Below are 72089 nucleotides of genomic sequence, written 5' to 3' on the forward strand. Positions count from 1 at the left end.
TAGTAGGCATTTGGAGTATGTTTGGGATCACTTTACTAATATAAAGTCACTCATGCAAACCATATTTTTATGTTTGATGTGTTTTGTCCTAAATTTAATTTTACCTTCACGGCTTTCAATATTTTTAAAGAACGTGTGTGCTTTATTAGAATTAAATATAGTTTCTTTAATATTTCTATACTTTCTTTTAATTTTATCACATACAATTTTTTTTGCAATCGGTATCGAATTGTCAATAATCCCGGTCACCGACCTAAGATGACTTGCAGTGGCAGGACGCGCTCGACGCTGACACCAGGACGATCTAACTGTTCGAGTCTATCGACTTCCTTACTTCATTTACTGCAAATTGAAATTAATGCTCTTGTGGTGATGACACGATATCTATTGATTGAGAAATGCGACTAAGAAAGATAGTAATCCCTCGAAATTGATACGTTTTACAAATCACCATGGGCATAAATCGTCAAGCGAAATCCTAAATATCTCAGAAAATATCTCAGAAAACTACTAATTACTACTTACTTTAATGACTAGTATGAACGGATGGTATTGTTCAAATAAAAACAGCGGGATAGTAGTTATTGTCATAAAAACTAAAAATAATCATTGTAAATTCATTTTCATAAAGAATTTTCCTTCAATTTATAATAATCTTTAATTAATAACCTGTTAATCTGCTAACAATAAAATAATAAATAGGTACTTAACTCTTGTTCAATATGTCGTTATTAAGTAGCACTAGTCGGAGATAGTAATAAACGTTAATTTAAAATGACTACAGAAAGAGGTAAATGATAGGTATTGATGAAAGTTCTTCGGTTTCCAATCAATAACCACACCGTCTGGTCGAAGCCATAACCCTCCACGAGTTTTAATTTCCGTACGTGTTTGAAAGCGCTCTTTTCTTGCATGTTGAGGAAGATTGCGACAATAACTCACGAATCTAAGGTATTCGTGTCCTGTCCGAACTAGATGCAAAGTACCCTTCTAATTCGTTTGAATCGATTTTTGTAACAGTTCCGTGTTTGCGAGTTGTTTGGAAGCGGTGCCGCCTCGTTCCAATATTTTTGTAAATCACATGCAATCTTCTTTGTGGAAATACGGTTGTCTTTACGGATATAACATGCCGAACTTATTTATGTCATTTAAAAATATTTGAGTATGTGGAAGATTTGCAAAATTGTTAGAAAGTATCAACGAACCGCACTTATGGTATTATAGGTACAGCTAACTAACTGTCATTTCTAAGTTATTATTAATTCTTATTATGAACGTAAACAGTTTTAAGCACTCGGAATTCAAAACGTGTTTGCATATTTATCCTAACTCCATACTCATTGTTTTCTTCAATTGTTACTCGATCTGCGTTCACGTCTTCTCGAACATATTGTATGCATTTTTATTTCATCGCGATCGCAGAGGCCGCACGATGACCTCGTAACGATGAGCTGGTCACACGCCGACGAATTTTCTGAAGAACTGCGCACGAAATGTAAATGACCATAAATATTGTAAAGGAACTCTAGAAAGAATAAAAGACTCATTTATAGAGAACACTGTACTAAGACTGCAGTTTCCCATTGTATCTCAACACACGATCAATTTGAACAAATAATAATCGTTGATCGTACAATGTACGTTATTGCTAGGGCCTAGTTCAATATAATTTACGAAATGATTATTTTTTATAATATATCAAAATAGTTTATTGGTTACGGGAAAATAAAATTAAGGATGAATTTGAACTGTGTTTGTTTTGGTTCAGGAAATCCAGAATATCAAAGTTTTTTTTTTGTAGTGACTGTAAATGTTGAAATTTTTAGTGATATTTAGTATAAATGTAGGTACACTGTGTGTGGGTACGAAGGTAGTTTATAACTTTATGTAACTTATTCATGACAATTTTCAAGTTTACAAATATAGACCTAGCAGAGTAATTCTCGAAATCATAATTTTAAATGATCTGTAATAGATTCAAAATCTTATCCACGCAGCTCACGCAACGTTCTCACGAGCGGAGCGTATATGGGCAGCCTGTGAAGTGCCGCTACCCCTGCGCCGTAGAGCCGCGAGTTCAAGGCTCCGCCATATACGAACCGGACTCTTAGAGTAACGTCTCGATTATGCGATTATCTGAGGAGTTCCCATGACAATCGGCCGAGCAATATAGCCCGATTTCACGCCCATAATCGCTAAATCAGATTTTGGATCGAGAAATTAGCGATAGCTAACTGCGTTTACTTTAACTGTTCGAATTTCTTTCTTTTCCTATTTGTTTTAGACAAATTAAAGTGAAAATTACTGTTTTATCTACATTAACGTATAATTGCTTTCAAATTATTATTCGGCTCTTTGTCGATCAGAATTCTTATTATCTGTTTGTTTCTTATTTACGATCGTTAAATATCATTGGGCAGTATAAAATTTTTTTTTTTATATATTAGATATTTAAAGAGTGCTTGACTAATTTGCTGGTGGTTAGGCGCTTGTATTTAAAATGAGGCCCGAGTTCAAATATTATTGCACTGCAAAGTAGATATGAATTAGAATTATTGTGATGATTTTGATTGTTTTCATAGAAATACCTTCCTACATAGGTATATATGATCTTTTTATATCTTCTATTTCTATTGTTATCTGCTAATGGAATTAACGAAAAGAGTTCCGTATTAGCTTGACTAATGTATAACTAACAAGCCAAATAATACTATTTTGTTTTAATTACATACTTAAATGAATAACCTTCAGCTTGTCATTAAATTTTGCGTCGTCGTCAATTGTTCAGTTAAAATTAGTATTTTTAAATCATCATGTTCTGGCGATTCTTTTGTCCCTCTCAAGGCTGTGACATCCTCTAACAGTCCTATTACCAAAGTCATTAAAATTTAATGCCAGAGAACCCATCACGACTAATCACTTAAAAGCAAGTGTGACGCAAGTTTAGTTAAGTCAGTGAATATGGACTCACGAACTATTTACGCAAGTTTCTTATGTGCTAGATATTAGCTGCTCCGTCCGGGATGTGGCAAAATGTAACAGCAGTTTTCTTTCTCTCTCAGAACTTTTCTTTACTTTTTCTTTACCTGTTACCGTCACTCTTGCTGCATCGCTTCAGTCATCACCGTGTTGCATAGTTTGTTACAATTGTAACAGTTCTATGAAAAGAACGTTTTCGAAATTATTATCTAATCTAACGTAATGTAGGTCTAACGAAGTAACATAATATGATGTATTATGTAATTCGATCATAATTAGGTAAAGTGTAATCAATTGTTTATTGACTTGAATGTTTCAATCATTTTAATATGCCTAATATGGTAGTAGTATTTATTTCACTGTACAGTATTTCTTATAAAAATTGTTTACCAAGTACTCTATTGTCCACAGATCTGTGAGCCACCATGGCTTTTTACCGCTGTGGGCCAACTGCGATCGGGAGCCGCACCTCGTGGTCGGTGACGTCCCCCATGGAGTCGAAGGCTTTCGAGCGCCCCATTAGTGGCAACTTTGACAGGATCTTTAACGCTTTCGAACGCACTAACGCTTTCGAGTACGTGAGAAGCACGTTCGAGGGCAAGCAGGAGGAGAGGCACGTGGGCCACGGGGACATAGTGGTCAACAGGAAGATGTCCAGTAGCTTCGAGAGGGCGGACTGCGCCTTGGCCGCACAGACGCCGTGCTCCGACGACGAAGACTTCTATAGGGAGAAAATTCTGTACTCGCAGGCGAGGCAGCTGTTCCCGTTGCAGGAAGATCTGGCGGACTGGATCAATAAAACTATCGGTAGGTTAATTTTTTAACTTTAGGTCACAGGTTCACTTTGTGCAAATATATTCACATATTTGAATCTTCAATAAATATTGGTGTCAGATATAAAAACAAATATTAAGTCTTAATCCGGCAGTTATTACGAAGTCATTTACCGTAACTATGTAATTGTAGTTTACTCACTAAAACTAAATAATGATGGTCGTTAAATTTTGGTAGGTTAATTATTAGTATTACATCCTACGGATTACTGAATTTAGTAAGCTTCGAAATAGCAAGTTATAAAATTTTTAAGTGTTATAATCTCGGATAAAAAAGAAGATCTCTATAATAATATTTCTAGCCGATACGTGCCACTAAGCGGGGCGATAAAAATTGAGCGCTCGTGTAAGTTCAGTTTTATAGCTTTTACTATAAATTATTCTGAACTGTAGTAAAGACACGATTAGGTTCCGAGTAAAACTATAAATAAATTGACCTCTCGTTAACGGAGCCTTACTAATCCTTAGATATAAAATAATATGATACGTATGTGATGAAGATGTTACAGAAGTAATTGATAAACATTTGTCATAATATAAGGCTGCCAGCAATAACAGCGCACGTTGCAGCGGCGTCCTTTGAAAGGTCATCGACATCACTAATTATATTGTTGAATACGTTTCGACAGGCCCGCACTCGTTACATCACTCATATGTTGATTGTACTAATGTTACAGTAAACTGTAAGAACGGTCTGATGTAACTGCTCTCGTTCGAATGAACTTTGGATCTGATCATCAACCGTGACTTGTTGGGGTAATACTTTATGTAAGTAAAGGTATTGCAAACAAATTTAACCTTAAAAACAAATTGAAATCTCAGCAAACTTAGTTCTGTCTTACTACTGTATCCTGTACAGATATTTACGGATATGGAACCAGGATCTGCCTAAAACATTTTCTCTAAACCAAATGTTTTGTTTTCTTTCTTAATATTATGTGCTTAATACGCGAGTTCCCAAACATTATCATTCCATACGCAGATAATAATCGAGCGATTACTTGAAAGTCTAAACAATGCTTCTCCTAACATCCGTATTTTGTTGTTTGAGTATTTTAGCAATCTATCAGCTTTATGACTGATCATCCTTCTCATAATAGATATATATCTCGATGATTTATGATAAAAGTTACTTTGCCATATAAATATGACCGCAGTAAAAAAAGTATTGTAATATTCCTACTGACGCGTTACAGTGTGATAGAAATAAATTGTTATAGGGTTAGTATTTTTTACCGACTTCCAAAAAAGGAGGTGGTTCTCAATTCGACTGTATTTTATATATGTTACATCAGAACTTTTGACCGGGTGGACCGATTTCGACAATTTTTTTTTTAATCGAAAGGTGGTATATGTCAATTGGTCCCATTTAAATTTATTTGAGATCTAACATAACAACTACTTTTCGAGTTATATCTAATAATGCGTTTTATTTGACGCTTTTTCGTCGACCTACGTTGTATTATACCGCATAACTTTCTACTGGATGTACCGATTTTGATAATTCTTTTTTTGTTGGAAAGGGGATATCCTTAGTTTGGTACCATGATAAGAAAACCAAAAAATCGAGAAGAAAATCGAAATCGAGGGAAACTCTCGAAAATCCGCAATAACTTTTTACTGGGTGTACCGATTTTGATAATTTTTAATTTAATCGAAAGCTGATGTTTATCATGTGGTCACGTAAATTTTATCGAAATTTGATAACTACTTTTTGAGTAATCTTTGATAACGCGTAGTTACTTGACTATTTTTTCGTCGATCTACGTTGTATTACTCTTCGATGTAATTGAAGTCGGTTTTTTTTTTCGTTTGCGAGCAAACACAATTATTTACTTGAAAAGAACCAGAAGAAGCAATACCTATAGTTTGTAAAATGTAGATAATCTGACTTAATCTTAAGCGTACACGGACTGCGATCATCAGAGACAGCGTGACAATTGATTTTACGAGTTTCTCTGTCCCGAATAGCGCAGATATGAGTACTTTAAAGCAAGCCGACGACGTAGACCGCCGCGGCTCGGCGTGCAGATCTATCTGATGGGGAGAATTTCGTACTAGCATCCCGCGCTTAGAACTGTTTTTAATACAAATCCTAATAAGTACATTACTACAATAAACTTTACTATTTTGCTTATTGTAGGTAACCATAGTTTGTGTGTCTATATAAATAAAAATTAAATGTTATCTCGTAAGAGCATTGATTTGACAATTTTTTAATAAGCAAGTAGGTAAACATATTATGGAAGAAAATTTAGTAAAATCCTATTTAAGTTCGTAATCAATAGAAATACAATATTTTATGTGTTTTTTCTTTGTGTTTGAATTATTATCCAATTCACAAACTGTCTTCACAAAAACAAAAAGCCGCTATGGCATAACGTTCGGATAGGTATTACAAATATATTTGGAATGAAATATGTGTAGAGACCACATGGTGATGACGTCACCAGCTGTTTTAGTAGCTTTGTTTACAGTCAAGTAGCGACTTCGCCGGGCCTCGGCGCCTCGTGGGAGGTCTGATTAATTGCTACGCGTGGTTTACCAACTAACTTAAACGTTATTATATGAACAAATATTTGAAATAGTAACATTATAAGAGCGATAAAGATGATCAATTGTTTAAAATGTCTTAACAATAAAGATTGCTTTAAGTAATTTTTTTTATTTTATAATTATTGTAATTATGTCATACGTAGTGATTGATTTGAATACATAATATATTCAAATATTACTTATACATTAATCAAACTTCTGTGTTGGTGTTTGCACCAAGTTGATTTAGCATTTAATCGTCTATATTCATAAGCTTGTGGAATGCAAAAAACGTGAAGTTATTTGTGAATGCTAATCGATACGATTGTTTGGTTATTTACGACAGAGCTGCGACATGCCCGCGTCCGGTGCAATTAAACGCTCCACCGATATCGGCCGAACATTTCGTATTAGCTATGATAATACGTAATTACGTAGTCTATTTATTTGTATCGGAATTATGTGACTTTATGACTATCGGAAATTCGTAACAATTCAACTATAAATATTTTTAACTTTCGTGATTACTAACATTATAATTTATATATTAAATTGTGCACTGAGTGCATCCGTCTCTATATGGCATTTGAAATATTGTCGAAGCAAAATAACTTACAAAAGACATGGAACAATATTAAATCTTTAATAAAATTAGTTGTCTAGTTCACTTATAAAAGAAACCAACAGGAATAATCCCGTCATATAAATTCAAAATTTGTTCAATCAATGAAGAAAATGTACTCAGAGTTTATGTAAAAATTATTTCTGATTATTTGCAGTCGGTAACTGGCTTCGTTATAAAGTGTGTCATCTGCAAGGCCTGCGATTAATTTTCATTTCAACCGTCGGTTTGTGAACTAGAGTCATATTTTAATTGTTAACTCCATAAACTAGACAATTTGTACGTAATTGCCTCGTTCAGTCTGCTCAATTCTTCACTATAAATTCTTGTAACAGGGAGTTGGTAAAGTCGAAGATTCGCATATGTGCTCGATGACCTAAATACGTTTTTGTAATGTTACTTGTTATTATTTTTTGTAGGAAATATTTATATCAAATTTAAAAATAGGAACGCTCTAGGTTCTCAGAATATATTTCATCATAATTTGCATAAAACACAAACTAATGAAAAAATCCAGGCCACCTGTCTTGTCAAGTACTCGTCTTTAAAATTTAAGCTTAAAAATCTCTAAATTGCCAGCTAAGTACCTCTGATGAATCTTGCGTCAGTCGACAAAAATTGTGAGACATGTGTACTTATTGGCCCCCTTGAGCTAGATCAGCACGGTTGTGGCTCTTCTCTTTAAAATATTTGCCCAGGAGTATACGTTACCGGGCCATCATTATACAGTGTAAAGGTGCATTTCCGCAAGGCCTTGTAACTCCAATAGTAAAAATAACCCGATAGCAGGAAAATCATAACGCAATACAATTGCGTAAGAATTTATTGTAAAGATCTCTCGTACAATGTTCATAGTAAATACGTTTCAAGCAAGTGACGATAAAACTGATTGACTATTGTACAAGGATTGGCCTGAAAAACATAAATCTCTTCACGCCTACGCGCGCGTATCGTGATTCGTGAGTGATATCGCCCGATGCTGTGCCACCGGCACGTGCTCGTGGATCCTCCAAAACTATCTAATGTCTAGATCGTCCAGTTCGGCAAATAATTAATTTATCTTTTACTACCATAATTAATTTCTCAAAGTTTTTTTTTATATACAACTAGGTCGACAAACATACGTACGGCTCGCCTAGGGGTAGGCGATTACCGTAGCGTATGTCTATAAGCCTGTCACACCAGATCCGTCGCAAGCGTATGTAATACAATAATAACTAAAAATAATCTGTAAAATTGCGATTCAAAAGTTTTTTCGAAGCCTACTTGAATGAAGAAACGTGTACTTAATATTGTTTTTTTAATGCGTTTGCATATGTATTTTTATACACATAACTGCCTAAGTATTTGAACGACTATGATTTAGCATAAATTTTCCAGTATTTTCTCTACGATAAAAATTGTCTTAGAATTGACACTATTTAAGATTTCTAGTCTGGAAAATAAAATTGTCGATTTGTACTAAAATATGATAAAAAATAGCTACTGTATCGAGTATTGAATATAGTATATTCAGCTCTTCAACTTAGTGACATACACTAATGCAGCTGTATAGCTCCAATTATTGTATGCTAGTGACACCCACTACGGACTGGTAATCAGGCGCGACAAGTATTAATCAAACACGTAAGAACGCAGGTCATAAACAAACATATAATTTAATGTTCTGACGGTTCATTTCAATAAATAACTACAATAGACGTAGGAAACATAAATTCCTAACTCATTTGTTTTACATTGGCAACGCAACACCAGAAATTTAAATAACAAATAGGTGAAATAAGGCTTCAATATCCACCTGCCTATGTACTCGTAAGTATTATTTTATCTAAAAATATTTAAGAATCAAAATTTAATTGTATTATTCTTTTGTAAAAAAATGTTAATCATAAAAACTACAATCAAATAAGCGAGCTTATTTTCAAGTATTGAAGCACTTGATTGTCTCGAGATCAATACGAAATATAAAAATGTACACATGTTTTTTTCATTGTCGCCAACTGTCGTCGTTAAGGCATTTAAGCCTATTGTCACGAGGTGTCATTATATGCCATCACACAAGCCCCAATTACATTCGTCTCATCCGCTTAACACGTCACGAAAAAATGATCCTATTACTAAAGAAATATGATTCAAAATACTTCGAAAGGAAAATAATAATTTATGACGGATTAGAGTTTAGCACGTTGTTTCTTATTTTCACGCATCGCAGCGTTCGTGACAACAAGTCGAGATTAAATTAAATGTAGTGTACAAGGAGAGAAATTACTTAGCCGTAATCTGTAAGAGAAACACTTGAAGTGTTTGTGCGGTAGTCTCATAATAATCGCTGCTAACATAAAACGATATTAGTTGCACCGAATCTTAATCAGAGATTCGTCAGATTAGAGGTTGAAATCCAAGCGAGAAATATTCGAATCAAATGCAAATTATATAATGATCACACACATTAAGGCTGGATGAGGATTGCGGAAGACCGGGATGTGTGGCGCGAACTTGGGGAGGCCTATGTCCAGTAGTGGACTGCGACAGGCTGAAGTGATGACACATTAAGTACGCGCGCTACTTAACAAACGACTTCTAATTTTGCAAAATATGAAATATCCAACATTCTGGATACAAGAAATGTCCGTTTAACTTTTTAAGAGCACAAAAATTATGTCATGTCCGATACAAACAAACCTCAAACTTATCTGTTGTAAATATTTTTGATAATGAGAAATCTATATCTATAAAACTGAATGTTTGTCTGTATGTCCTTTATAGAATCGTAAAATATGCATTTGATCATGTCATGATCTTCAGCAAAGTGTTGTTCATGAGCCCCGAAAGGTTTCTGAGAGAGAGAAAAAAGCGTAGCAACGCCCGCAGGGTACAGCTAGTTTATTATAAACATGAAATGTAATCGAATAACTTTTATTGTAGGCATAAACAGTAGGTTCATAGTCCATTTTAAAACAATATTCGCGGTATCAAGGCTGTGCGTAATGAAAGCGCAGGACGAACGCAATTAGGTCGAAACACCTTTAATGGGCAAATTAAGGACAAAGATGTGTTCATATTGAAAATTGCCCTCCCACGCGTGGCCACACGTACGCACTTACCAACTAGACGTTTATCTATTAGCCTATAAACGCAAGACAACGTGTCTTTCTATTAGTCGCAAACAGTCTGACTTATCTTGAGAACTGAACAAGATAATAAGTCTTATGAAACTCATAAACATCAATATCTTATATAATTAAATATTACACTGATGAGCCTTTTCGAATTGCAGGTTCAATCCCGGCACATGACAAATATTTGTATTGGCTATATAGATGTTTGCCTTTATCTGGGTGTTTGTACAGTCCTTGTGGGTCTCCCCACCGTGCCTCAGAGAGCACATTAAGCCGTTGGTCCCGGTTGTTATCATGTACACCTAAAAGCGGTCGTTACTTATAGTAGGGAATATATCCACCAACAATTATAGGATTAAGCTGTCTGATCATTCTCCTACATGGGGAAAGAGGCCTATGGTCAGCAGTGGGATACTACAGTAGGCTGAAGCGTACATATAAAATTGTAATAATGTTGACTAATCGAAGAATAAATAGGTATGTTTCAATAGTGGTAATTCAATATCATAGATAGTGTAAGATTTACCCCTTATACCTATGCGTACCAACTGTATTATACTCATTAATTACGTTTGCCATCATCTCTAATGTTGTTTCCTGTGTAATCACGCTCCCGATATTACGAGTAACTTTGTTGTTTTATTGGATAATAAAACGAAGTAAACGGGAAAGTAGTCCGAAGCAATAAAAAATTGATTATGATGGGCAGTTGAAAATGGAGGCAGCGCTCATTATGCGACGGTATATCCTGAAATCAGTTTGCAAACTACCGCTAGAAATTGCGGAAGGTCCGATGATTCATTATGTAATAAATATAGTATATAATAACACTCATAGCTGCGGCGTGTACGTATCGGTACTGCAGCGCGCCCTGTCGCACAGGACGCCCGATGAATATTCAATGATCGGCACAAGCGACGAGAGGCGAGATAGAAAATATTTATATAAAGTTCACGGTTACTTTGTATAGAAAGAGCTATATTTTAATAATAGAATATAGTAAGAGTACATCATAATCAATATTTTATTTCCAGAATTGTTAATATTGATTGAGTACTTTCATTTTGTTGGCTGTGGTTTATAACACAAGCATTAAGTTGCTTACGGTAGGAATAGACGACCGTGTGTGTATGTTTTAGATATTTATTTATTTTCATTAATTTTGTATAAAATCTATAATGTATTTTGAATATAGTACATCGCTCATGAAAACTTTATAAAGCGCGATACGCTTCACAGCTTTCGTATTGCATAATATTTATGTACATACACTAACTACACAGGTACAACAAGATCTCAAAATAATGGCGAAAAACATTTTCCGGTATTCTCAAATTTCCAGAGAGGTGAGGTATTACGGTTTGTGAACTAGTCGCTGCATAGAATAATCGGTACATTAAAAGTTGAGCTGAATACGAATGTTACATTAATTTTAATACTTTAAAAACCTTATGATGATCAATCTGATATGCATTATTTCTGTTTTGGTGTACGATAAAGTGTATTGTCATGTTATGCTATGTTATTTCATGATCATTAATAAAACAAATCACGAGTCACGTAAGTTCATCGTTGTTTAAATGTATTGAGTACAATATAATCCTAGTTAGTTTTTATAAACCGCTACGTTTTATGTTTTGAAGCATTAGATTTATTATAATAATTTTCGACACCAAAGTTCCGTTGCGTCCCGAGGCTCGGTGACACTATTCGCAATTATAGGAACCGTTAACAGGCTTAACATTGTTACTGCGACCATCTCGGAGTTCGGGCGCGAATTGATTTACATTCATTATAACCGATTAAGTAGAACCGGCACATCCGAGCGCGATGGAACAAGATTAAAAATGTTTTCCTTAATAAAATAACAAAATGACATCCGCTCCTTTATTCGGTCTCATGACATTCAACGCAGCCATGGTTTCAACTCATCTTCTCACCTAAATGCATTTTTAACCTTGTAGATATATTTAAAGATATTTATTATCAGGTTGAGGCTCGATGATTTATTTTTAAAAAATCACACGTAGAGACCGGTTATTAAGACTTTCGATGTTGTGCTAGCCGCCGATATCGGCGGTCTTCACACGATGCATAAAGTCAAGGCGAACGAAATGTGCAGAATTGTAATCGCTTTTATGATATCAATAATCGATATCTGAATAAGGTTGTGAATAATTAATGTATGATTTTATTGAACACTAGCTGACCCGGCAATCGTTGTCTTGCCGCTAAACGCTATTAAAAATAGGGGTTGATGGTAGAGGGTTGAAAATTTAGGGTTGTGTGTATTTTTTAATTTTGTATCATAAAAAAATAGAAATTAAAAATTTTGTCTAAAAAATAAAAAAAAAATTTAGGGGTGGACTACCCCTAAGATTTAGGGGGATGAAAAATAGATGTCGGCCGATTCTCATAGATACCGGATAAGCACAAAAAATTTCATCAAAATCGGTCAAGCCGTTTCGGAGGAGTATGGCAACGAAAACTGTGACACGAGAATTTTATATATTAGATTATACATATTTACAATTCACAACTTAAGAACTAGATATTTATAAATAATTGTGGTAAAAATCATGTTCGAATTTTTTTGAATCATGTAGAATCGCTATGCCGATTCTCTGGGCAAAAAATGCACCAACCCTCTGGTCACCAGTGGATGCAATAAGGCGAGGAGTTATCTCATTTTTTTTTTATCAGGTTGTGAATTACCTTGAGCTGGATGAGTAAATGCAATGAACAGTAACTTTTAAAAAATTACTGTATCATAATAAATGTTCCATGTTAATACAAGACTAGAATCATTGCGAGCTTGGCGCCTAGGCCCGGTTGATGTTAAAATCTTACTATCAAAAGACCGTGATTATCTTATTAAAAAGCACATGAAATATCTTGTTCTATGATAGTGTTCATATCTTGTCGTTACGTTTCTAAAAGGACAAATCACAAGTATCATAAGAAACCATAAATAAGCAAATTGTATGCAGTTATTCGAATTAGGGTAAGGAATACCCCACGGAAAATTATTTCACTTGTCTCTGGCGGCTACTGCTATATAAAGCACAAAATGTTATTTAGTATTGTATGGTAATGATAGCTATGATGAAATTTTAATATCTTAACCGGCGTCTTCTACGGTCTTATGAAATAACAATAACTCTACTTGCAATAGAGAAAATGTTGGAAAGGTCTAGTGTTGGTAGCTATTTCATTTAATAAAAAATGTATCTTCGACAAGTTTATGTTTCCTACCTACTACTTAAATAAATTATACTTTTAGCAATTCTATTACGACTACTAGTACCTACATATAACTTAATATTCCTGTTAAAACTAACTAAGTCTTCTTACTACTAAAAACAGGTTTTTTTTCTGTTCGATCATCATTATACAATACTCATATTTTAATTTAAAAAAAAAAAAAAAAAAACGAGTGCCTTAGACCACACGACTGAAGTAAAACTTCTTCGATTGCCCTTACAGTAATATACGAAACGTAACATCCCTCTTTCTATCTTCACTAACTCATATCTCCTTCTCAACTTCCGTTCGCCTCTCCCGATCACACTTTTCGTAACGCTCTCGTCACGTATTCACCGGCTTACACAAGTCAAGCGTGCGTAAAGAAATTTTACTTCAATAAAGTTTTATAATTATTAATGATGATTTTGTTTGCACTATCAAGATTAATGCCATTCTTGCTACAGCAGCGGTCGGCCGACCGCACGCTACGCGCACCTTGTCTTGTCAGAAATTAATAATTTTCGTAATGTCGGAGTCGTTGGTTGGTTGGCTCGGCCATCATATCGTTTCGCTTTTCAATCAATTAACGCGATCATTTTTCATACATTTCTTTGTTTTTATTTAATGAATTATAATATCTGAATTCTCAATAGGTTTCTTATTTATAGATTACTTTAAATGTTAAATGACTTTTAATAAACCTTCATTTTTTTGTAAAATATTATAAAACTAGCAGTGCCCCCCGGATTCACTCGTGTTAATTTAAGGAAACGAAGTACTAAAATTTTATTTAGCCATTATCATTTATTTAGCCATATTCATCGGTAAATGGACTATCCAACACAAATATATTTTTTCAATTAGAGCCAGTAGTTGCTGAGATTAGCCCGAATAAACAAATAAATATACTTTTCAGCTTTATATTATTAATATAGACATAAAAGAAATGAAGGTACTACTCTTTATTTAATTTTATTATATCTTTTGTCTTATCGTTAACATATCGAAGGTTATGTAATAAGTATTTCAAACCTTGAGAGAGTAGGTTTCGAATTTTTACAGTTCAGTTGTGACACGTAAAAATTTTATTGTTCTACAAATGTAATATCAAAAGCAGACACAGCAGCATGATATGTAGATAATTATAAAATAATTTTCCCAAAAATCTATACTAATATTATAAAGCTCAAGAGTTTGTTTATTTGAATGCGCTAATCCCAGGAACTGGTCCGATTTGAAAAATTATTTCAGCGTTAGATAGCCCATTTATCGAGGAAAGCTATAGGATATACTTATATCATCACGCTAAGAGCAATAGAAGCGGAGCAACAATGAGAATGTTTCAAAATCGGATTTTTCCCTTTTGAGAGCTACCGCTGCGTGCGTTGCAGTTTCGCGGGTAAAAGCTAGTAAAATCATAAAATTATTTCCAACGTAAAATACTAAATTTTCTGTATTCACGAAAAATTAAAAATAATAAAGATTAATGAAGCAGTAATATCCTATCTATATTACACAACTGAGATAATGTAAAAGAAGCCAAGGGTGCTGAACCTTAAAACAAATACCATAAAACACAATGCTCTTAAAATTCATTAATTTGTACTATCGCTTAGCTTCACAACTTACGTTATATGTGTGCGCAGGTTATAAGTATATTTAAACGTTGCACTTTGTCTGTAGAAAAGTGATCGACCTTCGATAATCCGAGATAGCTGCCGTCCGTCGATTATATGCACTGTCGCACGCTGCGATCTCACAATTACGCCGACATTGATACATTAATCCACTTATACAAATATTAATAACGCAAATACCAGCTCTAGCTACCTTGGAGCACTTCATGACGATCTAGTGGTACGTTGTGTGGCCGATTAGTTGAGGCATCACGGTTTAGAGTGGTATCTCTCGATACAAGAAGAAGCAGATTAACAATAATTAGGTCCATGTACGAATATTTAGACGACTTCAATACCACTTTACCGCATTGGACTATTTTATATTTTTATTGCAAATTTTTACAGTTCTAGTCATACACATGGTACACCAATGGCAAAAACCATTCCGGTGTAGTGGCGCGAGTAGCTGCCTAAGATACCGACGATTTTCAGGTCGATTCGTAGTGGAGCAGCGTGGTGGATTAAGCTCCAATATTTTTGCTACATAGTGAAAGAGACCTATTCCCAGCAGTGGGGTATTATAGACTGAATCAAATATACACTAAAATCCACTAAATCCAAACAGTTTTGACACTAGATAAGACCGGCATAATTATTTTTACGTTTATTGCAAAACCACTTGATCACTCATAGTATAACAACAATAGTAATGTGGATTTTAAACCAATTTTAATCACAATGTGTACAAACATACCTTCTATTTTTGACACATTAGATTTCAATGCATTTAATGCTACGATATCTTATAAATAATGAACGATACGATATCTTATAAAAGTTAAGTAAAGTTAGTATGTACGAACATCTATCGTCCAGAAATATTAGCATTACTAGCTGTGCGCGCGCATTCTTCGCGTAGAATTAAAAAAAAAAACTAAAATAAAAGCCTAAGTTACTCCTTATTACATCAACTATCTGCCAGTGAAAGTCCCGTCCAAATCGGTTCAGCCGTTTCAGAGATTAGCCGGAACAAACAGACAAAAATTGTAAAAAATGTTATTTTAGCTTATGTACCGTATATAGATTCATAATTATGCATTTAGTAAAAAGCGGTTATTTTAATGTTACAAACAGACACTGCAATTTTATTTATTTGTATAGAAGTATAGATTTAAAATTTGTTTTGCAAAGTATGAATAGGACACGATTGTGCTAAAAATAAACCTGGTCTCAATGGAATGTGCAGCGACACGCAGCAGCTGATAGAGATCTTTTAAAAAAGGGTTGCATGCGATCGTAGAACAAAATGACGCGTAGAGCTTGCATCGGAGAAAAAAACTTGGTTATTGATAATATGCGTGTAACAGTCTACGTGTTCAACTATTCGCTTCATTGTAGTATAAAGAAAAATAATTTATCCGGAATAATTTGAATGATTTTTAACTCTGAGCTTTCGCGTAGCAACAAGACATTTCAAGGCTGTCTCTCCATAAAATTTAAAAGTATAAATGGCTCTCAAAATAGTAGACAATAGAACAAGATATCAAATCGCCTCGAGATATCTGGCGCACGCGGTGCAATGCTGCAGAGCGGAGCTTGTCATCTATTATTCACGAGCACGCGACGCCGGGGGGCGCGTTACGTATCAACGGATCGTCGCAAGAGTTGAGCGACCGAATGCTGGATTTTATTATTCCGACATGTAAAAATACTTTTATTATTGTTTTTTTTTAAGTAAAACTTGTTTACGCACGCTTGACTCGGGGAGGAAGCTGGTGAATGCATGACGAGAGCGTTACGTAAAGTGTGATCGGGCGAGGCGAACGGAGCAAGAGAGAGAGGTGCGACCAACTATTTTCTTCCTCATTTTCTCTCATAGCTAGTTACGTTTAGTATATCTAAGACACAGTGCAGGAATATTGTGCAGTTTTACTTCAGTCGTGTGGTCTAAAGAACACTCGTTTTTTTGATAGTTGAAAATATGTAAGCTTGTGGCCATACCTGCCTACTAGTACTACCTGCCTTTACACAGTTAATATTGGTATGCCAACACTAATTCTATAACTGTATTTAAAAATTTAAAAATAATTCCATACATTCACATCGTATGTTTGGGGAGTTGGAGCGGGCTAACGAAGTTTGACGTTGTGTGACATGAGGGGTGACGAGTTATTATTTCGGGGGTTTGAACTCAAAATGTTGAAGCTTTTATTAAAAATACATTTTCATAATTTATTATTTTGCAAGTACTATTCCAGTATTTTTGAAATTTAAAATTGAATAATAATTATGTCGTGTCATATTCTTGATATACAAATGTGAATACGCAAATCGACACTTAAGGAATTAAAACGATAAATATATTTTGACTAGCCCGTTGGCGCAGTTTGTAGTGGCTCCGCGGGTTATGGGTACGATTCTCGCCTGAGTCTGAGTGTAATATATATGAATACTATCCATGTAGCATCTGTAAAAGCTAACTTGCACAGCAGCTGGTCGCGGGCACCGGTATAGCGTGTTCGGTACGTCACGGGAGCGGCGACGCGTGACAGCGAGCGACGATAAACACCAACTTATACGGTTATCTAACGGGCTGCTCGCCAGTGCAGTGGGTCACAAAACCATTAGTCTTATTTATGATACAATTAACTTCTATTAGGTTCATAATTCTAAAAAACTTGTTAGCCGTTACTTTCGACTCATTACTTTTTGTCTAAGGCTAATGTGTCTTACTCAGGCAATCTCACCAGTTTGCGCATGTTTGTACGCAATAAGATCGTGGAGTGTCTTAAACAAGTATCTTTACGATATTTATATTTACTGTTGTACGATTAGGTCGTAGTTTACGCTGTACTAATGATAGAACTAAACTATAAGTTACGATCTTATAAATAATTTAAAACAGAACGCAGTTTCGGGCGGACTTTGATTTGTGTAGTATTTCATATTTGTTTACTTATCCAAAGCGAGAAAGAGAGAAAAAAAGAGAAAGAGGGAGTGCAAAACTTGTTTTGTTCAAAGTATAGAATCGACTCCTTTCTCATAAAAAAAACTTTAGGGTGAAGCTTACAAATCAAATAAAATTCAAATTTCTTCTAAACATTGCTAAAACACGATTATTCGATCACACACGATCGATCGAAACATGAAATCATGAATCGTTGTCTGACAAGAAACGGCTCGTGCTTGGTTTGAGAGTTCGAGGTACTTTAATTAAAAACCATCGTTTTTTTTTTTTCGATAGGTATAACGTACCTGACCGGCGAGAATTTCTTTGATGTGCTGGACAACGGTGCGGAGCTGTGCCAGCTCGCTGTGGTCATCCACGAGCGCGCGCGGGAGGCACTCGACCAGGGGCTCATTGTTGGGGTGAGTAACATTCTATTATCTAAAAAAAATATCAATAAATTCGTACGTACGTACTGTGTAAGCATTGTTGCCATAAATAGTTTTTTGCTTGATGTTTGTTCTGTACTTGCGTACTGGTTGACCCAGATAGTTAATCCGAGTGAGTTGATCTTAATCGGAAGTGCCCGGTTATAAATCCGGACTGGCATTGCTGGATGAATAATTTGAAGAATTGAATTGTGTAAAGTGGAGCGAGCAGAGGATTTAATAATAGAAGTGACCCCTACGTGACTACTACTATACATATATCATACCAAATTGCAGGATTAATCTGCCACGTTGCTTTCCTATGAGCTCGTGAATGTTTCCCCTACTTAATGTGTAACGACTGATAGTATAAAACTCAACTTCCTAACGACTAAGCGATATGTGCCATTGCTTTTTACATACACATTATTATCTTGGTACGTATTATAAGTCCTAATAGTAGTAGTTGACAGATAAATAAAGTTACCACTATTCCAGCCAGTACCAGCGATCCGCGGGCGCTGCTGGCAGCGCGCGGCGCGTCGCAGCTTCTTCTCGCGCGACAACGCGGAGAACTTCATCACCTTCTGTCGCGACCTCGGCGTGCACGAGAACCTGCTCTTTGAAAGCGATGACCTTGGTAACGTTGCGATCCTATTAAGAAATATTCTTATTATTATTTTGAAACGAAAAAAAGGAAGTTTAGAACATCCTCTCTTAATATTTGCCGTTATAGAAATACGTGAAATAAAATGCTCTCAACATAAGTTTAAACTTCATTCCGTATATGATGCTATTACTTCTTGCATACATATAATCAAACACTTTTACGTAGTGAAAAAAGGAAAAAAAAACAACAGTACAGAAATAAAATTAAACAAAAACGAGTTACAATGATAGCATGCAAAGGCGGTCTTATTGCTTTATATTTTTTGATAGACGAATTTCTAGTTATTTAACAAAAAAACTTTTTTTTTGTTTCTAGTTAAAATAAGCAAAGAAGAAAATGAACTCGAAATAAACAAATGAGCCTCGTAAGAATCACTTACATTGGACCACACTTTCACGGATCACCGGTTAAGAATCAGTGATATAGAGATATTCTTTTAATTTTTCAGTATTGCATAACCAACCACGCCAGGTGATCCTCTGCCTGCTGGAGGTGGCGCGGCTGGCTACCAAATTCAACGTGGAGCCGCCAGGGCTGGTGCAGCTGGAAAAGGAGATCGCGATGGAGGAGCGTGACTCGGGGCTGGACTCTGCCATGTCAGGTGCCGCCTGGCAGTTCCGCGACCACTCGCCATCGCCCATCAGAGAGAAGTACGAACATACATTAACTTTTGGAGCAAAAACGTTTGTGTATTATTATCAACTGTGGACATCCTGAGTATTATCGATAAAGAAGTTTGTCAATAGATATTATAATTTCATACATTCTCAGATTTTTTTTTTGGAATATATTAGGTACTTAATTGCTTACAAGAACGTACATTACTAATAAAATTTAAATATTATTGAATAATTATTTCTTCGTTAAATAGCAAAGTCATAAAAACGGCGTATGGACACAAATGTACGTTCAGTCTGTCTAGACTCTACTACGTTAGATACTACTAAGACTACTAATTCATTAATTATAAATATATGATCCCACTTAAGGTATAATATAATTGATACATTGTAGTACGAATCAGTCACGACTATTTTTGTTTAAGAGACACAGCCTTATAAATTTGACAATAGATTCGATAGTATTCGTAATAAGACTTGAGTACTAATTCTGTTATGTTACAGTGTAGGTTGTAGATTCATCATTGTTTATTTTTATTATTAATAATTATCTATTACACACTTCTAATACACGCCTCTAATAACAGTAATAACATTGTTGCAGATCAAGAAAAGAGGCGTCGGATTTAGCTTCTTCGCCGCAACCTAATGATAGTAAGTTTTCTTTAAATCATAAAATTGAAAATTAAAAGACAGTATGAAACAATCACGTAGATAACAGCACAATACAAATTACTGTTATTTAATAGTACAAAAAGAAAAGCAGTCCCTGCTTACTGTAATAAAAAAAAATGTGTTGCAAATAATTTAAACATTTTTTTGCGTCAAAATAGAATATAAAAAAGTTTTTGTTATAATTAAACAACTTTTTCTGATTTTATCACGGTTTAAGTTTTTTTAGATGCCCGATGTTGCGGGTACCTTACAGCAACCATGCTCACGGGAGGAGGAGTAAATTTGTTTCATTGTAATGAGTGAAATCTGCGTAAACAAAAGTTGTAATGTTGATCGTTTTTGTACAACTTTCTTGGAATACAATAAATAACCATCACGTAAAACTAATAAGTATGTTTCATATTTGTAGATCAGCTGTCGGTGCCTGATAATGTGGACGCCGAGAGCACCAAGTCGGGAGATACGGAGAACAGCAGCGACACCGACGTGCCGCTCAGACCCACCAACGAACTGGATAAACGAGTACGGATCCTTTAGTGTACCCAGATTGTAAATACCCACCAATGTTCAATTAAGAACTTTGTAAGAAAAATGTGAACCAAAAAGATTGAAGGTTGTTGTGGGCTATGTAGTGCTTGTGTTGGTATTCCATGTTCAGTTTTTGAAATCCTGTATAAACATTTTGTTTTTACCAGTAAATTTTGTCCTGTGCTTAACCCATTTTAACTAAAAAACGCCTGAATGTTAAGGTTCAACTGGTGACGCGGCTAATGGAACGCGGCTGCAACTGCGGTTCGGGCAAGTGCTCGAAGTTGCTGAAGGTGAAGAAAGTCGGCGAAGGACGGTACAATATCGCTGGACGAAATGTCTTCATTAGGGTTAGTATACGCTGGTTAAAAAAATATCTAGTTATGCAGTAAAACTTACACATGATAATCATTTTTGACATAAGTTTTGCTTTTGAAACATTAATTCTGTAGATGTAAGGTTATTACTAGTATTGTATTGCAAATGACTAATTCGGTATTTATGCCCCAGCTGCTGAAGGGCCGGCATATGATGGTGCGCGTTGGCGGCGGCTGGGACACGCTGGAGCACTTCCTGTCGCGCCACGAGCCCTGCCAGGTGCGGCTCGTGACGCAGGGCCGGCGCGACGTGCTGCCCCTGCCGCCCTCGCCCCCCGTCCCCGAGCCCTCGCCGGGCACCGCGTCCCCCGTCGACAGCAAGGCCTCCTCCGTCAGCGGCAAAACGTCCCCCGTGGACCCCAAGCTCGGCCGCCCGCGCTCCTCGAGCAAGCCGAGCAGCGGCAAAACCTCCCCGCTCGAGCCGCGCCGCACCTCCACCCCCAACAAACCAGCGCCAGTTAGGAATAGATCCGCTCTCACCCTCCCGCTCAAGGACGCGGCGGCCGAGAAGTCCCCCGCACCTCGCGCTAGAAAGCAGTCCGCACCCTCCAGCTTCAGCACGCCCGGCACGCCCACCGGCAGGTCGGTCCGCACGCCGCCCGTAGAGCTGCGCAAGTCGCTCACTTCGAACGCCTTAGTTAACACGCCCAAGAAGTCGAGAAGTATGAGTCTCGCGAACGCTCATAGAGACGATAGAAAATCTTTCTGCGGGACCGACAAGCTGAACCAGGCCAAGAGGAATGGGAGCGCGAGTGGCGCGAGCACTCCGACCGAGCCGCTCGGAACGCGGAAGACCCGGAGCCAGAGCCTCGCCTCCACTCCCGTCAACGAGCCTAAGAAAACTCTAACGAACGGTTACACGAAGAAGACGCGAAGCATGAGTCTCGCAGGGCCGGTCGACTTCTCGAAGCCGCTGAACAAGAGCTCCTCCGTCTCGACCAACGGCTCGTTGACGCAGGCCGCTATCGAGGAGAGCATCCGAATCTCTCTGGAAGCGAGCATAGCGGATAACACTTCTCCCAAAAAACCCTTTTTACACATAAAAGCCAAATACCGTAGTCCCCCGCCCCGAGAGATTCCGCCCAGATAATTGTACCACGGTTCGATTCCTCATTCCATTAGTTTTTAAACTTGACGATAATTGTAGTTACTGCGATAGAGTTATGTAAGTTACGAGAACGTCGGCGCGGACTTTCCGCTGTGAAATTTTTGAATCCCGTGATCAAAGTTCAATTAGACATTAGTTTTCTGGTAAGATAGTCGGTAAGCGTTATTTAGATCTCCTAAGCAATCTCATATTTATCACCTAGTAGTGGGTAGACGCAATTATCATTACTTTCTATAATAATTCATCATTACTCCAGCTACCGGGAGACTAGTCATAATGATTTTTATAAATAACTATAATCATAAATATTAAAATGTACTTTTATTATCACTTTCCAATTGCAATAATTATTTGATTAATTTATAATTTAATAACAATTTCGAGTAATAATTAGGAGTCTTTAATAAATGTAGTTTTGTGTAAATTATTTAATATTTATAATGTTTGCATGTTGGTATTAATTATTGTACGTATTTTATGTTTTGGAGGCACGTTATTAATTTGACTCTTCATCATTTGGAGAATTCGCATATTAATATAACCATGCATATACTATTTTCAAACACACTTGTATCGCTTTCGTGTTATTCATTGTATTCTAATTATATTACCATTTCGGGTAAGTATCGTAAGTTGTAACGAAACGCGTCCGCACGCACCGAGAGACCTCAGGGGTACAAACTAAGAAATGTTAAATGTCCACACATCATCTATTTTCGTACAATGTAATGATATACAATATTTTTGCACTTAGATAGACTAGCACTAGCTAGATGCTGATGTTATTGAAACTTTACGTAAGAATCTCACTCAAGCCAAATAAATGTTAATCACGAATTTTCGCTATGATCAGAACAATAAATTACCACTTTTCACTTTCACTGTCTTGTAAAGTAAAATAAAAATTAATTATCAAAATGAAATAAATATCTTTTATATAAAAAGAAAAAGAAGAGCTTAGCTAAAGTTAGCTGAATGGTGATAATTTAAAACATATTATGACTGCCGATCTACCAATTTACAATATTGTGCCAACAGTTTTAACATTGTATATGGTTGAAATAAACTTTTTGATATTCATTGCCTCTTGTTGTTTTAATCGCTAGTAGTTAATAATTAAGATACGTATCATCCTCATCCTCATCTACACACATTTATTTATTCACACAGTACAAGCAGAAGTAATTTTTTGCTTACTAGACTATTTCACGCTATAATGTGAATCATATTATTATGAAACTGCTAAGAGCTTACCTCTTTTTGCGCAAACTGAAGACTAAATTCACATTATACCTACGTTTGACTCAATTAGTTTTTGCTTTAGTGATAACGAAAATTCCATTATTGCAGCGGTTGCTTAGTTCCATTCACGCTGAACAGAATCTTTTTATATACACAAATAGTTATTTCTGGTCTACTGTTTATCGTTGTGAACATATTTATCGGAGAACACGAAAATTTTAGCGTAGTTAGTATTTTAGTAGTATGCGGCAAGCGCGTGGTCTACAGCAGCACAGAAGTTGTCCATTAGAAAACAACTAGACTCACTGCAGAGAGGCTTTGCGCAGAAGATCTGCAAAGCGTATAGAACGGTGTCTCTAACATCGGCACTCATCCTATCAGGCTTACTCCCCCTTGACCTTCGGATCCGAGAAGCGGCCATACTTTTCAAGACCAAGAAAGGTCACTGCGAGGACTTTCTTCCGCCAGGTAGAGAGTTGGAGCGCAAGGTGGGCCCGATGCAAAATCCCCATCCATCTCTACTCATGACAACCGAGTACGAGCGCTTGGAGAGTCTGAATCCCGAAGACATGGAAAAACACCACATCGTCGGCTCACTCATCTACACTGACGGTAGCAAAATCGAGGGCAGAGTAGGAGCTGCCCTAACCTGGTGGGACAAGAGTAGGGAACTCAGATACTCCACATTCCGGCTAGAACCGCACAATACCGTCTTCCAATCGGAGATGTATGCACTCTTTCGAGCTGTGGACATGGCAAGAAAGTCGAAGGAGGGCTCTATTAACATCTTGAGCGACTCTAGATCGTCACTCGATCTACTTAGGAGTCCTTCGGCAACTCACCCTCTGGCCATTGAGATGAAGAGTTGCATCAGGCAGATCCATGAGGAAAATAGGACAGTGCGGTTCTTTTGGTTGAAGGCTCACGTGGGAACACCGGGCAATGAAAGAGCGGACGAATTGGCCAAAAAGGCGGCCCTTACTAAGAAAACAGCCCCTGACTACGATAAAGTACCTATATCGTACGTCAGACGGCTGATACGGGAAGAGACCGTCAGATTGTGGCAGGATAGATACAATTCTTCGGAAACTGGATCGGTTACGAAAATATTCCTACCAGATGCAAAGACCGCTTGCAAACTGGTAAGGAAATCGGCGCTAACATCTGTCGACACACAGATTCTGACCGGCCACGGAGGATTTGCGGCGTATCTTCACAGATTCCACCTCCGAGACGGTCCTTCGTGTATTTGCAATCCGGATTGCGAGGAGACAATTCTACATATCATATTGGAATGCCCGAGATTTAGCAAAGAGAGACTGGATTTGGAAATAAAACTCCAGAAGGGACTAGAGCAATCTTCGCTCCACACCATCATGGAGAATGATGCCGAAAGGGCTGTCTTCCTCGCATTCGCAAGAAGCGCCGCATCAAGGGCTGCCAAAAGAAATGGCTCAACCGCTCTACCTCTAGCTGTGACATCCGTACCACAGACCACACACACAGTCACCGCAAATACAATTACACATACACAAACACAACAAACAGATCGGTCGACTACCGTGCCTGCCATTCAGTGCCCACAACCCTGAACGCTGTTGGGCCACATCACCCAGACCATCCGGTCTCCTCTGCTGAAGATTATATAGAGGAGGGCCAATCAAAACGCACCTCCGGAATCACCTGCTCCGAGCAAGACGATAGAGTCCCTACTTGGAGAAGGCAACCGTAGCGGAGAAGTGGGCATAAGCACCAAATGCATAGCCCTCTTCATGGACAATGAAGCGGAGAGATTGGGAGTAAGTTTCTGTCGCTTCGAGGGGCGGGATCGACTGGTGGTTTCCCCGGGGCTCGCCCTGCTGTTAAAAGGTAGCACAGAAAAAACAAGCGTTAAAAAATCAAAGATCGATACGCTTGCGCAAAAATACGGGGACGACTCTACCTGCCGTCTGGTGGGTTCGATTCGAGTGGGGGGAGAAGTCAGCCTTTGCGCAGGCCAGCTCGTGGCTGCAACAGCTGGGTGAATCCTCCGGGGGTGTCCCTGGAAAAATCAGCGTGGACTCTATGAGAGTTGGTTACGATAGAGGTGGCGTATCGGATAGATACGGCTGCCTACTAGCGTCAAGACACCACCAAATCATAGCCTATGAGGACAGGGGGGAGGATCTGGGCTACTTAAAGCCCAGATCACAACCACTTTCACCCCCTGCATGGCCGACTCTCGAGGAGACTGCTCTCAGTGGCTCGGAGCGACTGCAACAAAAGGCTGAGGCGAAAAAGAAAATGGAGGGACGACGCGACCCCGAAGATAATACTCAAAAGGCGAAGCCCCGACTGATGGCGATAGCAAAGTTCGTCCAGGCTACCATCTCCCCCAAAAGAGGTAAACGACTGTCCCACCTTTCCCCAAAATTGGCGGAAACGAGTGAGCTGCAAATGAAAGCAATAAGCAGATTTACCAAGGACGAAAGTCCGAGGTACTCTCAAGCACCATCAGCCACTCGAACGAGGGCCGACATGGGGCAAGTAACACCACCCAGACTTCGACCAGCATCCACACCACTACAGCATGCGGAAAATGCGCTGATCGAGTTCCTGGCCATAACAAATGCTAACCGCGAGGTAAGCCTGGCCATATGCAAGAAAATCATGCAGACCTACCAGTACAACCATGAAAAGTTGCTGGAGGTGGAACTCGAAGAAGCCGAAGCAGCCATTTATAATAACGACACCCGGCAAGTCCTCAAGGGCAACATGTCGGGAAGATATATGGCTGCATACAACATCACGTCAGGCTTCGTGGACGCAGTCGAGGACGAGGGACAGAACGACGAGATTCAGACCTTTCACACACCGAAAGGGGACCCGTTGGTGGTGGTGGCCAAGTGCACGGGGGTGATGCTGGGTGATAGGGTGCTCGGGATGGCTAAAACCATCATGAGTGACCCGGATGCCGAAGGCGCTTTCGGGGCTTGGAGGCTACCGCAACTGAGATGGACAAACGGGGTACCCGGATGCGGCAAGACAGCTCACATAGTCAGAAACTTCGATGAGGACGGCGAAGTCGTAGTCACAACCACGATCGAGGCAGCGAAAGATCTTAAAGAGAAGTTGGCGCACCGCTATGGCAATAAGGCCAAAACGAAGGTGCGCACAATGGCGTCCATACTGGCAAATGGTTTTCGTGAGGGCGTTAAGATAAGCCGATTAACGGTAGACGAAGCCCTTATGAACCATTTCGGAGCCATAGTCATGGCTGCCCGGCTATCGGCAGCAGAAGAGGTGGTCCTCATCGGAGACGTAAACCAGCTGCCGTACATCGACAGGGAAAACCTGTTCGAGATGCGGTACAGCAGACCTTACCTGACAGTAGGTATCTCATGCGAGCTGTCCTGCACGCATCGAAACCCAAAAGACGTTGCTTTCGCCATCAGTGAGGTGTACGACGGGATCTACAGCTCGAGCCCGATCATCCACTCGTTGCGCATGGAAGGATTCACCGACTCACGAATACCAGCAGAACAGGACCGGACCCTGTACCTGACTTTCACGCAACAGGAGAAGAAGGCGTTGATAGGTCGGGGATACGGAGCTGGGGAGGGGTCGAGAATCCTGACCATTCATGAGGTGCAGGGACAGACGATTGAAAACGTCATTGTTATCCAGACGAGGGCGGAGAGGCTTCGAATCCATGATAGTGTCTCGCACGCGGTGGTCGCGGTGACTAGACACACTAACACCTGTGTCTATTACACCGACGACAAGGACGACGCAATTGGCTACTTCGTCGGAAGGGCGGTGGAGGCTAACCGTAGGCAGATTCTCGAGCACAGCCTCAAAATGGCGATCCATAATAGGGATGCGAATGTTATTGAGGATGTGCTCGCGAAACTGGCGGCGGGCGCTGGTTTAGAAAAATGAGAGTGGCCGTCGACAATGCGGTAAATTAACAATGTAAGTCACACAATGTAAATTATAAAGCATGTAGTGCATTATAAAATTAATGGATCATGTAGAAAAAAAAAAAAAAAAAAAAAAAAAAAAAAACCATAGTCGTAAGTGATTATTCTAGTTATTGTTATTTAATTTAATTCTAATAATTATTCTAATTATTATTATTATATAATTATATATATCTCTCACGGTCGGTTTTGGACTCACTACGAACATTGCAATGTTGAAAATAATACGCCTCAATACTTGAAAATTAAAATTTAAATAAAAAAAGGCATGGGCACTCAAGAGCCTATGGATGTTAAAATTTAAATAAAAAAAAAAAAAAAAAATATATATCCGCTAACTCTCATTGGAGCAGCGGGGTGGATTAAGCTCTGATTCTTCTCCTACATGAGGAAAGAGACCTATTTCCGGCAGTGGGATATTACAGGCTGAAGCGTAGCGTTTTAGTCCTTGTGGGTCTATCCACCGTGCCTCGGAGAGCACGTTAAGCAGTCGGTCCCGGATATCATCATAAATACCTGATACCGATCTTTACTCATAGTAGGAAAAATGTCCGCCAACCCGCAGTGGAGCAGCGTGGTGGATTAAGCTCCAATCCTTCTAAATGAAGATAGATGCCTATGCACAGCAGTTAGTTGCAATGTTAGAAGCTGAATGCTAAACAATATTGGCCAGTGATCTTAAAATACGCCAATGGTTGAACCTATAAAGATTTAGTACGCTAGAGTAAGAACTGCACTTTAACACATTCAATGCCTATTTAATAATGAGATTTAGGCTGGATTCTCACCTTATCATCAGAGATGTTCGCGTAGGCCCAAATTATTTAAATGTGTCTATAGTTAATAGATGGCACCCTAGGACGGTTTATTAAAAAATATGTAATTTGGAACAAATTTAAGTAAAAAAAAGGATAATCCACGGCGCCGTGTAGTCGGCCTGGCAGCATGTGTGTGGCTGACTACACGGCGCCGTGGGGAGGAGAGATTATCTTGTATTGATCTTTTTCATGGGTTATTTATAACTTATTATTAGGTTTATGGGTAAAATAAAACAATTAATCAATTGTGTTTAGTTTTAATTATATAAAAAATAAAAGCAAAAGAAAAACGAACATAAACCGAAAATCAAAATGAAAAACAGGAAACAAATTATTTATTTCTTACAACTAAGCTTGATAGTCTGAAAACTATGAATGAAAAACACAAAAGCATTGGGTACAAAAACCAGGTGATCCGTCGCATCCTTTACATTCATATAAAGTAGCCACCCTCTTCTTATTTTGTTTGCAACCCTTGCATTCCTTCCTAACAATTTCTCTAATTGTTCTGGTGCCTCTTCCTTCCTTCTTTTCGCGCAACTTCACATTTTCAATTTTTGTCAATTTATGCTCTACTTGTAGTACCTTAAGTTGAACTGGTTTTTTTGGCAATAGCTTTTCCAAAATGGAAAGTCGAAAATCATACAAATTCACCTTTTGATTTGTTGAAAATTTGTTATACAAACAATAAGCATTTGCTACGCTCATTTGTAGTACATGGATGAAGAGTTTTTTATACCACCTCATGGTCTTTCTTTCACATGGGTAGTAAGCCAGCATCTGGTCCTGTAGGTCGACCCCAGACATAAAATTGTTGTAATGAACAATTGCTGAAGGTTTGGCCAGAACTTGGCCTCTTTTGTTGGTAACTTCCATGATTTCATTATCATGCTCTGTCGATATATACAGCACATATCTTTTATCTCTCCACTTACCAATGTGCACGTTATTTAAAAAAAAAGACTTGTTTTCCCCCTTTTTAAGGGTGACTGTGCCAAGGTCAACAGGATTTCCTTTTCTATTTTTTCTTAAGGTGCCAGTGCAGTAAGTTTGTCGGTCCAGCAACTTCACAGCCAAATCATAAGAATTATAATAGTTGTCCATATATACACTATGGCCGGAATCCAGATTTTCGTGTAGTAATTTTAGCACAATTTTTTGTGTGTGTCCTTCTCCTGAAGTTTCTTCACCTGCACCACCATATATTTGAAATTTTAATACAATCCCTTCAGGTTCTGCCAGAACATATAACTTAACACCATACTTATGGCGTTTGTTTTTAATATATTGACGGAAGAGAAGCCGTCCCCGCCACAACACCATGGACTCGTCAAGAGAAAGCTGTTTCCCTGGACTATAAATATTTTTCATAGTAGTATTGAAGTTATCCACAATTGGACGGATTTTAGCCAATCGATCCTCGTCACTTGGATCTGATGAAAAGTGCAGGCATCGTAATATTAGCATGAACCGATTACGTGACATATATTGTCTAAAAGAAGGTATATTAAATAGCCAGTGAGTTTTCCAGTAGTCATTCAGTCTATTTAGCCGAATAGTCCCGGTGTGAAGTAGTAACCCAAGAAAGGTCATGAATTCCTCGCGTGTTAATTCCTTCCAATTGGTAATTCTTGATTTATCAGTTATTCCAGGCTGCTGTAATACTCTTTCAGCATTAAGATTTGTTTCACGTATAATTAAATCGAGAATGTCATCATTTAAAAATAATAGAAACGTTTCAAATGGGTCAGAGGGCACTGGAACTAATAGTTCTTGGGCTTTGGTAAACTCTAAGGTTTTCATCGAACCTGTGGAAGACCATGTTGCTGTAGCTCCCTGGAGTGAAGGCTGGCCATCGATATTTTGTGCGACTTGCCCATTGTTGTCACCAGAACGTGGAAGTGCTGACGTAGATGAATGACCAGCAACATGTGAAGGAAAAATGGAACTTTCTGAAGATAAATGACTTTCCTCAGAGAATGTCGGGGTAATCGCGGAAGACCTCAGTAAAGAAACAGATGGCGTTTCTTGAGTATTGATCAATAAATGGTCGGGAATCTCACCAAAAGGACCATCATCTTGTATCAATGAAGGTGAACCTCGTCCTGTTGACATCTGCTCTGAAATATCTTCCATGTTGCTATGCTCATCATGAAGGGAGCCATCAGGTCGTATCGAAGTAAGAGCTGACTGGCGGCGGCGGGCAGCAATTCGCGAATCCATTATACTTAAATCGCTATCACTCGTATCAGACTCGTCTTCTTCATCATTACACTGTGAATAAACAGCTTCCTCACTTGAGCAATCACTTTCGTCCGAACTACTGTCTATGATTGTTTTTCGGCGTTTTTTAGCACCAGAAATCGAAGAATTATCGCTAGAAAAGCACTTCGTCGAACCCGGCTCTTCACTCATTTTGGCGCGAAAATTAAGTGTGATTTACAATCGTCTATAAAATACAAATATTACGCTATTCAAAATCCATAAACGGTATTTGTAAGATCAACAAATCGAGCGCGTGGCTGCATAAGCGACGTGACCCTGCCTTGGAAGCCGGCGGCGTACTAACTCATCGAAACGAGACGGGTGCGCTCCACGGCGCCGTGTGCTCAGCCCCCCGCTCCCCCACGGCGCCGTGTGAGTGGCCTACTACTGCTCCACGGCGCCGTGTATTAGGCACTGAATGTGTTAAATAGTCTTCGTTATAATATTGTAGTGTAAGCATTTAGTTTATGTTTTAATAATTAACATTAGCTTGTGGAGGGACTTGTAATTTTACTACAGTGGAGGTTTTGGTGTCGTTAATTTTTTCCCAGTGTTATTTTGGTATAGTTTGATAATGTTGACTTACATAATCTATAATAGGCCTACATTCATAAATTGACTATAACAACAGTACATCGATCAGAGTTTTGCAGCAAAATAATTACGCGGCTTAAAGATGTTTTAGACGTCCATTCTGTTCCTGAATCTTGCGGACTGAATCAAGAAAGAGCTCAATTAATGAGAGTTTTCTTCAGTGGGAGATTTTTACAGCTGTTAAAAAAATATTTATATAGGTCCCTGAAAAAAAAATTCGTGTCCGAATACCTACCAGCACCAAGCTTTAGTAAGTGAAGATCTAATTTTATCTCATCCTTTACTACAAACATCTACAATATTTTTATACACTTTGGTATAACAGTTAACAATTGAATAACAGTTAGCAACTTATTAAACAGGGTTTGGATGAGTTCGTAGCAGCCATAGAGTTATCAATATAATCATAAGCGAACGCTTACATTTTGTTACACCTAGCCATTGCTTGCCTGTTCTGCAGCGTGTGAGCCTAAAAAAGATTAGTTCCCCAGTTTGACGACTGTTTTGCAGTCAAATATATTTGCCAACCGTTTTCAAACAAATTTAGAGCATGCAAAGAATTCCTTAGATTTAAGGCCTGTTTCACCAGGAGTGGATTAACACTATTTGACGGATGACAGTATCCGACGGTAAAAAGTTTTTGATTCATTATTCTTTTTTACCATCGAATTATTCTACTATATTTATGATATATTTCTATTCGCATATATCAATCTTAACGTTGCAGTTTCTTATTTGAGGAGGAAGAGGTCCTACAGGCCTAATCTACGTCTCGCTATCAAACTCGCCATCAAATAGCGTTATCAAAAACTGGTGAAACAGACCCTTATTACTAACTTGCAGAACTGATAAGATCTATACGTTAATATGCAATTTAAAAATACGCTAACTGTTATACCAACATGATGGCCATACAATATTACTTATGAGACAAATCAGGCGGGGAGAATAAAACAGTATGGTTTGGGTTTTCAGAATGTCTCGATTATTTTTTAAATCAGACAGAGAGATTAAATTATAGGCATCGTAACAATCGCTCATGCCCGCAGTGTCGCAAGGCGATGGTGCAGGCCGAGCGTGTCCAGGTGCCAGTCCGCGCATCGGTGACCCCACACAGGCGACGCTACACCTACTACAACAAGATGTTCAAGCCCATTTCGTACGCGCTGCCGCGCCCGCTCACCGTGTCCCTCGTCTGATAATGAGCTAAGGTGCCTTGCGCCGCCCCTTCCATGTAAAGGTATCGGCATAGATACTGAGCGCTCGGAAACAAAGTTGGGATCGTAAACAGGACATATTTTTGTTCAGTACCAAAATATAAATGAGTAAAACGTGTTAAGAGGCCGTCCAAAAATACTTTCACGTGAAATTTTACTATTTCCCCTTTTGTCACGCTAAGTCCCATTTTTAGCAACCCCCTATCAAACAAAACGTAACAGTAACTCGACTCGGAGGCTCCTCTATTTTTTTTTATTTCGGACATATAAATTTATATAAAAATACAGGTACATTATGATAATAAATAGGCTAACTACGTGAGAATTATTTTCCATCGACATAAAAGAAAATGTGCTGTGTGGCTACGGCACTAAAGAATTTAGCCACCCCCTCTCTTCCCGTGGGTGTCGTAAGAGGCGACTAAGGGAAACAATGTTCCACAACCACCTTGGAACTTAAGAAGCCGACCGATGGCGGGATAACCATCGAACTGCTGGCTTTGAAATACACAGGCCGAAGACGGGCAGCAGCGTCTTCGGTGCGACAAAGCCAGTACTGCGGTCACCAACCCGCCTGCCCAGCGTGGTGACTATGGGCAAAACACATAAGTTCACGTTATTTTTGGCGTAAACTTGTGGAGGCCTATGTCCAGCAGTGGACTGTATAGGCTGTAATGATGATGATGATGATGATGATAAAAGAAAATTGGGAGTTGGACTCCTGTGTATCTCATCACACTAAGCAAGCCCCTTTATTTGCCTTACATATTTTATGGATGACCCTAAACATTATTAGTACTCTAAAACTTATATAGGTATTTACCCATAAAATGTTACAGTAAAATTAAAGTTCAACGCACAATATCTGCGCCGATAACCATACCAATCATAACAACAAACGTATTTTGTTTTCAAGATTGGTAATAAATTTTCACGATGAAAGTTATTAAGCAAAATCTCATTAAGTAATTACCTCGGAATGTAAAATATTATTATTTTTTTGATCATACCTATTTAATATATTTTGTTTTGCGCAAAATATTACTAAGTTTTTTGGGTTTAAAGTCAAAGATGTTTTACGTCACATAACAATTAACATGCGGACTGGCGTGAGCAAGATACTTTCAAGACGACTAAAGGCGGATTTATATTTGACTGACGTCTCGTGTCGTGTCGCATCAGCACAGAATCGATATCTTATAATCCATATCATATATTTTGTATGACAACGTTTACATTGATGTGTTTTGACATGTCGTGATGGCTTCTGATGTGTCACATCAGAACCGATCCCGGTTCACGTCAGATAAGCGGGTTGCAGGGGGGTGTTGAAACGGCGCCATCGCGACACGATTGATGATTGATTGATTGATTGATGTACGCGCGCGGCAGTGCTGTGTTATGAGATGTAGAGTCACGGTATTGAATACACCCGCTGTGTGGCTACGGTAGTTAAAAATATAGCCACCCCACTCTTCCCGTGGGTGTCGTAAGAAGCGACTAAGGGATAACACAGTTCAACTACCACCTTGAAACTTAAAAAGCCGATCGATGGTGGGATAACCATCTAACTGCTGGCTTTGAAATACACAGGCCGAAGACGGGCAGCAGCGTCTTCGGTGCGACAAAGTCAGCCCTTGCCAACCTGCCTGCCCAGCGTGGTGACTATGAGCAAAACACACGAGTTCACGCCATTTTTGGCGCGATCTTATGTGTTTTAGTCGTGGCGTTTTTTGGATGAATCTCCTTCTCTTTCTTTAGACAGAAGAGTTGCCAGCATTAAAAATTAAATATCTTCTTCAAAATCTGAATCAAAATCCGATGACTCTTAGAGGAACATTTCAAACGTTTGACCTTTTCTAGAGCTGCAGCTGTATTGATTCAAAATATTGTCCTGATGCGTTAGAACACGTAATAATGTAAACGATAGCCATCACGTCATGACACGACACGTCAGTCAAATATAAATCCGCCTGAAGGGACCATCCATAAATTACGTGGCACAAATTTCTCGATTTTTTTGACCCCTTCCTGTCCTTGTCATATATGGTCACATTTATGAGACCCCCTATCTAGTATGAAGTCACATATTTTGCAATTTATGACATCAGTATTATCATTTTTATTTCCGTTTTAATTAACGTCAGTTCACTAACAAAACAATTTCAACTTTTAATTTTTTAAGGTAATTTTAATAGGTATGTGGTTACAATATAATGTGATGTTACAACAATTCGGACCCCTCCCCCACCCCTTGTCACACTTCGTCGATCCTACCCCCCTTAACATGTGACGTAATTTATGATTGACATAACGTACATAAACTTACGTTTTCAATGAAGGCAGCATTACCTCGAGTAGTACCCATTCATTAGCTTTACTCAAGTATCAATAAATAAATTATACAATTTACAGACGTATTTTCATTTCCCTTTAATCCTTGGCATGGTTGTCATCCTTGTGAGATTGTTGGTTTGTTGATGATTCAAAACATGAACTCATTGTCAATTGTCAAACTAACACCATTTTTCCATACTTGATTCCCATATTTTATACAGTTGAGACCTTTTAGATCAATTTGGGGTTTTTATTCAATTCAATTCATGGGTGTCAATAAAAATTCAAGAGTAGGTAAATTTTAGATTTATTTAAATATACCTATAAAATAATACAAATTGTCGTAATACTATAATTACAAAATAAAATAACTGATAAGGAATGAATAATTAAATGCATAATACAATGTTGACGCACACTTCGACAAATATTTTCTTTAAAACTGTGCACCTTTAAAATTTTACAGAGAGCGCGTTAATAGTGGTACAGTATAAAAAGCATATTTAACTCGAACTATTTAATAATCATGGAATGATACATGCGATTTCATCAAATTTTCAAGCCCATAAAATAAAAGCAAATAGACGTCATTTTATTTTAATGATATAATGTATTTTACATTATATTCGATATGTAAACAAGAAATTAATCGTTACATTTGTGTTGTTGATTATAAATGGTTCTATTTATTATTTAAAAGACATGTGTACCTGAGGTATACGAGTACAAGCTCTTCACGTGCACCTCAATCCAATCAAAGAAATATCTTTTATATAACTACGATGAGGTGAAGCGCTTGCTCAATAAACTATTCATACATAACTGTCTCATATTGTTTGGAGACATCTGATAACCAAACACTTGTATTTAATTGCATTAGATATCAGACGATACAATGTTATAGTTGGTAATATTGAGATACAAGTACATATAATTTTAAAATTATCTCAATTACTGTTTAAATATCACTACATTATTTATAAATAATAAATGTTAATAACCTAATCTAGGGGTAAAGTATAAATAAATTTTGGTATAAAATTTTCATAACTTCGTATGGCTAAGTGCAAAATTAAAAGTCGTATCAGACTCAAGAATCACTTCATAGTGCCGGTGGCTTAATTTCATAAAACTTTATGTAAAGTACATACTTGAATATGTCTATATAATGCTAATATAGGTGTTTCTTAATATCAACGTTAAGCACTAAGTTACAAATGTCCCCTATTGAAGCAAATCAGTTCGTCTTAGGCGTTAACATTTCCAATTTGATAATACATATTTCCGAACAAAAACTTCAGACTTAAAATGAATTTCATGGCATACATTATTAATTCTTGTTCGGCGAGTTGAGGGCGCGTTTTGCTTTTGCTTTAGAAGCATGCCACTTAGATTAGAAGCATTTTATTTTCATTAATTTGGCACATACAAATCATATTATAAAATAAATCTTTGTTCTGTTAAAATGATGACACTTTTGATCGCAACTATTTAAAAAACAAAAACAAATTGCGCCCTCAAGGCGTGCTTTTAAAATTATGTATGGACTATGCGTTTCAGCCGAGTTAGTGCGTATTTCTAACAACAGTTGTGAGATAGCTATAATTTTGCGATAATTTATGTCAAATTGCTCTTGGACACTACTTCTTTAGGACAACAACCGAAGAATATGTGTACCTCTAAGTACTACTTCTTTTTGGTGCTAACTTTTAAAGTCAAAATGATATTTCCAAGTAGTAAGTCAGAACTTATAGAGAAATCGTTTGCATGTTGACAACGATCATTACAAATTACTTGATTATAGTCAATGAGTCCATGTAAGAATACAATATAATGGATAGATTTAGCATACAAACATAGTCTGTCACAAGAAAGAAGTACTGAAGAAAGAGTGGCAATTGAAACTCTCATTACAATAAAAAATTAATGAAATGTAAATTTTTTTTTTGGTACATACATCACTACGTCGATTGGAACGCGTAATCCGTACATAGCTTCAAACCTCTTCTCTTTCCTCTCCCTCTCTGCTCGTCTCTACTTCTTCTTGCTCTTGCCGAGAGTGAGCGTGTGATGCGACTGCGCGGTTTGCTGCTTGCGACGGTTGAATTCGATCGTGTCGTCTTCAATCTTCTTGCGAAGTTCTTCTAAGCGTTTCTTCTCTTCTGTGTGATCCTTCCTTAGTTTATCGAACTTTGCGTGGAGCTGGAAAGTTTAATCGAATAATTATGAAAGAAGTAATTTTATTTTAACGTCGTTTACTAAATTTATTTGCTACTTGGCGCCTATGACGGTTGTAAAAATATTTGTGTATCTGTTTGTTTCCAATATGACCTCTAACGGTGGAACCAATTTTAAAGGAAATTTATTTGGCGGGCAATTCAAAGAAAATGTTAGAAGAAGAATGTTTTGAATGTAGATGCTTCTCAGGTTGGTTGATATCATTTGTAAACACTGATCAATGCATCAGCGGAACAATGTTTAAAAGGCACAATTTTATCTATTCCGAGATTAGCACCCGCATACAACTCTATTTGTGAAGCCATGAATGAGCCATGTACTAAAAGAGGACGTGTTAACGTCGTCTACCGAAACTGATCGTATAAGCGCGCCAGCGGAGCAGCGTTGACAACAAATGACTCGCCTCCTTCTCAGCCTCCTTGAGCTCGGCCTCCTTCTCCTTGACGCGCTGCACGAACATCTGCCGCATCTCGTCCTCCTTCTGCTGCAGCTCCTGCAGGTGCGCGCTGCGCTTCTGCTCGAACGTCTGCTGGAACGACAGCTGCGGAACACACAGATTCAATTTTATTTTTTTGCTGTAATAAAAATCCTTTTTAGCGTTTTTTTTTTATTAATTGCATTTTTAAGTCAGCAAACAAGAGTAAGATTGATTTGATGGTTAGCTGTTAATGTAGGTCTGTAAATATAGCTATAGCAATGCTAGGCAGAGACGTTTTGAATTGGTTTGTGAATAATTTTTATAGATTATTAGGTATGACGCTCATAAGGACACATACACAGACCAGAAACAAATATAGACGCCTGCAACACCAGGAGCATCACAAGCGCGTTGCCGACTCTACTCCCAATCGCCCCAGGAGCTCCGGCCACCTTACTCATTACGCAATCTATATACTATAACCACTACACTAGTTAACGCGATGTCCATTACTAAAGTTTGATACTTTTGAGCGTACCAAAGTATAATAACGTTCGGCGGCATACTATGTTTGCAGGATGCATTTTGCGGTTGATGCGAGAGTAACAGTTGATTTGAGCAATGACTGCTTAATGGTGTACCGGCTTGACAGATGATTTAATCAGTGTCTGTGTTATTTATGCGACAACGCCGTTCGTGGCTGAATAAGTCAATCCGTGAACGACACAATCGTCCACACTTTGGACACGCATATTGGGGATTCATCGGTGGAGGAGCCCCCTCGCGATTGTGTCTCTTGGCACGCTTTTGAGCCAGGTCTTCGAACCAGGTACTATCGTGGGTTTTGCAACCCGTGAGGATGGTCTTCCGTCACTCATTGCGGTTCGATGCTAGGTCTTCCCAAGAGTTGCGATCAATGTTAAATGCAACCATGTCACGTATAGCGCAATCCCTGAAACGCAGCATAGGTCGCCCCACGTTACGCTTTGCAAACGGACCAAAGCTTTAATATAACCGAAGTTTTGTAAACGCATTAGATTATTAAGATCTGTAATGTGTAAAATATTGTTTTTTTTATACAGCTAGGTTGACAAACGAGCGTAGGGCTCGCCTGATGGTAAGCGAGTACCGTTATAAACGTCTTTGGGACTAGAAGCACCCGCTCCGGCCACCTCAGTTACCACCAGGCTCGCCCCAGCTCGCAGACTGCACGCACGGGCTTGTTGTCGGCGTCCACGTCCTCGAAGCCCATCTGCGCCAGGCGGCGGCGCCGGTACAGCTCGTAGTGGCGCGCGTGCGTCTTGTCGCGCATGTCCTCCATGTTGGTGCGGATCAGCATCTCGCGCAGCTTCACGAAGTCGCAGTGCGACTCGTTCTCCACTGCCGGGGGTACGACTCAATTAGAATATGATATAGTGTTAGCTGGACGCCGCGTTGGCGCAACGGTTACAGCCATGGATTGTACCTGTTGCGTTGGCGGTTGCGGGTTCGATCCCCGCTCATGACAACATTTGTATTGGCCATACAGGTGTTTGCCGTGGTCGGGGTGTTTGTGCAGTCCTTGTGGGTCTCCCCACCATGCCTCGGAGAGCACGTTAAGCCGTCGGTCCCGGTTGTTATCATGTACACCTGATAGCGATCGTTATTCGTAGTAGAGAATATATCCGCCGACCCGCATTGGAGCAGCGTGGTGGATTAAGCTCTGATCCTTCTCCTACATGGGGAAAGAGGCCTATGCCCAGTAGTGGGATATTACAAGCTGAAGTGTATAGTGTTAGCATCGGTCGTCACCCTGCACGGTGCCCCAGGGGTACTGGCGCGCGCGCACGGTCTTGTTGCCGATCTTCACGAAGTCCGTGCTGCCGACGACCGCGAAGGGGATGTGCGCGTTCATGCTGCCATTGACCTCCGACACGGACTCGTCGTCCACCGGGAACTGGTAGATCTCCACGCCGTTAGCTTGTAGCTCTTGTATGATCTTCGACTGGAAATGGACATATTCTACCATGAGTACTGGGAACGTGGCCAATTAATAATTGTTTGTTTGCAAATTAAAAAAAAAACGACCAATTACATCAACGAGTGATAAACGTAGGGAGATGAAAAAAATAGTCAAGTAAACACGCGTGATCATAGATTACTCAAAAAATAGTAATCAGATTTCGGACAAATTTTTATGACAACAAAATTGGTAAACTGAGTGAAAAGTTATGTTTATGTATATAGGTCGACGAAAAAATAGTCTAGTAAAGTAAGTAAATACGCATTATTAGATATAACTCAAAAAGTACTTGTCGGATCTCTATTAAATTTAAATGGGACCACATGACACCCAATCTTTCGATTAACAAAATATCCAAATCAGTCAAAAGTTCTCAGATTAATTAAAATACATAAAAAGTTTTGAGAACCTCCTCCTTTTTGGAAGTCGGTTAAAAAGTTACCTGACAAGTCAATAAATGTTTCACAAGAGTAAGAAAGTATAATATTTTGATCAGATTTACTGCTTATTCCTAGATATTGATGTTAATCGCTCCGGAAATGTGTGATTGTTAAATAAAATTTTGTACAATATTATAATATTGAATATTATATAATATGTGTAACTTCATGCTCTACTCATAGTAATGTTGGCTATATTATGTAAAAGTATGATATCATTTTAATATACACAAAAAAGCAAACATTAAATGGTCTTAAGATTCAAATAGACAAAACAATTCTTAATTATTAATCATGATGAACAAAAAGACCTTGAACTTTTGCAGCTCCGTCTTGGAAATAGTGTCAGCCTTGGCGATGATTGGAATAATGTTCACTTTAGTGTCCAATTTCTTCATACACACCAAGTCGATGGATTTTAGACCATGGCCTGGAAACATTTGTACAAACTTTAAAATTATGTCAAAGTGTATGTAAACTCATTATTGTATAATTAATTCTTTCCAAAAAATAAAAACAAAATAAAGTGATATATTAAAGATGTACCACATACAGATGTTTTTTTTTTTAATTTTTAGCTCAGCCTTAACAAATGCATAATCACTTCAGCCTATCGCAGTCCACTGCTGGACATAGGCCTCCCCAAGTTCGCGCCACACATCCCGGTCTTCCGCAATCCTCATCCAGCCTACACCGGCAATCTTACGTATATCGTCGGTCCAACGGGCCGGAGGACGTCCCACACTGCGTTTGCTAAGTCGCGGTCTCCACTCTAGGACCCGTCTACTCCAACGGCCATCGGTCCTGCGACACAGATGACCAGCCCACTGCCACTTCAACTTGCTAATTCTGTGGGCTATGTCGGTTACTTTCGTTCTCTCGCGGATAGTCTCATTTCTAATCCTGTCTTTGAGAGAGACTCCAAGCATGGTCCGTTCCATTGCACGTTGAGCGACTTTAAACTTGTGGACCAGTCCCTTCGTCAGTGTCCACGTCTCGGCTCCGTATGTTAACACAGGCAGGACGCATTGCTCGAAAACTTTTGTCTTCAAGCATTGCGGAATCTTCGAAGTGACAACAAATGCAAACAAATGCATAATATTAAACTCATACTCGAACCTACTGACCAGTATTTTAAAATTCTTGCTAAAACTTAAGATTTCGTTATAGAAGATTAATAGGGAGATCAAGGTTAAAAGCCTTACTTATCATGGCTCATTATATTGGCTTATTATGTCATCATGCATGCTATGACCAATAGGAATGGAGCCTCAATGAAAAATATTTCTTTTGAAACCTTTCGTTTCGTGGGCTACGTAAACGGTTAAAGTTACGTAATAATTATAATTATTTATGACGGAATTGTAACCTTTTAAAAGCTCTAAAATAAAGTCCGCGACAGCATACCTATGTCTATCTTGTAAGGTTAACTCACTGTAATCGTTTTTATGGTTATCAAAGTTACTTTAAAATAATTTTTAATTATAATAATAATTTTGCGAAAGGGATATTATAAATATGATATTAATAGTACCCAAATACATTTGTTATTAATTATAAGGATTATTGAACAAAACTGCGCTTGACATTGCTTGATTTTAACGGATATCTTAGGAGCTATCATAATTTCAAACAAGTACCACGCACTTTCGTTATAGATTGATTATAGATGATAAACGAGTATTTCAAGACTTATGACATTAAAAAAGGATGTATAAAAATAATACGAAGTAATGTGACATGTTGAGAGTATTGTAAGGTTTCAAAGTAGGACTATAGCGGCAGAATAGTTATATACAGTATATGTATTTATGTACTAATAATTAAAACAAATATTTATGATATTGTTGATCAATGATTGCACGTCTTCTACGACTCGCGTTAAATCTTATTATTCCTCGCTATTGACGTAAATAAGTTATTCTTAGAAGATAATTGCATTATTCCCGGTGCGGGCTATTCGTTATCTCTTGAACAACGGCGCGTCGGTCGCTCAGTACAAGGAGTGCACTACATTTCTAAAGTAAAAGTACGAGTACTGTTATTGTTGACACTCTTTAGGCTGCCTATACATAATTGGTAGTGATTAACAAATTTTTGTGTTACCAGTTTCAAATTTTATTTATTTAATGGAGAGACGATTTAGTTTTTTCATTACAATAATTAATAGAAACGAGTGATGAGTAAAACTTCTTTATCTCTATCTAACTTATATCTCCCTCTCAACTTCCATTCGTCTCACCCGATCACACTTTTCGTAACGTTTTCGTCACGCCTTTACCAGCTTACTCTACAAGTCAAGCGTGCATAAAAAAGGATTACTCCAATAAAATTATGTCGACAATATGTTCGTAAGAATTATTCATATTAAGTAGTGTCCTTTTTAATTTAAATTGTTTTCGTCAAGTCATTTTGTAGGTAACTATGTAGAGGTCCTAGCATCGAACGAGAACTGCAATGTGTAGCGCGCGCTCTGAATACATCGCGATCGTGTGTCAAGGACAATCGTTAAATATTCCATAAGTCGAACAAACGGCCCGTTGAACTAGAAAGTAAAAACTTCACTTCCTATACGTCTCGTCATGTATGTAAAGGGGTCACTGGGTATGTCATATATACTGGGAATATTGTTTGTTTCGTGTTTATGTTTTGAATAATTCGTTCTGTTTGTTATTTGGTTCACAAACAATGAACTATTCATTTGACATTACTGGTAGTCATTTATAAAAAATTCTACAAAACTAATGATCATCATATCAATCTAACAAAATCTTTTAAATAAAACAGTATAAAACTTAAAAAATCAAAAAAAAAAAAAATGCAAGCAACATATAAAACTTACCAGTAGGACAAATGAAGTATAGACACACATGCAGACGACTGTCGTGATAAGTGGGAAGTGACCGCTTGATCTTGAGCTCCTCCTGGAGGTAAGCCTCAAACTGGGCATCAATGTAGTCAACGACTGCCTTGAAACTATCCTCTTTGTTCACCTGGTCGCCATAGCCCACTGTATCGCAGATGGTCAGCTGAAAGAAATATTACATTTCATCAAATTGCATATCAGACTTGGTATTAATTAATAGGAAGGTTTTATTCCAATACTAGCTATAATACCCTGCGCGCGTTGCTACGTTTTTTTTTTTTTGGTCGTAGGTACCAACTCGGAAACCTTTTTGGGCTCACGCACAACACTTTGCTGACGATCATGACATGATCAAATGCATAGTTTACAATTCTATAAAGGACATACAGACCAACATTTATTTATATGTAGAGAGATAGAAGATAGACGATACAACACATATATACACATATAATAATTGAGTAATTAAAATGAAGAAAAACAAAACGTTTTACCTTTAGCCTAACATTGCTTTCCTGTAACTCATAAGTGTGTGCCTTCAATTTCACAGTAGGTAAGTTGTGTGGGCTCGGCGTAGACTCAAAGTTGGTATTGAAAAGTGAGTCCATAAGGGTCGATTTACCCAATCCAGTTTCACCTGTTTATAAGGAAATTCACAATATATTTTATAATATCAATATAAAATAATTCAATATGAAGAGAAAAATATTTTATGAGATGAAATTACATATCTTTACTAATATAACAATATAGAAATGTTGGTTAATAGAATGCAGCATCTACTGTGGTTTTAAAACTTATCGAATGCCTGTCTATGAAAGCTACACAAAATGGTATAATCAAAAAAGAAAAACAGTAATAATAAACACAGATAGTTTACATTTTATTAAATCTTACTTCTTTAATAATAAAGTTTACTGTATTTGAATAATAAAGTAAGTAGTTTAAAGTATAATTTGAAAATATTATTTTTAACTCCTCTTTTGGTATTTTAAAATACAATTTAGTAAATTGAGTAGACATAACTGTATAAGGTAATTTACACAAAACAACTTTTTTGAAATTGTGTCTGTATATGTTTTCCTCATTTGATATTAGACAATATTTATTGTGATACTTATTATAGAGGAAAAATACAAGTATTTAATAAAAGAGCGTACATCTTTAAGCAAATAGTGGTTTTTATTAACAACCTGCAGTGTTGCAAAACTGGGGCAGGAGATAAGCACTTCGTGTGGGTGATTAACTAATGATTCACGACTCACCTATACACAGGATGTTGAACACGAACCCATTCTGAACGCTCTTGTTCACCAGCTGGTCTGGCAGGCTGTCGAAGCCGACATGCCCCGACAACTTCAGGGTACGCATCGCAGTCTCGATCTAGTTAGAACATCAACCGTCACTAGCAAGTACTTGCTTAAACTTTCTGAATTTCCCAAACTGTACCACTACATAGTTATTCGAAAAAGTAATGGTTTATTATTGCACGAAACTGTAATAATTGTAAGAAATTCCTTTCAATAGAAGTATGCAGGACAGAATTTATAAACACAGCAGAAGCTTATTAGAGCACGCCCAAGAGCTAAATAAAATTTGTCATAGAAAAGCCAAGTTCAAATATACAAAAATATTAAAATACTCAATAATTTAATAAAAGGAACTAGCTAAACTACTTTAGTTCTATTAAAGTGAATTTTAAATCTTACTTTTGTTGGCTCTACATCGATGGCCGCCATGTTTCCTAGACAGTCAATGACTAACACTGAGTGAAGTTAGTTCGTATTCAACTATAAATTCCTAAAGAAATCGCACGAACTTCAGGTAGCAGTGTAGACAATATGCAAAAGTAATGAGGACAAAAAGAATGTATGGAAAAAAGTAATATTTTTTAGGATATGTAATTTAAAAAATTGTTAGAAACCATTGTTGTTATATACAATATGATTTGAATGTACTATGTTTATAATTAAAGTACTATTAGTAATGTTATAATGTTGGTTGCACTGGTTTGCTATTGCAAGCCTTTTAGTTTTCCCCCTTTTATGTATGAGTAAACTTCTATTTCACTTTTAATTGAATTGGAAATACTTATAACCAACACTTAAAATGGCTAGTCAAGATATGAAATTTTTAATGAATAGTGTAAATTAAGGAAAAGGGTTTAAAACAATATATTCATAAGTCAATCGTTATAATATTTAAATAACTTTAAACTTTTGCTAAAAATACATAAATTAACGAATCACATTTTTAATTTTTTTAATTAACAGTTTAATAGTATGTTATCGATTAATGAATTAAACTCTTTGATTGTTTTCAAAATCTAGCAACACTGAAAGAATCCAAAATGGCAGAAAGCGACATTGGTGCGTTATCATGTGAGCCGATGAAATGATGTTTTCTTGAATTTTTTCGTCGCGAGTGGATTTTAAAATTGTGAATTAGTGAATTGTGACATAGCAAACAATGGCGGACCTTAAATCGCCGCCGTTTAGTGACATTAAAAGACCTGAGGAAGTCGTCAGAATGACGACTAACGATAGTCTGAAATTTGCAGTTCTTATCGGGCTGATTAAAGTCGGACAGGTAACCAACCGGGAGGTGGTGAACACTGTTCTGCACCTGGTAAGTACAGATAAGTTTGCTAATCATTGCATATTGATTGTGGCTCCTGCAGATGTCGAATCAAGTAAGAGAGTGTCTAGGAAAGGTTATTACATGTCACCTATTTTACACTATTCAACCAATATTATTCTAAGCTAGGAAGGTTCGAGCTTAGGATTTATAATGTCAGTAAGGTTGACCGTTCTAGACAGCGAAATGTCGCGTCTATTTTCATTGTTTTTATCGATCGCGTTAGGTCGTGAATCGTAGGATCGCACCGAGCTCGCGGCTACCAGCCGCCGGCTATCGCTGTTTATTTTGATGACTTTATTGGAATTTGACCGCGATGTTTGCATACAAATAAAATACTATAAGATTCTGTTACTAATTGTGTGACCTATGTGTAAAGGATTAGTTTAACGATAGTTTTGGAATTTATTGGCAATTTTTGCCGCCAATGCTCACTTACTAAAATTATGTTCACTCCAATAAAAATATTTGTATTTACTTTTTGGTTATAGCAATCGTAAATTAAAAATCTCAATTATATCCTAGTTATATCTACAATATTTAGTTTATATCTATCAAAAGTTTATTGATGCGTGAAATCCAATCACATTTTCATAGTCGATCTTAATAAACGCGTTATCTATGAACAAACACGAATGTTTGTATGAATATTTTTATTAGAATTATTACCCAGCGGCAAATTTGTTAATTTTCTTCAAATAAAATATACACGTCCGTAATCAATTTTTTACAGTGACTATATTACGATAAAATATATGGAAACATTTTATTTTACGTGATTAAATTTTTTATCAACTTTACTCGTATATATCTCACTGCATACACATAAGTTATTTTCCTTTAATTGTATGTTAAACGCCATCAAACCTTACTGTGTGTGCAGTCCAATAAGAATTACGTAATAGCTGTACGGTATTGTACTTGCATCTTGTACGCCTTTGTATGGTTTTTATATTTCTATTGTATTATCAGAGTTGTGCGCAGAAATAATATCAACGAAATTACTTCAGACAATTGAAAAGATACAGTAACGAGTCTTGGAAAATGTATGGTAAATTGTAAATGGAAGTCTAAACGTACAAACGTGGCAAGTGTTGCTAAAATGTGTTTACGTATCTTTTGTTCAATGTCAATAAGTTTGTGCAAAAACCATGTAGTTAATTTTTAAAACGCATGAAATTATTTACCTGATTAGCACGTCATAGTAACAATGAGTTTTTTTTTAAGAATTGCCATCATTTTCACCCGCATTGATTTTCTCTATGTTTAAGAAATTTATTTAGTTACTGTTCCCGTTGTCATACATATCGTAATATTTGATACTAGCGACCCGCCCTGGCTTCGCACGGGTGCAATGCTGATACTAAATATACTACAGAATGTTTTTATTTATAGTGTGAAGCTAGCTTATAGCATGGTTATTAACATAATAACAACAACATTCAAATATGCGTCGTTAGATTACGCGTTGTTACAGAATGCGTTGAAGAAATAAAGGTTCATTGCTCATTCCCTGTAGGTGATAACGTGATATTATGTAGCCTATATGTTGACCCGACTTCTTAATAATATTCGTGCCAAATTTGAAGTAAATCCATGCAGTACTTTTTGAGTTTATCCCGGACATACATACAGACAAACAGACAAAAATTCTAAAAACTATATTTTGGCTTCGGTATCGATTGTAGATCACACCCCCAAGTATTCTGTTAAAAAAATATTTAATGTACAGTTTTGACTTTCCTACCATTTTATTATATGTATCGATAACATATAACATAATCAATAAACGGGTTGTCGAAAGACGACGACTAACGAAACGTAAAGTGTTTTTCATTTCAAGATCGAATTTTGTGTAATAGATTAGTTTGATCCCGCTTGTTTTATGGCCACATAATTTTTAAAATCGAGACTAGACTCCAGCTTTCGGTTGCTGAGTAAAATAATATAAATATAAATAGTAAGTATATTTAAGGAGTGTTAGATATTTACGATAAATATTACGTCGTAATTCATTCATTCATTCAAATTAATGGCTATATTACGTCTTCGTCGTGGTTGTCATCGTTGTCATTAAATTGTCATATGTTACTTGGCAAAACACAAATGAGAAGACATTATAGTAAAACATTTTTCATTGAGTGACATAGATAATATATATCAACATTCGATGAGAATATTAAAAAGTTACTTAATTATAATGAAACAACTTTCTCAGATATTTCACAGCAGCAGTTGCTGTAATTCCGAAACGTCAGGCATTTCAAAAACTGATTAAACCGCGATAAAATCCGAAAAAGTTGTTTTATAATAGTGAGTGAAATTTGCGTAAACATTAAAAAAAATACGTTACTGAATTAATATTCGCCGTTTAAACCTATTTTAAAACAAAAATTGTTTTTAAATGTTTTAGAAACGATACTTTTCTTAAGGCATTCCTAGAAAAAGTACATTTTCTTTATACGTGGTTTAGTTCAATTTCAAATTCAGTCGCTTACATTAGTAAAACGTAATATTTTAAATCCATATTATGTCTAATTTTTATATTCATATAGTATTATAATTTTACTTTGTTTTACAAGAACTAGAAAAAATTTAAAACTCAAATGTCCTACTCATAATAACGTTAAATATAAGAAAATTTATTCTGATTATTTCCATTTGGTAGGTACACTAATTATATTACACGGCGATTTTCAGAAGTGTTCTTTCAGACGTGACGTACATAAATTATTTCGCGCCATTCATAGGAAATGTCTAGAATCACAAATGTTAAATTGAAAAAATAAAATTAGGTTCACAAGGTTTATGTATATAATTAACTTTAATATATATATATTAAAGTAAAAATGTAAAATATGTAATGTATTAATTAATAAATACCGCTTCTAAATGTACCTACGTTATTACGTAGGCGAAACCGATTCACTGAGACTGGTCTGGGTATTAATATTTATAAAACAATAGCTACTGTTACACAATACCAGAGGAGTGACATTGAATTACTTTTTTTTATAGAAAATATTTCATAATTTTTATAACACTTAGAATGTATTATGCCTGTAACATTAAGTACTTATTAGTTGTATAATGTTTGCAAATCCGAACACGTTTGTGTTGATAACGATGGAAAATAATAATAAACCAACATACGCGAAGAACTTGCCTAAGGGACTGCCTGATGACGACTTGTGTAAAATTATCATCAAACATTGTAAGCGTTCGTTTATAGGTTAGGTATCAAATATTTTTCTCTCATGCACTCACGAGTAATGTTCCTCGCCAGGCTTATGTTCATCACTTCAGCCTGTCGTAGTCCACTGCTGGACATAGGCATCCACAAGTTTGCGCCAAAAATGGTGTGAACTCATGTGTGTTGCCCATAGTCACCACGCTGGTCTGGCGGGTTAGTGACCGCAGGGCTAGCTTTGTCGCACCGAAGACGCTGCTGCCCGTCTTCGACCTGTGTATTTCAAAGTCAGCAGTTGGATGGTTATCACGCCATCTGTCGGCTAGGCTTATATTGCAAACATGTATATTATCTTAACTGTAACGTAAGGTAAAAAGATAATAAACCATAAAAAATTTTTTTATGTAAGTAAGCTACAAAAGTACTTTTGAATCGGTATTTTACAAATTTAAATTATATTCGCTTTTAATAAAGGAATTATAGATCGAATATTACAATAACTAAAAATCGTAGAAATTAATTACTGAAAAAGGCTGCTTTTCCATATCAGCTTCAATTAGATCTAAGAGATAAGTCGCAAAATAGTAACAGTAAGAGGCCACATTGTGGTCAACGTGAAAAAGAACGTAAATAGTTTTTGCTTGTAAAAGTAATAAATACTCATCATTATACATCATGAGGAAACTTAACAAAAAGTGATACATACAAAGAAGGATGTATAAAAGATAAGACCGTTTATCGCTAAGAGCGATTTCTTCCAGGCAATCTTAGGGTACAGGACAGGGGGTAGAAAATGAGAAGAGGTAGGGAAGTCTACAAAGAGTTGATAAAGAACTATAATTACCCGGCGGCAGAAGGAGGGTAATGCTTTTTTTTTTCAATTACAAATATGCATAATTCATTTCTTCGTCAGCTCTAATTATATCTGTCTGTCATGTCAGTTAACAAGTAAATAATATACTGCACAATGCAAACAATACTCTTCTAATAAGGAACTCCCTTCATAAGTAACAATGTCCCGTTCAAACAAACAGTTCGTCAGTTTCAAGTTGCTCGACTGTACCTTATGTATTCGTCAATTTTGAAGCGCGAACGTCGTATGAATATAAAATATACTGCTTTATGAGTAATGACAACAAACAGATGTATAAGAAGTATTACTCAGTATACAACTCCAAATACTCCTATGTATGGCTCATAGAAATGTAGATTTTAATTTCAATTCGTTATCGAACATTATTAAATTCTATTCATTGTCTGACCGCTATAATTTGGGGGCTTTCAAGTATCAAATGCGTAGACATTTTTTCTAAAGACCGACTAACGAACCTGAAATTTCTTTAATGTAGCAGATGTTCGTGTGCTGGTGCTGCATGATGGTTGCCATTTAAGATCAGATGGTACCGTTTGCTCTTTTGCCCACATTATTATAAAAAAGAGCCGTTGAACATGAGACTGCTTAGTATGCAGTCTGATTTTGTAATAATTTTCCTACTAACATTTATCACACATTTGATTGGGAAATCCTCCACTATCTGATCCAATACGACTTCAGCTAGAAGTCGAATAAAAAAAATAAAATAATCCGCTCACCGTCGTTTATTTTGAAAATAGACGAGACTCACTATTTCACCTTTTTTTTGGGTTTACTGCACCGTTTCTACGCATTTGTAGCGTGGTCCGTTAAAACATTGTAGTCTTCGGATCGGTCTTGAATATCCCGAAGTTAGATCGCTATAACTCGTTCGCTTTAACGTATTCGTGTGTATGCATTGTTTGTTAGTCGTTTCGAGTTTGTTATTGTTGTGTTAACATGTAATATAAAATATGAATTACGATATGCATGAATTTCGTTTATTTTTAAAATATTACTGGAAATAAAAGTTAAAGCAGCGATGGCGTTATGGAAAATACGTAAAGACAAAAGGGAGGGTATGAATAATCAAGTCGGAGTAAAAGCGTTGGTTTAAACCTTTGAAGCTGAAAATCTGATATAAGGTATACAATATACTATAGTACTTATATTGAGGAGGTCGAATCCTCTTCTATGAATACTGAGGTAATTAAAGAAGTAAAAGAAAATCTATAGTATACGAACACAATTTCACCTGTGACTGACATATTTCGCTAATAAGCAAAAAGGTCCTGATGACCTAAACATACCGTATATCCATCCATTATCCATTGAAAATACTTATGTCGTCGTCTTACTTAGTTTTGCGGCTAACCGACCCTTATGCCTAGCCTGGCCGTCCCTCAGGCTAATACAATTCGTATGGTTTGGTTAATGTAGGTATGTCACTGTCAGCTCGCAGTCATTTTAGGGCAAACCAATGTGAACGAAATAATGCCAATTTAATGGGGAGAATTTAAAAAGGGGCAAACCATTGATTGTTGGTAGTTGTGTAAGTAACAAACGGCAATTGTTAATAACCTTGTTGAGTTGTATGTATTGAGTTGCTATGATAAAAGTAAATAAATTTGTATGAAGCAGAATTTATTTTAAAAATATAACATTGGTAGTTTTAGGTTGATATTATTTATATTGGCAAGTATACCTAATATTATTATTTTCATATATGCAGTGGAAAGTTTGCGGTTTGTCCAAAAATTTTACTGAAAGAAAGCACTCGAGTCCTCTCGAAGCGAGAAATTTATGCATCGTTGCTTTTTCAAAGGGTTATCGTCACTGACACAGAATTATCGTGAAGGGCTCTTTGTGATGTTCAGCTACGGAAATACCGTTTTAAGAGCCGGTGCTTATGAAGTTAGGTAAACTTTAAAATAAAGAATTATTTTATTACTTAATAAAAATTGTTAGATAAATGAAAAAAATCTTAATTTATTTGTTATCTGAATCGAATTCTGCACCGTCACTGTCATCGCTGCTGATGGTCATTCGGAGCTGAACGTTGGCACACTAGACGAGTCCAAAGACCAGTGCTTTTGCTGTGTTCCAGTGGGTTTAGGATCTACAAACGCTGTTTACCGGTTTTAAGCCGCTATTTAAATACCATGAGTTAGAAGATCATCGTTTCTTTAAATTATGTCAATATGTCATCCATTGTTACTTTGCGACGTAATGATGTATAGAAAAGTTTTCTTAAATAATTGAAATCTTACTTTTTGAAATTCTGAAATTCCGCTGGCGACAAAAATAAGTTTCGAAACCATAATAAGAAATCTTGAGACTTTTTCACCATGAAAGCTTTTTAACGGTATAGCCGATCCACTCAGTCGTTACCTTGTTTATTTATATATGGGTAATATTTACTTAATCCACCATCAAATCGTATCCGACTTTGCTGTATATATTTATAATAAAATATTTTTATTATTAGTTTATTAAAAAAGTCATTTCCGGTATCTGTAACGCAACAGAAAAAAATATAACAAAAGTGTTTCTCTTGTGTCTAATTAGGATACAAATGTTGTTTATTGCTAAATTCTCTACGTCACTCGACCTCGACCTTGTGTTGCATCGATAACCGGTTCTAACTGATTCAACGAGCTATTTCATCGTTATTGAGGCTTCCGTATTGGATTTTTAGTAGCCTCGTGATTGTTTAAGCTTTATGGATATGTTATATTATGAATGAACTGTCATCATGTCATCAGCGTATAGTATATAGTTTTATATATTTTATCTGAAAGATCTAAAGGCAATTAATATATATTTTAATAATTAATGAACTTACAAAAACAAAAGCAACAATAAATGTTTTAGTTGTTGATGCCGGTAGAGCAAGCAATTATCTATAAAATGATATATCATTAATTTGGAGTAATTGTGAGGTTTTTTCTATAAAGGGAGGCAAACATCTTAACCTTAGCGTATTAATATATATGATTAAACCTACTGAATGTACATACATTGCGTAACTGAATATTTACTTAACCGTTAAATACTAAAATGTAACGCTCTAGACAACGATTTCCTTAATTAAACTTTGCACGCCATAGAATCTGTCTCGTCAAAGGTAGGAAAGTTCCGAGAAAACGCTTATCGTGGTGAACGAAATTCTTGAACAGGTTGTTCTTACAAAAGCTAGCAGATAAATTAGAACTGTAAAACCAATTACGGCGCCCGACATGGGACTCCTGACCCTCGTAACTTTCGCCTATTGAAACGTAAATTACGCGTTATCTTCATAACTCTAGTTGTACTACATATTATGTTTAAATTACCTTAATCATTGCAGTTCCTTGATGTCCCATTGTTGGTTGTTCAATGTGCGATTTATGTCTATATTAATTTAACTACTGTTTTGTTTGTGTGCAAATTTTTAAACGAAGTTCCTTATCGCGCGGTACATGCTCTGAAATATTAATTAATGTTTATTTCTAAAAATTAAAAAAATATAATTAATAAAATAAAATTTATACAGTTTCGGAATTTTTATTTGTTATTAACTTATCCTCCATCATTCAGTGTTTCATTTTGTTAATTTTTTTTTTCATTTTTAATTTATTATTTATTCCATGTACAATTTTGTGCTTTTATAGACTTTACTCTTTACACGAAATATCATTATATAGAAATAAATATATTTTATTAGAAATTTATCATTTAACTTAATTTCTTACAGTATAATTTGTTTGTACAATAAATGTCTACCAAAAATCGAAAGGAACTTCGTTCCAACCGGGGTCTACAGTTATCCTCCCGCCGTTTTTTTTTAAATTCATATAATAGTTTCGAATATCAAAATTTATAGTGCACTTCAAAGTAATGCAAATGTAACATCTATGAATGTTAAAAAATATGTATTGTAATTAACAATATAGCTTTTTCCTAACATGACTTGTACTCTTAGTCATTTTGTGGACGAGATTGCTCTTTTACGAGACCGCATTATATACATTTACTTAGTATTTTTTTGCCTATTATATACATTTTAGTGTAAAATAAAGAATATTTATAACACAGCACCGATAGGAAGTCGTTAGCCGAGCTTTAATCTTAAAAGAAAATACGAGTAACGAGATGATAAATTATGAGATCGGATGCATACATCAAGCTCATGCACACTAATCTCGGTTTGCAAGTGAAATTTTCATTACGGAAAAACATTGCATTTTAGTTTCTCTCAAAAGTTTTGAATTTTAAAACAGTTTTATCTATGTCAGCTTAGTTTTTATTTTTGAAATGAGTATGACACATGCTTGTATTATCTTATATCTATGTATATATAAAATTCTCATGTCACAATGTCAGTTATAATACTCCTCCGAAACGGCTGGATTGATTTTAATACAATTTTGTGTGCATATCAGGTAGGTCTGAGAATCGGTCAACATCTATTTTAAGTATTCACTAGTTGTAACCCGCGTCTCTGTTCACACGGAAATTTTGGTTTAATATCATATTTGATGCAATCACATAGATACCCCACCCCACGTTAGATATGTAATTTTATGATTATATTTTAAGTAATAAAAATAGTTCAGTAGCTACGTGTACGTATATATGTGGAAAGTTTAGTAGTAAACGCTATTTAATCTACTAAAAGCAATCGAAAATATGAAACAAAATAATAACTTGAATAAGTCCTATATTACAGTTGCGTAACAGTCAGCGCAGCGCTTGTGCTTATGCCAACATTCTCGACCGTCTCTAGACGGACATATCGAAATTGAGTTTTTAAATATGAATATTGCAATGCAGTGGAGTTACTTTCGTAGCATAGCGAAGCTAAATTTCATATACGGTACACATAATAGGTCAGAGAAAACATTTTAAAAGCTAGACCTAAATTGAATTCGTGTAAGCAATTGCCGATGTAAATTCAGACCGAATAAAACGTATTTTGGAACATTTACTGAAAGAGTGCAAGCACCGTTTCTAGGCAATTTATTGTGTAAAGTTTTCATCAGATTGATTCTTCGAAGTTTCTCGATTGCACAGCGAAATTTCTCGAAAAACTAAAGGAAGTATTGACGTTCGCTAAAAAAACGGACCGATAGATACATTGAATCTCGGAGTTTCGCAGGCGAGCTCGGAATACGTAATGCAGACGTCTCGGATTCTAAAAAGGCAAGAAGAGATATATCGATATTCGTTTAGGATTTGCGTTGGAAACTGATATGTGGCGGAAGGATTACCTCTTTATCATTGTGAATGATGGCTCTTAATTCGGTGCAAAACCCTTCTCTTTGAAAGATACATGTTTTTACCCTGGGTTTAAGTTTACCTTCCAATATATATATATATATATATATATATATATATATATTTTAATGTTATCACTGTCCCTGCTGCACTTCTTATTGTCTACATACACGGTACTCACTGAAAATCAGTGTTGGGGTAACGATGTCTCAACGATACTGAGTGTCCGATTGGTGACACCATTTTTTTTAATTAGCTTAGAAATTTAATAAATATTTATTATATTTTATCTCATGTAAGCAGTGTTTATTATTTGTTACCAATAAAAAAAAATTATTTTACTATGTTATCAAACAAGTCTCGCAAATGCGTTTGAGGAAGAATTAAAACATGAATATTTATGTTACTTTTTAGAGGTCAAATAAATCATTTATTACTGTATGTGAGTTAAATTGCTATTGTGGGTCAATGAAATTATGTATATGACGCATAAACAAAAAATTAAATCTGTAACTTATAACACTTGTATAATGTTTAATTTTTGGCGCGAACTTTTGGAGGCCTATATCCAGCAGTGGACTACGATAGGCTGACGTCTGTTTGTGTGTATGTATTTTTATAATGTCCATAAGTATATTTGGCCTTTATGCATGTGATATACTTTATTAGAATTCTGTTTAGAATAAGTTTTTTTTTATACTACGTTTTCTACGCAGACGAAGCGATTTCTTAGGTACTCAACCTATGTGTAATTAATCTACGATTAATATTATCTACTTATGTGCAGGGTACAGAGTTAAAAATTGTCTCTATTGTAGATTCAAATTATTTATAAAACTCTATTGAATAAATAACTGGAAACGATTAATGATAATCTGAAAGTTATTTTAGGTATAGTAAAGTAGTTAGGTACCTATCTAATCATATTCGAACTGTGTTAGGCAATATTTTATTGTTAACAGTCGGTATGAGGAAATTCGCTCGTACTCGAGAGGAAACTATTATTGTTTGTTGAATTAAATAGTTAAATCGTTCTGCGGAAAGGAAATTGCAGTTCCTCCACAATCATTTCTGATAGGGAATGAACTACGGGAATACTTTCAAATGTCTAACTATTACTACGTACACGAGTTTGCTGCATTGTCTCAAAGAACTGGTTTTTATGAATTTTCGTGGGTTATGTAAAATATAGGTTTCACCAAAAATTGTTACGGGTACGAATTGACATAGCTTTGAAGAAACTAGTCTGGACAAAATATTTTAGACTGCATTCACATCACATAAGCATTCATTAATTTGTTTAAATTATATTTGAACCTTGAAATCTAGAAGAATAGAAAAAAATAAATAATTAGTAGGCAAATATAATATCTAATATATAAAATTCTCGTGTCACAGTTTTCGTTGCCATACTCCTCCGAAACGGCTTGACCGATTTTGATGAAATTTTTTGTGCTTATCCGGCATCTATGAGAATCGGCCAACATCTATTTTTCATCCCCCTAAATGTTAGGGGTAGTCCACCCCTAAATTTTTTTTTATTTTTTAGACAAAATTTTTAATTTCTATTTTTTTATGATACAACATTAAAAAATAGATACAACCCTAAATTTTCAACCCTCTACCATCAACCCCTATTTTTAATAGCGTTTAACGGCAAGACAACGATTGCCGGGTCAGCTAGTGATATTTATATAAATCTTAAAAATAAAATAGAGAAGTGTCGTCAAATGCACTATTGTGTTTACATACTCGTATGTTTGTAATTTTCAAAAGCTTTGTGTTATTTACCAAGCTTATACATAGAAGGCAACGTTGTTCTGGAATTGAGATGAGTAGAATTAAGGCAGTGGAACCTATGTATCGCGGAATGAGAATTGTTGCATATATCTGGCGAGTTAATAACATACATATACTCGTACTGTACAGCATCGGTGTACTGTCAATAGCTTTTACATACCTGTATATCGCATCCGTGTTAGATTTTCTGTGCATTCATTTTTAACCGACTTCAAGAAAAGAGGGGGTTACTCAATTCGTCCGTATATATATTTATGTATATTCAGGGATAACTTCGTCGTTTATGAACCGATTTTAAGAATTCTTTTTTGTTAGAAAGGAGATATCCTAAGTGTGGTACCATGATAAGGAAACCAGGATCTGATGATGGAATCCCAGAGAAATCGAGGAAAACCCTCGAAAATCGTAGTGGTGACTAGTGCGTTATTTGTTTCGTCTATTTACGTTGTATTATTACTTGTCGATGTAATTGCAGTCGGTTGTTTTCGTTTGCGAGCAAACAAAATTATTACAACAATTGATCGTTATTTTAGTATTTAAGATCTTATAGTTAGTCATTTTTGTCACCTTCAACGATGCCGTGTAAACTCAAATGTCTTAAAATAAATACCTTGTACAGTAATCGACCAGTAAAGGTCAGGTCTAGGCTGAATAAACGGAAACGGTAACGAATAAATTGTAGCGCAATCAAACGAACCAAGCGGAACGTATTTCTATTTAGGGTCGACTCTGGTGTTGTTGAAATATTTACCAATGTATCTTTGTATATCTCTATCTGTATATCGATTTTTTCTTTGAACAAGACATACATATACTATAAATATATATTTTTTTTATAGTAAGTAGTCGATAGAATATAAAGTTGATAAATATATTTGCACATTGCAATATTTTACAAATTGTTCTTAGACATCGAAACTGTAACTCCGCATCTTAATGGTGTAAATTTAAAATGGTATTTTGTTTGCTTAACGCGCGAAACTTGCAGCCTGAATGCGATAGTAATGAAAATTGGGCGTCGAGCCAAAAATCGACTCGAAGTCATTGCACCGTGTTCACCTCATTAATTGCTGGTAAATGGAAGTATTCAGTTTATCAGTCATTTGTGTTTTCTTAATTATCTCTAGTTTAAAAATAACTTGTATTTTTTCTGTAGCATTAAATAAACGTTAATGAATATAATATATAATGTAATTTGAGTTCAGTCTAATGTAGGTATACATTTTTTTAATTTCTACCTGCAATAATATAGTAATTAAAATCTCATCAGAATATCAAAACGACGTCTATTTTGATTTTATCTTTCTATCGTACCGTTATTAAAAATCTCTTTATACAACTAGGCTTCCATAGTACTTTTGAACCGTCATTTTACAGCTATGACATTAAAGTAATCTTTAAAAAAGAATATTATATGTAATATGAAGCTACCACCGATCAGGAATGTAGATTCTGCTAAGAAGAATAAGAAACCGAAGTAACTCTTTTAAAGAGATAAAGAGAGTTATGTCAATAGAAGCTCCTTTTATGCGATCCAGTTGTAAAGAATTCAGAGAAGCAAACTTTGATCAAACGAGTCACGCTCTAGAAATATTTCGCATTGAAATTTCGATGCTTAACCTTGTATTCTGGCTGTGATATCATAACCTAGTTCCTACCAGAGAGTGCACTTCCGGCGCATTCATTTACAAAATCCGATAGTGTAGCGGCGCGTGCACCCGGCAGAATTGACGAGACACCCGGTTAAAGCAACGCTTCCAGCGCTACAAATAAAATACAAATTCAACGACGACTAAATGCTTTTCTCATTGAATTTTATTTACCGGTGCCCGTGAATGTTACGTATTAAATCTTTTGTATCTCAAGGTGTGCATCGTTCGCTACTCATTTTGGAGATATGTTTGCATGTAGTCCTCATTTCAGCCTGCTGGACATAGGCCTCCCCAAGTTCGCACCAAACATCCCGGTTCTCCGCAGTCCCCATCCAGTCCCCACCGTACGCACACTCATATACGTGTAATATAATGAAAACACATTATGAATATATTAATGAAAACACATTATGAATATATGCAAATGACAATTTACGATGCCAAGTTTTCTTACCATGTAAGAGTATTTTTTATAAAATTTAACGTCATTTGAAAATATAACATTGCTACTGAACCAAATTTCGTTACTTTTGAATTTATTTTTTAAAGCTCTACAATCGAAGAGTTACAAAATCAGTGTCAGATATATTCAAGTCTAAATAAAATAACTAAAATGAAGACAGGCTTATTACCAGCGTTTGTGTGATTTTTTATGTGTTTCTTTCAGTTAAATAAATTTTCATTCAAATAATTTCCCACGTCTTTTCTCAATAACGGCGCTATTGAAGCTTTACCAAAGCAGCGCGGCGCCGGGTCGATACGACGCCGGTATAGTTCATTACGTGCACCGACGGCATTAATTATTCTCATTAGCGCGCTACTTTTCACTGTTCCTCAAAAGATCAGATTGTGTAATATGTGCGCTACGCTGGGCTGTCGGCAACGTCTCACAAAAGAAAGTAACCAACGAAAATGTATTTTCTTGTATAAAAAGCCCAATATTTAACTTAAACGCGTCGAGCGCGTAGGGCTTGGCTGAGAGTGTGATGTCGGTTATGATTTTCTTACATGAAAGTTATTACTTTTTATAAAATTAAACTGTACACCTACACCGTCAATATATCATCTTTTGTGCCCTAAGTTTGCCTGGAAAAGATTGCTTTTAAGCAATAAGGCCGCCTTTTGTACACTTTATTTTCTACAAATTATTGTTAATGTTGCTTGTTTATTTTATTTGTTTGGTGTACAATAAAGTGTAAAATAAATAAATAAATACTTTATGATTTAATTATAAGCTAAAAACCTTTTTAATTATATTATATTGTTTGTAGGTTAACTTATTTAATTTGACATACAACAATATTCTTCAAGTAAAATCTCTCTTCAAGCAAACTTCTAAATATGGTGACACTCCTGTCAAGCTTCTTTTATGCTAATCAATATTATACAAATATAGTAACTTTTTCAATCAAACTAACAGTCGCGACTATCGGAGTGATGAACGCGGATTGGGGCTATCGTCTAGGAGTCACTTAATACGCCAAAAACTCGCTACGTGAGATGTTTGTCCACGTGATTGATCACTTCGTAACTTCTCCCGAACGATGGCGATTGGATACCGTTGTGCGTTGTGTATTACTTGTATAGTATATTAATATGTTTTAAGCTGAAATCGATACATCATTGATATTTTTAAAATCTTTGTAAACTATTTATAATATAATTACTTTAGTTATCGGATATCAATAAATGAATGAGAAGGTACGACTCGATCCAAGAAGTTCCCCAATTAATTTGTTTAGCTACGTCAAAAATGTAACTTAAAACGGCTTAGTAAGTTGTTGCTAACAGTTATTCATCCAGTTAGATTAAATTAGTTTCAAACTCTATAGAATTCATTAATTAAACTAAAACTAGGAGTAAACTGCCTGAAGGCACTTTTGCGTAAGTAAAACAAACTTGAGTTTCTTAACTAAATAATTAAAATTTCCTCCTGAATCGTGAATTTACATAAACTTGTATCTTTTATCTGTTGAAGTACTTGTTAACCGACAGTCAAGAAGGGTTATTTTAAAGGTAAACTTGATAACGATCAAAAGTTGTACGTGTAGGTGCTTATTAACAATCAAAGTGTCTTTGTAATTTATCAATTTCCCCTAACACACTTATAGTCTAGTCAACAAGTTCAAAAACTTCCAACTTAATTTGTTGATAACTTTGTTGAATCGAATGAGCTATGGCTCATATTTTTTAGGAGTTTTATCTCTATTTAACACGTTTTTGAACTTGTTGACTACACTACTAGTGAAACCGGTCGATGCTAATCATACGTGTGAACACGAGCCGAGTTTTCAGAGGGACTTAATTTCGGCGTTGCTGATAACATTGTGTACTGTTATCGACTCTAGCGGAATAAGTAGGGACGTGGTTATTTATTGAGACATTAAAAACGTTATTATTTTCAATGTTGATAAACTTAATTAACTTCAAAAAAAAACATTAACCTGCTTTTTGGATTGTTAACATCTACTTAGTACGCATTATTTATTTACATACTTATGCAAAATAATTGCTATTAATTTATATTTAATCAAATTTTATTTAGTTTATTAATACACTTTTAATTTGATGGTTTGCGTTTCGTGTAGTGTTTATTAAATAACCTATATTCTAATATTTCTTAATAATTGTACATTAATGTAGCAATTGCGAAGTTACGTATTTATAGGACACTTTAACTTATGTGGTCATATAAAAATGTAATTACTTAACGAACTCGTAACCGGTAAGGTAATTAGTGAATCAGTCATTTGATTAATTAATTCGCCGTGGATTGGAAATTGAATGAGTAACGTCTGTAATATATTCAAATTCAATTCAGTGTTAATCGATAATTTAAGGAAGGGCGGGTTCACGACGAACTGAGACTGTCGCTAATGTTCAAAACCAAGGATCTTCTGATCTTTACTGAGCACTGCAACTAATATCCGGCGAATGTGGGCTCAAGTAATGAAAGATGGTATTAAAGTTATGCAGATGCTTTGGTCTGTCTGTAATATGGTATAGCTGTTTATCTTAGTAGCCATGGATGATGCAGAGTCTAAATGGTATCCAACTACTATTAAAGGTTTATACCTAAGTATTTTATACAACTATAATAGTATTGTGTAATAAATTAATTTCAGGAACAGTAACAAAAATAATCTGCAATGCTCAATATAACAAATTCACATTTTGGTCTCCGAGAAAAATTCAACTACAGATAATATATGGTTACTTGCTGATACAAATGGATCCATTTTGCAATCATTTAAATTATTGGAATTTATCTTAAGTAAGAATCATATAATTTAATACCCGTTATTGTACTGAAATCGACAACGAAATTTCTAATATCTAGGTAGGTAACTTAATTCCTACTTTGCTAGTGCTGGTCACAGTTGATTGATGTGGCGAAGGGCGCGGCGTGACGACCCTGATAGGGATAATTGGTTTGTTTCACGGCGGGCTGGTTTCAGGTGGTCTGGATTACGGTCAGCTTAGGTGGGTAAAAGTTAATTGAAATTTTGCTTTAAGAATTATGGTGTGACTCCCTTGATTGAATTACTTTTAGTGGATTACGTGACATTTGTTACGGAATAATTAAAAGGTATTTACAGTCTACGAAAAATTTATTTGCTTATTAACAAGTTTTGATTCAGTATGTTGTGTTTAGAAGAGTGAATTTGACAGTTAAAAAAAGAGTTTAAGAAGATAACTGACAAACGCAAAAGAAGTTTCAGACGGTCTAGATCCAAGAAAAAATGTTGTTTGTATGAAAGACTAATTTAAATCAATGTATTGCATTACTTATTTTTCTTTCATATCATTTGTTCACCTTACCATTCAATTATTTTCTTAAATGAAGTAAAGTAATTTAGATAATTACTTTATTGACCATAGAGGTATCTTGAAAATGATTTTTGAAGATTGGTTAACTAGAAGAACGGCTTGTGATGTTTCGCGTGGAGTTAAATATTCGTTACGTTTTCTACAATGTGCCAAATTCTGCGCAGTTATCATCTACTCTTTTCATTCCGTTAGAATCTTCTAAAAAGTATTAAAAAAAAACTTGAATTGATCCAGCTGCTCTCGAGTTATGCGCTAACCAACACTTTAAGAGATTCATTTTTCCTTATAGTGATTGTAATTGTAAATGTAAGAGAAGTCCTGAACATTTGACACTTGTGTATCTTCAAGTCGATCTTTATCAAAACAGCTGCCAAGATACCGTTATAGGTCCACTTCATTTAATCTTTACAGATCATTCATTAGTCAATGAAAAAAAGAGGAAAAGCGAGTAATTGAAGTATCACCGATTTTTTGCCCTTGGACGAAATAAAATAAACAAGATAACATTTTATTACAGATGTAATATATATTGTCTGCAAGTACGTTAAGAGGTTAAAGCAGCCCTTAGACGTCGTAAATCCAATAAGCACTAAATGATGCGAGTGCATACTTTCCGATCGATACTGCGGACTACTGGCACTACCGTCATTTATACCTTAAAGTACAACTGATGTTAACTTCTTATTATTAGTCGTTTATACACAAACGAAGAAATTGTTTGGTTTCCCAGTCTGTTGACTGGCTTACCTGCACAAATCAGCTGATAATCAGCGCCTTGGTCTTCCATGTTTTTTGTCCAGTAAAGACTTTCAGGATTTGGGTGCAACACGAAATTTATTTTTATACTATTGATCGCCTTCGCTTCAGCTCATCGTAGCCCACTTCTGAACGTAGGTCTCCCCAAGTTTTCGCAAAACTTCCCAGTTCTCCGCGGTCCTCATTCAGCCCGTAGCATCGTTCCAGCGGGCCGGAGTGCGTCCACACTGTATTTGCTAACACGCTGCGTAGTCTCTCTCTTTACTAAACAATTGATTAGGGTATTTAATATTATTTCTTTCTTCTAACCTTTATTTCAATATTTAGATATATCGCGCTCATCGGCGAAATAATAGCAATATAAAAATAATTGAAGTTATTTCTTTAAAACTCAAAGACCTTCCGTTCGGAAAACCTTTTTTTTTTTCAACGCCTTTGATGAAAATATTTGCCTTTCTATTTAAAGAAAAGTTAGGTATCGAAGCCCACTCGCTAACATTATTTACAAAATATTCGGAGAGTCCAGAATAATTGAGATTGTCTCAAATATGAATACAAAGGACATTTGCTTTGATGAAAAAAATGCGTATTTGCTGTTAACAAGTTGTAATACAAAAGTCATATAATGTATGAAATATTGAACTAGTATAGCCTACTAAAGACGCATTTGGTATTGATTATGAGTAACAGGTCAGAAGTAGTTATTGCGGACGAAGTTAAACACGCCGCACCTGTCGCCCCGCGAGCGCTACACCTCGGGGACGAAGACTATATACATATATACGTGTATGTCGCTAGTGTATATTGAAAACTAGCTCGCTTCGACCTTACTCTGACACTTATTTTTTGTTATGAACGAGTAATGGGTTGAAAGGTCATTGAAATTATGTAAGGTTTAATTTTTTTGTTGTATGTTTTTGTATGTATGTACTAATTCATTTTTAACGTAAGTACTTTCGTTTAAACAAGCAATATGAAATGCTTATAAATTTAATACAAAATAATAAATAGACTTAAAATAAATTGCGGTTAAAAGATTAACACAACGGATACAATAATTAACTTTCCGGGATAATAAACTTAATTTACATTTTAATACCGCAAACTTAGGCCCGAGACTAGTACGCGAGTGTTTTACTTATAAAACTAGTTTGTTCTGCTAAATATACGACGCGACCTCAATATTAAACGTCTCGAAGAATATTATATCAAGAACAGCACTTATATACACATTATATTTGTTTCATGATTTTTTTACGTTACAAAATCCTTATATTTCCGTATTACAAAGAATGAGCGGAAGCTTTGACTGAGGCATCGCGTGATTTTTGTAAATCTCTTGAAAGCGTAAAAGTCTTCGTCATCCTCATTATAATCTGTTACAGGCGTAAAGAAACGTAAGAAACTTTTAACAATGTATCTTTTTATAGACACCACATGGTTTTTTTTTTGTGCGTGTGATAAGTAATATGTTATGTTGTTGTTAACAGGAAATTATTTATTTTATCGTGTTCATTATTATTATTGTTGCTTATATACATCTACCTTAACAGTTTGGGTGTAATAAAGTAAAATAAATCAATATCAAATACGTACTGTAACTTTTCACATGAATAAAATAAGAAGCAATAGTTGTGGTTAGTTTGTTGCGACATCTGGAGCGGGAACGCTTACACATTATGGTAACGAAATTGAAAACAGTAATGGTATCGGCGGGCGTCTCGAAGGTAAGAGTTTTCACAATAATATAAATCCGAAGGCGGCAAGTTCCATATCTATCGCGGATGTTCGGACCGATGTAGCTGCAAGCGATTTGTGACTGTCACCGCCTTCTTGCTCGTTCGGATAAATTTCGTAACGATACGATAGTAATGTGAAGTATAGTGCGGACTCTTCGGATCCGACTCTCTAGTCGGACTTTAACGCTTATTATATTACTTAATTTTTGTTGTAAAACTTCTTGACGCACGCTTGGCTTGGTTAGTAAGCTGGCGAATGCGTGACGAGAGCTTTTTGAGAAGTGTCATCGGGCGAGGCGAGCGGAAGTTGAGAGGGAGATATGAAGAGAGTGAAGATAGAAAGAGAGAGAGTACGTTTCGTAAATTTTACTTCAGTCGTGTGGTCTAAAGCACATTCGTTTTTTTTTTATTAGCGAATTGAATATAGAAATATTATTTATTGTTGTATGATAAAAAAATCAAATCAGAGTGATTTAAAATAACCCAAGTAGGTACCTACGTAGTTAGAACAAAAAATTATAACTCGCAGTCTGCTTGCAAGTATGTGAAAGACAGGATGCGTTCATAAGTTTACATTGATATATTCTTAACAAACAAACCACTTTAATAAAAAATGTAGGTAAACGTTCGACTGTATAGCAATATGAGGGGAGTGTTTCAATTTATCAAATCTAATCAAAAACAATTTCATTCAAATAAGCTTCAAAAGCACTTTTGAATCGTCATTTTACAAATTAAAATTTTAAAGTGATCATTAGTTTTTAAAAGTAAAGCTACCACCGATTCGGAATGTAGATTCTGCAGAGAAGAATCGGCAAGAAACTCCGCAGTTACCGAAATTAGTAATATCTTGCATGAAATACAGCGTCACTATCGATTTCAAAGCAATAAATATATTTACTTTCTATTATTTCATATACTAACTATTTATTAAAATATCATCATTTCAGCCTATCACAGTCCACTGCTGGATCCAGGCGTCCAGATGTTTTGCCCATAGTCATCACGCTGAGCAGGCGGGTTGGTGACCGCAGGGCTGGCTTTGTCGCACCGAAGACGCTGCTGCCCGTCTTCGGCCTGTGTATTTCAAAGCCAGCAGTTGGATGGTTATCCCGCCATCGCACTATGGGAAAATCGCGTATGTTTCGTCTCAAAACTCCGTATCTCAGTTGTTTCAAAACTAAATGAGCTGTAATTTTGCACACATATACTTGTATGTACAAAGTTTAATGGAAATAATTTTGATTTCGAAAATTCTGTTTATTAATTAATTTAAGAAATAAAACTTAAAAAAATACATACATTCATATCATATTCATTCATTCATATTGAAAAATAAACAAAATTTCTCTTTTTTTTTTTGTAATTTACATAAAAAGGAATAATAGTAACAATCGAGAAAAAAAAATATGTACAAAATTCAGGAAGCTCCTACAGGTTTTCGTTGATAGCAAGAAGGGTCTTGGCTTCATCTAAAAGTTCTTTCGATATTGTGTCTGAGGTGTTTCTCAAACTTGATATGTATGGATCAGAAGTGTAAAATAAGGTATGGAACACGTCTTCATTGCTAGCAACTGTTGAACACTTTCTAGAATGATGAAGTCTAAACTTTTTGTAATCCTTATTTCGGGAATCTTGCGCGTCTTCGGACAATTGTCCGATAGGTAAAATAGCATAGGACTCAATGATTTTTTCTCCGTTAATAAGTATTTTATGCACGGACGAAGGCATATAATACCAATTATAAATATTTACGTACAGTTGGGCTGTACTATATGCGTATTCACCGAACTTTTTTGAATTAATAGCCATTCCAGATGACTTAGTTTGTAGTATTATGTACATTCGTTTTATAAATTCTACGTGTACACCTGTAATGTCTGCAGAGCAAGAGTAATTCTGAAAAAATCTCCGAGCTGTGTTTCCTTCATTACTATTTCAAGTGCCTTGTTGAGGTTTATGTACATGCAGTCCCATTTCCTCCCTAAACCGCTTTTGTACCAGTTTTTTCTTTTCGTCTTTGTTTTTTTTTATTTTCAGGTGTAGTAGCTGACCACTTTTCACAAGACAAGTTATAAGAAATGTGTAAGATCATCTCCATACTCCTAATCCAAGCATGTTGTGTTGACAGTCCGTATTGAAATGAACTTTTGTTCACATCTCGTGTCCTAGCTGCCTCTAAGTTATTCATTTGCCGAGGAGTAGCACCACAAACTGTACAAGAAGCGCTCGAACGAGTCTCAGTTAAAAATTTGTGCCACTTTACCATCAATCATCAATCCGTTAACTTTTGGGAATATTTGAAAATAGGTATTAACTGCTTTTTAGGGCAACTGACTGTCTGATCAACAACTATGAATTTTTCAGGGCTCACCTTCCTTTTATATGCCAATGAAATAGTGGTATGTGCAAAAAGATAAGAAAATAATAATTTGCACTCTTCCCATAAACAACCCGTTTTTAATTCGACCCTAATAGATAAGTGACCATATTTATTTATTTAAGGTGGTCAAAACTGTATCAAAACTAGAAAAAACTACTAATAATACTCATCACTGTAATGAACTTATTATCAATTTGACCTTAATAGATAACAAATGATTTTATGAGAAATAAAAAGAAATTGAAAAAATAATGATTTTTACGTCGCCATATGTTTTGACACCGTGACAAAAAAAGTGCAAATATGTGAAATTTTTTTGTGTCTCCTTGCGTTAGCTAATGTATAAAGATCTTAATACAACAAATATCTCGACAGCGGCAAGCAGCGGTAATGGGTAAACGTCTCGTTAAAAAAAAATTAACCCTAAAAACATACCATATTAAACTATATTGGTTAATTTTATTTCATCAAACTAATATATATAATACTAATTACGAAACTTTAAGAGGAGATTATAAGCATTTAAAAAATGTATTATACTTATCCATTTATATCAAAAACTTTCGAGTAATGTGGCGTTGAATTGTAGCAACGCATTGCGTCAAAATTACGTTATTGAACATGAGTTAGCTTTGAAGCCTATTTATATACATTATAACAATAAAAAATAAAATAAAAAATAGGATAAAGAAAGCTTATTTATTAGACTATATTAATTTATTATTTTAATTCCATAACAACGACTTTCTCGTGAAACGGTTTTGAGACGGCTTTGTATGGGGCTTTTCCATAGTGCATCAGTCGGCTTTATAAGTTCCAAGGTGGTAGTGGAACTTTGTTATCCCTTAGTCGCCTCTTACGACACCGTCGGGAAGAGAGAGGGTGGCTATATTCTTTACTACCGTAGCCGCACAGGGTATTAAAATATATCTACGAATAATATATTTAATTATTAAAATCAAACAATCGCGTCTTTCTCTAACATTTTCTCGTTTGAGAACTAAATTCGAATTATTCTAGTCATATGTTTATGTAAACAGCGGTAGTATATAATTCACTCAGTGCCGCGATGCCCGCCAAGCTGCGTCTGTGTGGTGTGTAATTCCCTCCGTTGAACTGAGCCATGAATGTATTATGTGAGCGTCGCACATGAATAAAATTAACAACCACCGCGCTAAGCTCGCTTACTGGTTATTGTTTTTATTTATCTTACCGCGATACGCTCTTCGTCATATCAAATGGATAGAGACGGGCTACTTTATTTTGTTAATTGAAACGGTTCAAATTATTTTGCTGTCAGGTTTAGGTTAGTTGTTAGGTAAGTCGGGTTAGGTTGTTAAAATCGAAATTAAGCTACGTATCTTAAGATTGTAAAATGAATTTTATGAAATACTAGCTGGTACCCGCGACTTCGTCTGCGCAGGATTAGTAAGTACTTCGAGTAGCTTATTCTTTTCTTAATATCTATCTTTATACCGAAATTCAACACAATTTGTTCTGTGACATAAAAACAAATTGTTCCTACCAAATGTGCATTAGAAATATATTATTATCAATTTTTATTTTATTTATGGTTAACTGTTTTTGCGATAATGGCTTACTCATAAAAGATAGATATATGCTGTCGCGGACTTTTTTGTAGGACTAATTAAGATAAACATTTCTCTTCTATACTATATATACGTGTAAACTCTACAGTTTTTGCAGCGTACGCCGGAATAGCTCGCATATGGCAGATTTTTTTTCCGACTTGCTTGACAATTATCGTTATATGTTGGACTCTGTGTTATTCTAATGTATAAGCTATATTACTATATATTATTGTAAACTTTCACTAAAATTCATTCGGTAGTTTTTGCGTTAAAGAGGAACAAACATCCATACATCCGTACATACAAATTTTCGCGTTTATGATATTAATAGGATTTGTGAATTAGACTATTAAGACTACATTGCTTTACTATGTATACAAATGTATATGTTTTTCCATTTTACAATCTCTTCGATAAATCTTCGCAATTTCATGAAACGCTGACTAGAAATTCCTTAGTGAAAAGGTACGCGAAGTATCAGATATTTGAATGCGGAGCACCTTCTCGTCAGTTCTTTAGAACCTTTTTATTCAAGATTAAAAAGAATCTCGTATCTCCATACATATGAGATATAAAGTAAATTCAAATCGGTCTCATTTGAATAGCGCTTTTCCCAGTGTTATTTCACATGTGATATTCATTGGTATATTCATATATATATATGCCTTGTAAATATTTGTTACGTTGTCATAAAGTAACGGTGACTGACTGAAAAACGGCAAAATGTTATAAAATTCAATTTCATGATATTGCATAATGTTTTCTAATGATTACGTATCTATACAGTAGGTATATGTTGACAAACGTTTTGAGAGTTACTCCCTACAAAGGTTGTTGCTGAAAGTAACACTTTGTTATATTTTATTAAATTGTGTAACTGGTGTATGGACTGCGGCTGTTGCGCTGGTGGTTGCGAGTTCGATCCCTGCACATGTCAACGGGTCCTACGTATAAGGGCCAATGTGAATGTTGATAACTTTTCAATACAGGCTCTCAAAGTTTCAATTTCATATAATTTTTAACTGCTCCAACTTATGTTATTGAAATTTCACATTGTTACTATGATACCGAATGTTCATTTTTCTATCTAGCTTGATTTAATTGTATATTATTGGTTTTTTAGTTAATGTAGATATATCTTTATACGCAATTTTTTTTATTTTGATTATATTGATTTATTTTGGTCGATCTACTTGGCAACAAATTTTAAAAGAATGTGTAAAAGGCGACGGGCGAAAATGGGCCTGAACTTTACGGTCCGTTACATCATTGAAATATATATCAATATTCGTTTCAAGTTTTTACATTCCCAATGGCGAAACGATTCGTTATTTTACCATGGGATAGTAAATTGATTAATAAATTGAAACACTTTTGTTTTCCTGTGCCCTAGTATATTTTTCTGTCCTATAGACACTTCAAATGTTGCTAGCTGAGAAAAACGAATTATTGGATTACCGATTCGTTTTATTTGTCTTTATTTTTAAGGTTTTTTATTATGTACTTATGTTGCATAATAAGAGTATGCAATGCTATCGTGATTTGCAATGGGTATAATGGTTTTATTCAAAAAAAAAAAAGAGATTCTAAGTATAAAAAAACGACTACCTTTATTTTTTAAGGTGGCAATCGAAGGCGTAAAAACATTAAGTCAGGTGTAAGTCAAGTGTCAAAGCCATTCACTCGTTTTGTTCTCAGCTTGCGGCAGTGAATATTTTTGTGTTTTGTGCATTTCGTATGATCTTTTGGTTTTCTTTTACGACTTTCGCTACGTTTAACAACAACAACACAACGACGTTTTTTACATATTAGTTGACGATTCTCGCAGAGAAAGGGACGCCATCCGAGCTTATTATTGTAATTGTGTTGTAGGGAGACGAACAGTAGGTTGCTGTTGCCATGTAATGTCCGTAATATGGTACCTAGGCTGGGCAAGACATCAAGAAAATCTAATACCACCTGCACAATTTTTAGATAACGTTCTAATAATTTATGATGATGAGTAAATGATAAAATAATTAACCATTTCTTATTTAACTTTCCTCTTTATTATTCACAAATGAAAAATAACAAATACATAGATTCAATTATAATAAACGTGCTTTATCATTAAAACGTAGGTGTCCATAATCGTGTAACTGTACTTTAAATAACACAAGTACTGAGTGATTATAACGATTTGAGGTTATTTTTTTACTAAACAAAGTCATCTTGTAACTTTTTTCTCCCATGAAGGATTTATGCAAAATGTTCTGTATTTGATAAAGGACTATAGTTTCTATAGAATAACACTAAAATCATCAATGTAACGTTCAGGCCCAACTTTCTATGGACGTTTGCCCGCCTCCTTTTAAACGTATTCATATTTATGAAAAATATTAAAAATAAATAAATAACTTAAATAAATGATAATAATATAATTCTTTTATGACATATTTCACATTGACACATACGTTATATTATTTGGTCACATAATATTCTTAACCCTCAGTTAGGTCACAAATATAGAAACAAATAAAACAATTAGACTTCGTTATTTTTTTTTTCTATGGGATTATCGAAGTTTTTTAAGAGAATGGCTATCAAATAATCAACACTTAATGTTAAAACCCTCCCAAAATCACGTTGGAAGTCAACAAACTTATAATTATTATCATTTTTTTAAATTATAGATACCTCAAATTAAGCTGATAATTAAAGTTAAGTAAAATAATATTAAAAGAAATAACAAATTATACTCATTTGGCACTATTGAAAGCCGTTTTAATCAGAAGAAGAAGAACAAATTATATTTTTTCGTAAAATCAAAACTTATTAAACATAATTAGATTCTTAGTACACGATGTAAGGGAAAAAATAATAAAAAAAAAATTAACAAAATGATTAACAAAAAATAAACATCAAAAAACTAAACAAAATCACTCGTTGTCATCATTATCACTGGTAATAATCATTGAATTATCATTACATACAACCAAATTTTCGTACATACGTGTGATAAACTAGTGGAATAATATTTTTTCGACACAAATCAATTAAATCTTTTTTTGGATGGACGGATTGGTAATAACTGATTATAACATAATTTTAAAGGTATTTCCGATCTGTCAGCAATTTTTCGTCTTGTCCTAACAGAATCAGAAATGTCAGTGCGGTTTTCCAAAGCATCTTCAGATAGATCCAATTTGTAAAACACGATGTATGATTCATGTTTACTGATCCGAACTTGTTTGATTTTAGACCAAGGCACTTTTTGCCCTTCTTAATTTTTAGTCCAGTTAAAACAAACACTTGCTTGCATCTTTTTTAAGTCGAAAACCATGTTTTGAGCTACATCTATAACATTATAAGGAGCTCCTTTTGCTTTAGCCCATCTTATTAATTAACTCCAATCAGATGGTGTATAAATATTCTTATGTCTTAAAGCTTTCTCAATTGTGGCATGTATGGAATCACCTTCATTTTGTGTATGTCCCTTTTCAAAGAAAGTATGTTCAATACCAATACTAAGCTGGTTAGCTGCATAGAGGTACATAAAAAAACATTATCCTATTCCTATTTTGGCCAGTACAATTATCTGACCAAAATCTAAAGTCATCACAGCCTCCTTTAATCTTAAGTTTAATAATATCGTAAATACAGCTAGCTATTTCGTTTGAGCCCTTCATAGCTATTTGTTCATTCCACAAATA

General features: G+C 35.8%; 3 protein-coding genes across 3 annotated transcripts; 1 reads left to right on the forward strand and 2 right to left on the reverse strand.

The window, feature by feature from the left end:
* The first annotated feature begins 3404 nt into the window (after positions 1-3404).
* On the forward strand, positions 3405-23391 carry LOC123662600 (GAS2-like protein 3). Its single transcript, XM_045597419.1, has 8 exons — positions 3405-3786; positions 18198-18322; positions 18827-18968; positions 19447-19648; positions 20223-20272; positions 20703-20815; positions 21043-21171; positions 21332-23391. The coding sequence occupies exons 1-8, from the start codon at positions 3405-3407 to the stop codon at positions 22286-22288; spliced, it is 2100 nt and encodes a 699-aa protein (XP_045453375.1). The 3' UTR covers positions 22289-23391.
* A 5306-nt stretch (positions 23392-28697) lies between these two features.
* On the reverse strand, positions 28698-30743 carry LOC123663031 (piggyBac transposable element-derived protein 4-like). The gene has a single exon (XM_045597773.1). The coding sequence runs from the start codon at positions 30741-30743 to the stop codon at positions 28698-28700; it is 2046 nt and encodes a 681-aa protein (XP_045453729.1).
* Positions 30744-35241: 4498 nt separating this feature from the next.
* Positions 35242-43328, reverse strand: LOC123662601 (septin-2). The gene is made up of 7 exons (XM_045597420.1): positions 43200-43328; positions 42682-42868; positions 40151-40269; positions 39189-39381; positions 38614-38777; positions 37383-37520; positions 35242-36943 (listed from the first exon to the last, which is right to left on the reverse strand). Exons 1-7 carry the CDS (start codon positions 43311-43313, stop codon positions 36776-36778), a joined length of 1083 nt encoding a protein of 360 aa, XP_045453376.1. The 5' UTR covers positions 43314-43328; the 3' UTR covers positions 35242-36775.
* Between the last annotated feature and the right edge of the window lie 28761 nt (positions 43329-72089).

Source organism: Melitaea cinxia, chromosome 19 (assembly GCF_905220565.1).
Source record: "Melitaea cinxia chromosome 19, ilMelCinx1.1, whole genome shotgun sequence".
Lineage (NCBI taxonomy): Eukaryota > Metazoa > Arthropoda > Insecta > Lepidoptera > Nymphalidae > Melitaea > Melitaea cinxia.

Coding starts and splice junctions, on each gene's coding strand:
- LOC123662600 (XM_045597419.1), top strand. CDS start 3,405: ATGGCTTTTTACCGCTGTGGGCCAACTGCGATCGGGAGCCGCACCTCG. Junction 20,816..21,042: donor CCAACGAACTGGATAAACGA/GTACGGATCCTT, acceptor CTGAATGTTAAG/GTTCAACTGGTGACGCGGCT. Junction 21,172..21,331: donor GACGAAATGTCTTCATTAGG/GTTAGTATACGC, acceptor TTTATGCCCCAG/CTGCTGAAGGGCCGGCATAT.
- LOC123663031 (XM_045597773.1), bottom strand. CDS start 30,743: ATGAGTGAAGAGCCGGGTTCGACGAAGTGCTTTTCTAGCGATAATTCT.
- LOC123662601 (XM_045597420.1), bottom strand. CDS start 43,313: ATGGACTCACTTTTCAATACCAACTTTGAGTCTACGCCGAGCCCACAC. Junction 39,382..40,150: donor CGGAGCTGCAAAAGTTCAAG/GTCTTTTTGTTC, acceptor GTCCATTTCCAG/TCGAAGATCATACAAGAGCT. Junction 36,944..37,382: donor TCAAGGAGGCTGAGAAGGAG/GCGAGTCATTTG, acceptor TAAACTTTCCAG/CTCCACGCAAAGTTCGATAA.